The 56,023-nt window shown below is 31.1% G+C and overlaps 5 protein-coding genes and 1 pseudogene across 10 annotated transcripts; 3 read left to right on the plus strand and 3 right to left on the minus strand.

The window, feature by feature from the left end:
* Positions 1-5,345: 5,345 nt before the first annotated feature.
* Positions 5,346-13,748, minus strand: LOC107627950 (uncharacterized). 6 transcript variants are annotated; one of them, XM_088504116.1, is made up of 11 exons: positions 13,060-13,748; positions 11,238-11,289; positions 9,662-9,829; positions 9,507-9,551; positions 9,145-9,223; positions 8,620-8,702; positions 8,431-8,538; positions 7,671-7,797; positions 7,294-7,560; positions 7,096-7,197; positions 5,346-5,929 (listed from the first exon to the last, which is right to left on the minus strand). In XM_088504116.1, exons 6-11 carry the CDS (start codon positions 8,649-8,651, stop codon positions 5,540-5,542), a joined length of 1,026 nt encoding a protein of 341 aa, XP_088360242.1. In that variant the 5' UTR covers positions 8,652-8,702; positions 9,145-9,223; positions 9,507-9,551; positions 9,662-9,829; positions 11,238-11,289; positions 13,060-13,748; the 3' UTR covers positions 5,346-5,539. The 6 variants fall into 6 exon arrangements, with proteins under 6 accessions (XP_088360242.1, XP_088360241.1, XP_088360243.1 ...); XM_088504115.1 differs by having other exon boundaries at positions 8,620-8,817; positions 13,060-13,744; XM_088504117.1 differs by having other exon boundaries at positions 8,620-8,817; positions 13,140-13,742.
* Positions 13,749-16,269: 2,521 nt separating this feature from the next.
* LOC107626152 (hydroxyisourate hydrolase) lies at positions 16,270-23,215 on the minus strand. The gene is made up of 13 exons (XM_016328949.3): positions 22,633-23,215; positions 22,492-22,555; positions 20,014-20,072; positions 19,803-19,878; positions 19,609-19,680; positions 19,413-19,500; positions 18,813-19,071; positions 18,408-18,523; positions 17,802-18,019; positions 17,502-17,530; positions 17,311-17,398; positions 17,049-17,139; positions 16,270-16,720 (listed from the first exon to the last, which is right to left on the minus strand). The coding sequence occupies exons 1-13, from the start codon at positions 22,792-22,794 to the stop codon at positions 16,477-16,479; spliced, it is 1,566 nt and encodes a 521-aa protein (XP_016184435.1). The 5' UTR covers positions 22,795-23,215; the 3' UTR covers positions 16,270-16,476.
* A 10,801-nt stretch (positions 23,216-34,016) lies between these two features.
* On the plus strand, positions 34,017-35,907 carry LOC148575430 (uncharacterized; annotated as a pseudogene).
* Positions 35,908-36,453: 546 nt separating this feature from the next.
* LOC148575431 (uncharacterized) lies at positions 36,454-37,509 on the plus strand. The gene is made up of 2 exons (XM_088506231.1): positions 36,454-37,059; positions 37,150-37,509. Exons 1-2 carry the CDS (start codon positions 36,454-36,456, stop codon positions 37,507-37,509), a joined length of 966 nt encoding a protein of 321 aa, XP_088362357.1.
* Positions 37,510-40,254: 2,745 nt separating this feature from the next.
* On the plus strand, positions 40,255-42,514 carry LOC148575432 (uncharacterized). Its single transcript, XM_088506232.1, has 4 exons — positions 40,255-40,524; positions 41,039-41,500; positions 41,578-42,071; positions 42,457-42,514. The coding sequence occupies exons 1-4, from the start codon at positions 40,255-40,257 to the stop codon at positions 42,512-42,514; spliced, it is 1,284 nt and encodes a 427-aa protein (XP_088362358.1).
* Positions 42,515-50,318: 7,804 nt separating this feature from the next.
* LOC107628583 (phytochrome A-associated F-box protein) lies at positions 50,319-51,438 on the minus strand. The gene has a single exon (XM_016331211.3). It carries the CDS (start codon positions 51,210-51,212, stop codon positions 50,493-50,495), a length of 720 nt encoding a protein of 239 aa, XP_016186697.1. The 5' UTR covers positions 51,213-51,438; the 3' UTR covers positions 50,319-50,492.
* Between the last annotated feature and the right edge of the window lie 4,585 nt (positions 51,439-56,023).

Raw genomic sequence — 56,023 nt, forward strand, 5'->3', positions numbered from 1 at the left:
GGCAATTCTATACCTTGCCGCATTGCATGGATAGCGGATGATGAAGCTTATCTAACAAGAGGATGGTCTGATTTTGCACGAATTCTAAATATTGAAACTTACGATGTTATTTCAGTTGGTTGTCGTTACAAGAATGATTCTATACTATACGTGACTAAGGACCAGAATAGGTTCAATATTGTTTAGGTAATTTGGTTTTACTATTAGTATTTGATTAAATTATAATTATAGAATTTTAAATTATTGCCTCAATTTATATATTACGATTATTTTTTGTGGATGTGCTATTTTTAAATAATTTAATAAGATGAAGTAGTGTCAGATATTATTAAGTTTATTTTTATCCTTTATTTCTTTATTTGTATTTTTATTATATTAGACAAAAAATGAACCTACACATATATTAAATCGTTGACCTAAAGACAATTTATTTGCCAATAAAAACAGATTTTATTTATAATTGGAATAAAATTTATTTGCCAATAATTGGTGGATAAAATTGAAATTACACCCGTGTCATATAATTATAATTGATTAATTGGTATAAAATGAAATTATACCCGTACCATGAGTAATAATCTAAATAATTATATCTTAACAAAATATAATTTGAAATAATTTATAAACAATTATCTTAACAAAAATAATTATTTAATAATTGATTTAAAAATCAATGCAAAAAATAATTATTAATAATAGTATTATTAACTGGGTAAATAATATAATTTCAAATTATTACTTGATATATAAATAATATATGAAAATCTATTGAGTAAATCAATAATTTTGCACCTTAATAATTTGACAATTATTATTCAATTAACCAGTTAATTGAATTAGTAATAAAAATTTCTAATTTCAAATTTTGTATATTAAGTAGTTATTAAAAATTGGGTAATAACAATTTACACAAAAAAATCATTGATAAATTCAATTAATCATATAGAAGATAATATACTAACAGTTTTAGTATATTATTTATGGCAAGCGAAATTATTTCCTCAGATTTTCTATTAAAATTGAAATTAGTAATAGTTTAAAAAAAGTTTATTAATAAAATTACTAATAGTCACATTTTTATACACATGATATATGTTTTCTATATATTATTTAAAAAATATAATGAAACATGAATAATGAATGAGTATGTTATTTTTTCGACTAGCTAATTAATGCAAAATCGAGTACTCTTTTTTATTCGATTGAAGTCATATTCTGTTTGGTGAAAGTTTCAATCACCTTAATTAAATCCTGTCTTTGTGCCTTAACTTATACAGGTAGTAATATGTTACATATTATTTGGTATATCTAAGTAGTTATTTCCCATAGCGAATATGTAAAAAATCATATTAAGGTTTATTGCCAAATAATTAGTGGATGAATAATAATAGATTATATCATTTTGGGAAAGTATTTTCATTATAATTATATCAAATCAATATTTAATTATGATAAAATATCTTAATTATAATTATATCATAGAATTATAATAATTACGATATTTATGTTATATATTTTAATCATTTATGTACATAAATAAAATAGAAATAAATCAAATCAAATTATCACGACGGTAACTAATATGTTGTATATTATTACGGAAAATAATCCGTAGATAAAATTGAAATTACACCCGTGTCATATAATTATAATTGATTAATTGGTATAAAATAAAATTATACCGGTGTCATGAGTAATAATCTAAATAATTATATCTTAACAAAATATAATTTAAAATAATTTATAAACAATTACCTTAACAAAAATAATTACTTAATAATTGATTTAAAAATTAATGCAAAAAATAATTTTTAATAATAGTATTATTACCTGGGTAAATAATATAATTTCAAATTATTACTTAAAATATAAATAATATATGAAAATCTATTGAGTAAATCAATGATTTTGCACTTTAATAATTTGACAATTATTACTCAATTAACCAGTTAATTGAATTAGTAATAACAATTTTTAATTTCAAATTTTGTATATTAAGTCATTATTAAAAACTGGGTAATAACGATTTACACGGAAAAATCATTGATAAATTCAATTAACCATAAAGAAGATAATATACTAACAGTTTTAGTATATTATTTATGGCAATAAAAATTATTTCCTCAAATTAAATTTTATATAATTATAGTAAGTTTCTATAATTAAAGTAATATAAAATTGCTTCATATATAGCAATAATATTATACATATTTATATATCTCTTCTTTTATCTCTTTTTTCAAAATATTGGTATATAATTAATGTAGAAAATATATAATATTAAACTGTTTTGTTATGCATATATATGAATTTATATAATAACCCGTATAATTTATACTTATGGCATAATACATATGTCAAAAAAAGATTCTATAATTTTTGAAAACCACTGTTTTGTTATATGAAACTGAAATTGAAATTAAATAATTTTTATTTATATAATTTTTTTCTGTTAGTATCCAGTATCTCCATTAAAATTTTATATCGTTTGTAATTAGTATATATATATATATATATATATATATATATATAAGTCGTATCATTTTATTCTCTTGACAAATAATTTTATAATTACGGTAATCATATAATTTTATATACAAACATTGATACAGTGTTGTTTCATGTATATATTTTGAGGTATCAAAGGATAGCATTGAATTGTTATTCAGTAGATTTAAATTATTTATTATATATTACAAAACTTTCTGCATTAGGATTCTCTATTAATTTGTTCTTCATTTTGAGCTGATTTTGATATTTTTTTTTACTTCACAGTAAACCAACATATAAAACTTTGTTAGTAGATTTAAGTATTACTAGATTATTTATGGTCATATTGAGTATATATGCCTGATTTATTGAAAAAAGTAGATTAAATAACTATTTTATAGTTAATACAATTAACACTATATTAAGAAAAGAAAAATAACGCATACAAGTTATTTTTTTATTAACATAATTTAAAATAAAATTTAACATAACAACTTAAAATTATAATTTCAATCTAATCACGTGCATGGCACGGGTGATTAAACTTGTTACATTTAACAAATCAATGATAGTGAACACCAAATTCATCGGCTATTAATAAAAAGAGTTTTGATAATTTGTATTCTAAAATATAAGTTAAGCATATTATAAAAAAATTGTTTTATAAAAATTATCTTTTTTTTACGTTTTAATGTATTAAATACATCAAAATTATTATAAAAATTTCTATTATTATAACACAAAATAATTAAATTCTAATAAAAATATGTATTAAAAATAAATTAAATAATATATATTTATATATAAATATTTATTTTTGGTAAGTAAATATTTAATTTTAATAGTTAATTTCAATAAATAAATATATAACATAAATACAAAAAAATAAAAAAATATTATAAAAAAATTTAATATGATTATTCAATCTAATTCATACATTAAGATGACATAATAAATTTAAAAATTAATTTTTTTATTGGTATAACAATATATGATTGATTATTTATGCAAAATTATTTTATACTAATAATGTATAAAAATTAAATTATATAAGTTTTAAATATTAAATTAATAATATATTTTTTCTTATTTTTAAAATTAGTTATTTACTTAACATTTTTCAAAACTACAGAAAAAAGATTATTATAGGTGTGTTTGATACTACATACAAATACAAAATATAAGACAAAGACGCTTTAGTACAAAAAATTGTTTGAACAAAAAAAAATATATAAATAAAATTTAAATTACTACATCAGAATTTTTTTTTTTGGTACATACTTTGATGATTATTTATTTTATTATATTATAAATGGCATGCACTAACAATATTATATGCAAGTTCTCCCATTTAAACTTTTTTGGTTATCGTCCAAAAAAGAACCTTTTTGGTTTACGTCGTGAATTCACGATGTAACGAATTCTTCAAACTTTACAATTTTTTATTCCAAAATGTAACTTTTAGAATGAGAATCGGAGTAAGTGCCTATTGGCATCATGAAAGTGTTATATTACTCTACTAATTAGAAATTCATATAAAATATTTGTTGTTTAATTAAAACAATTTTTAAATTATATTAGAATCGTTTATGCATTCTCTTAGCTTTCAATGTATACATATAGATGTCGTTTTTCAATGAATGATATTTGATCAAGGTATATCTTTTTAAATTAAACGTATAAGATTAGAATGATAAATCACATTTTCTACTAGCTATACGTAAGAAATATTGACTCTAGTATATATTATTTTTGAAATCGAGTGACTCAATGTAATTTTAAATCTCTACTTATAAAAAGTAGAGTAATTTAAAATTGCATAAATATTTTAAATTAGAATTAGTTATAGGCCGTATCCTAAGTATTTTTATATAAATCGAATTAAATTGATTTAATTTACCATGTATATATTGCATCAGTAATAAATCGAATCAACTTAATTCGATTTATTATGTTTATCCTAACCCTAACTATATAAGTAGTAAATCTTACTTTTAAGTTAATCGGTTATGTATTATTCATTAATTTTAAAACACAAATACCAATAAAAAAATTTTTTTATTTAAATTTAAATAAAATTTTAAAAAGATCAAAATAATAAGAATAAAAATCTAATTTTGGTATTTTAGTTCAAATTTTAAGAAATTTACATTTTTTTATATTTATGAATTTAAAATAAAACAATAAATTATTTCTAAAAAGTTATTAAAAATTATTATTCGACTCATTAGCATCTAAAAAATTATTATCAAGATTTTTTAACATTAAGAAGTTATAAAGTATAATACACAGGAATTAAATTTTGAATTTTTTTAGAGTTAAAAATAATAAATAATTATATAATATAAAAAGACCAACTACATTTAAACAATATATAATTTAAAAAATAATTAAAATATTATATTAATTAAATTATAATTTAATTTATGAAACTAAATATAGAACAAACGCTTTGATAACACAACACTACAAGAAATTACCGGATTAGCGACAGATTTAGCCACCAATTTGGGTGGTTTCTAATAAGAAAATAGCGACCGATTTGTGTACAGGGTCACCAAACCCTCACCAAAGAATATCGGTCGCTAAATAGCGACCAACTTTTCAATCGCTAAATCGGTCACTAATTTGTGACCAGTGTTTCGGTATCCAATTCGCAACCGTAGTTTCGGTCGCTAATTTGGGACCAACATTTCAGTCTCTAATTCAGTCGCTAAGTGTGGACCTGTCAATCAAGCATTTTAGTCTTTTTTTTTAAATTATCATTTTTACTAAATTTTTACATTTATACCATCAAATATTGAAAACCCATCAACTAAAAACCTACACTTTTAACACATAAAAGTAAATAACACTTAAACAATAACCAAAATATTATAACACACTTGAACAATAACCAAAATAACTCATCAATTCAATATCATAGACAACAATAATAAGTACGCAACACTCTCATATTACTAATTACATCATTTAAACTCTATTAACTAACTAGCATCACAAACTACTAATCACTCTTCAGACGTACGTTCACCATCTTCATCATCTCCTATATTTGTCCACCTTCTAGTTGAGAAATCGGAATTTTAACATCAAGCTTTTTTATCGTTTTTAGAAGCTTATAGTTAAGGAGTTCAACTCTTCTTTCTATCTTTTCCAACCTAGTTTTTAAGTCAGCATTCTCTTCTTGCATTTTCTTCATTATTTCTTCATGTTCTAACATTCGCAACCACTCTTGCATTCTCTTCATTACTTCTTCATGTTCTAACTTTCGCAACCAATCAGATGACTGAGCACTGGAGCCAATTGCAGTGAATTTTATTACAAGTCCATGAATTCTTCCCTTTTTAAATGTGGCTATTTCATACCACACATCCATCTCATTTGGTGCATTACTTCCTTTTTCAGATGCTTTTTGTATAGCCTCTTCTATAGCATTCTTAAATTCATCCCGTCATGCATGCAGAAAATTAAAGTATATGTTAAGTGCTCAACTACAAAGCTCAAAGACTCAATGAAAATTAAATTCATCCTGCCATCTTTGAAAACTAAAAATAAAGCATGTTAAGTAACAATTACAAAGCTCAAAGACTCATTAAGTTCTTGGAGGATTCGGTCAAATAAACAGTTCAAAGTTCACGGTTGCTAATGATAAATGTCAACAGTCATGGGAATTAGTTAGATACTCCACCTATAAAGATAAAGAAAATCAAGTTGCATAGAATCATAACACTGGATTAGCTATGAGCATCACTATACTCATGTTATTGCATAGAATCATAAATGTTCTTTGATGGTTGATGTTTAACTCCTAAACAAGATATTTTTGCCAAACTAATTTTACTTTAACTAATTTCAGGATGGAAGAGTCATATGCAATTCACTACCAAAATATGGAAATGGAAGTGAAGCAGGAAATGAGAAAGGGTACCTGGTGGGAATGACAACTTGCTACCCTCAACCTGGCTCTATCAAGATCTCTAATGGTGAAGTTTTGACTTTGAAGGTTGACTACAGCAACACTAAGCTGCATAGTGGTGTTATGGGACTTTTCTACCTCCTTGTTGCTGATGACCTCCCACATCACAACAACTAAAACTCATCTCATTTAATTGTTTATATCTTCTATGATATTATTTTAGCATGCCATATGATTTTATAATAAGTTATGGGGTGGGACTTGTAAATAAATGCATATATTCTTTGCGAAGAAGAATATATAATTGTGTTTGTGTGATTTTAGATTACTATCTATGTAATATGTTCTCTTCCTACAACTAATAACAAATAACAGTAATTATGAATATGGCTGATTTTATGTTACTAACATGATATTTTCATTCCCTCTTATATTTATAGTTTAATTACAACTTGCAAGGCCTCTTTCTATTGGAATTTCCAAAAAGATGTTACAACTAATGCACATCAGCACCAATACAATATGATGATATTTGCATTCCCTATAAATATTACAACTACAGAGGGGGCATATATGTTGATAAAAAATAAAAGAACAGCCCTATGAGCTGAAACACTAGCCCTAATGCAATATTAAAATAATATATACGGAGGGAGAGATATATATTTTGATTAAAATAGACTCACATGAATATGTTTTGATTTCTTATCCACCCGTGTCTCATCCTTGTGTTTGTGGGTCTTCGCAAACAAGTCTAACTGTGTTGGAGTCCTCTTCAATGATTTTTTCTACCAAACATATAAATTAAAAAATCTAAGTATCAACTACCAATTAAAATGTATAAAATTATAACATAAAAGATCTAAGTTTTTCTATAACATTACCATATTAGTTTTGTGTTGGGTAATGGTAATTGGGCCAGCAGTATGAAGAGACGCTCGATTTGACTTGCCTTGCGCGCTCTTTTGTAGAAACCCAGTGTCAGCATTCCAATAAACACAAAGAACATCCCACACATCATCTTCTATCCACTGAGGTTTGACGCGACTTGTACGAGCTTTTCCCAACAAACTTTTTAGTAATGCCACACCTCGCCTCTCAAAATTTTTTCGAGCCCAATAAAGATCTGGAGGAAAAAACTGATGTTTGCTCTGGATAATCAACACAAACAAGAATAGTTATAAGTTAATATATATTATATTTTTCAAACTTTGAACTAATTCTTAATCTACCAAAGATTACATGTTTCTCTAAAACCTACTTTGAACTTTTCCCACCAAAATTTTCTAGTAGCATCTGGAATCTTTTTCCACGAAGGCCACGGCTGAGAGTAATGCCCTCTAATGATGTCCGAAATTGTATGAGCCGCGGTAAGTGAAGGTAAAAATCTGTAGATATTACTTAATATCAATCGGAATACAATATAAGAGGTTAACTTCAAAAAATAAAATTATTGTAGTCTTGTATGGTGTTAAGGAAGTAAACTTAGAATAATAAGGCCCTGTTCTAATAGTAAAAACAGAATAAATTTATCCTAAATCCAAAAAAATTGTTAAGGAAGTAACTATATCCCCACAAAACACAAAACAAAATCTGTTGATGACAACAGATCAAGCACCAGAGTGAAATCTTCTTATAGTGGACATCAATAAATTAATGAACAATGGTATATTACAAAGCAGTTTGTCATGGTTAAATGTTAAATATATTAAAAAATACAAAACTAGGGGGAACTCAAGAGTCATTTGTAATTACCAAAAAATGCTATAATACCCTTAAAAACTACTAATAACTAATCAGAAATATATATCATTGATATTGAGATATAATAATAACTAATAAGACCCATTCAAAACAAATTAATAAAGATTTTCAGGATCTATTTATTTTTTAAGAAATAATAATTAATTTCTTATTCAATCATTATATTCTTTATTATTTATATCTGAATAAGTATCTATTTTCTTATTCTATTAATAAGTAGTTTAATTGTTATGTACATATATTCCATATAAACATACCCTTCTCCTGCCAAGTCCAATTTTATCTTCCCGTGACTTGTCTCAACATTGAACTCATCTTCCACCACCCCAGTAGCTTTGGAGCAATAAGCTCTCAGCACTCGATTCCTATAGAAAGAACGATTAAACAATCAGCCCCTAAGAGGCTGAGACAAATAGAAAGAAAGGAAGAGGAAGAAGACAACTTACCTGAGAGGAAGACAACGAATGGCCCACCACATCTTTGAAGAAGACGACGGAAGTCTTAATACCCTCTGCAAAATTATTAGAATCTGCAGAGTTTGTGCAATTAAAGGAACATGTTCTTATATTATATAGGAAAGAACTGATACAGTATCATCTTCTAGTTAGAGAGTTCCACGGTAGCATTGTATGCCGAAAAAGGTTCTGGTGATTGGTGAAGGAAAAGAATAATGAGTTGAACACTCAGTCCAAAACAAATATTTCAACAATAAAAAAATCACATTATTGAAGGTTGATGTCTAACAAGACCTAATTACAATATAATTACAATATATTACTTTGTATGTTCTAATTACAATAGAGTTTTGTATCATTTTTCTACTCATATTTATCTATATAACTAGGAACATTATCTTTATCTATAAAATTGATATATATGCATAATAAAGAAATAATTAATAGTCTACTCTCATAGTTTCCAAAATATCAGAATATCCATGAAAGTGCAATTTTAATGTACACAATATTAACCTGCTGATAAGAAAGCGGGAGTGTATCACTGCTCCACTCAAAAGAAATAGTCAGGAATAATAAGGTGTAAATCTTGCACCTGAGATGAACATTGAACAAGAAAAACAAATTACCATACAATGAAAAATATTGGGCTGTGCCAAACTCCCAATTCAAATGACCTTTATTGCCAAAGAACGATAATATTATTATTAACCATCTTGAGATGTTTTACTAGAGATTCTCAAAACATCATGACAACCGTCTTTACAACTATAGATGCTACTGCTAGAAAGGAACTTCAGGAAGTCAGTAAAAACTAAAAATACATAACTAATAAACTAACATGTTGTCTGCTACGAAATTCCATGACTAATATTTACCTCAATGAGAAGGAGTCATTGCAAAATCAAGACAAGATCTCTAGCCTGCAGGAACATTTAAAAAAAAGGCCTTGATAATCTAATGCCAACAATTACCAGGAAGCAAACATTGGATACCAGAAAAGTTGTATATAGTAAGTAAAAGAGAACGATACCTGTTCATTATAGAGCTAAAAAACGGTAATGCTAAATTGGTACTGAGAAGTGGCAGTTGAATCTGAATTAGCTAAATCAAACAGCTCCTCAAATCAACAAGAGAGAGTTTGCTATATGAGTTTTCACCGGTGATCAAATTGTTATGAAATATGTGTATTGTGACATTCCTGAAAATGAGGGCATATTAGAGAAAGGCACTTGTCTAAATTAGTGAACAGTACCAAGGAAAAAAACCACTAACACAGGACAGATGAACATAAAATCGCACAATAATCTTTCACTTACTTTTTACCCCAGAAAATTAACATGGTAATAAATTTCAAGAAACCTAAGGTAAACTAATGGATCTTGTTGCTTAATTAGGCCATTATTTTATTATGATTCATGCATTACATACTTCCTTCTTCTATTGTTACTTAACCGAGTCAACCAAGTGCAAAACTATTTTTGTGAAATAAGAAAATTTGTACATATTATAAGTGCACTGATATCACCAACTACCTTGTGACAGGAAGTCATCCCTGTAAAGAATATATGTAAGCATAAAAATATAACAGAAAGAAAGGTGAGCCTGGCGGGAGGAAGTGAAAAATAAGATCGTCCCACTGGTTCAACTGAAAATTAATTATAAACTAAATTCAGGGTAGTTCTTTGAAGATGTAGATGTCATGCAGCATTCAGAACATCGGATATTTAACAATATGGACACTTTGAGGTTTATAGCTTATTCATTAAAATCACCAATTCAACCTTGAAAAGCTAGTTCCGTTAACTATGCAATTATCATTGGATCTAATTAGAATCATAGTGCATGTTTGTCTTGGCATTGAAAAAGTAGCCCAGTTAATGAATTGAAGCATGCAAACCAAGTCTCAATTCATTTCAAATATGCTCAATAAAATTGAGCTGAGCTATGTCCCAACTCCCAAAGCCCAAACATGATTTTAGCCTCAACTTGTGTTAGTAACGTAATATAGTTTGTGTTTAAAGTAATGAGCTAATGATACATCCTCTAAGTCATACTAATCCAAATTGCAACTGGTATAATAACAAGTTTGAAAAAAGCACTGAGGAAACTATCCCTTTTCTCAAAAAGCACTAAAACCAGATATTAGAAGTTTTATTATATATGCAAATAAAAGTATAGAAATAATTATATTTTTGTAAAATTTTAAGAAAAATACTTCCTAAACAATTTAAATGAGCTCACCATGCATAATAAACATGCCTAGATGGAGGCAACAGGAATATATTTTTTGTAAAATTTGTTCAACAAAAGACTTCCCAAATAATCAAAATCTGCATTTCAATTAGCTACATCTTCCGTATACTATGACAAATGCTACTGGCATGCTTGTTATGAGCTGTAAGTGAGTGAAAGACCAGTTGATACAGTGAAAGTGTGAATCGAAGCAAATTTCTAGTTTGTAACAAAATCAAGTATTATCCAACCTAAAAGTCAAATCACTGACAATTGTTGAACTAATCACAATCTAGGAAGACCTAAATATAACTGGACAATTCAAAGAAGGAATGAACAACTGATCTATTATAAAAAATTATCAATTAAGTTACCTAGCTTGTTCTGGGCAATGAACTGGCGTCTCTCTCCCCACTTTACCCAAACCTAGAAGCATTCAATTTATTTTACATGAACAAAGTGTTGGATTAACAACAAAATAAACAATGATATTGATGGAATCATCAAAGAAACCACACCTTTAAGAAAATAGATAATGAGATATATGGAAAGATACATATATGAATGGTTCATGCAACAGATGAATTTGAGCAACATAAGACATAGCATACTAAGATATCTAGGACCTAAGAGGTAAACTATAAATTTAACCATGAAAACCAATCCTTTAATTTCATTGTTATAAATTATCTTTGCAATTAAAAAGGCAAATTCAGCCTGTGCATCTGCTTTCCACCAACTTTAAAAAGGAAGATATCCATACAAGTTCTCAGTGAGCATGAAACAATAATGACATGTATCCTAAGAATTACATCAAATAAATAAGTAAGTTTTGACTTTAAAACATAATTATAGTCTAATATAAACCTTAAAATATAATCCAAATTAAAAATACTACATAAACCAGGATGTTATGATCTCATTCAATTACAATAATGGTTCTTGGTTGATACTCTCATCCATACCTAAACATTACCAGCAATCCAATAATGGTTTTTCCGTTTTTGCCAATTACAATATCACAACAACCCACTCCAACCCAATAATCTCAAGATCATAACAAACAACATCCAAAATTATTTAAAATTATTCACAATTAATCAACAAACAACAAAATTCAGTAGTTCACACTTCACAGCTTAACTAACAATAATTATTCACAATTATTCAACAAAGTTCACAGTTCAGTTCAGTAACTTCAGTTGAATCAGTTCACACTTCACAGTTCACAATTCACAGAGCAATAAAAAATCAATAAATCACATGGTTAATAAAAAAATTTACCTAGAGCTAAAAGCTAGAAGCATCAAACAATTATTCAATAAATCAGTAAAAATAAATCAGTAAATCAGAGACTTCACAGAGCTAGAAGCTTCAGTAAATCAGTAAATCAGTTCACAGTTCAATGACTTCAGAAGTTCACACTTCACAACTTAACTAACAATAATTATTCACAATTATTCAACAAAGTTCACACTTCAGTTCAGTAACTTCAGTTGAATCAGTTCACACTTCACAGAGCAATAAAAAATCAGTAAATCACATAGTTAATAAAAAAATTACCTAGAACTAGAAGCTAGAAGAATCAAACAATTATTCAATAAATCAGTAAAACAGTTCACACTTCAGTAGTTCATACTTCACAGCTTAACTAACAATAATTATTCACAATTATTCAACAAAGTTCACAGTTAAGTTCAGTAACTTCAATTGAATCAGTTCACACTTCATAGAGCAATAAAAAATCAGTAAATCACATAGTTAACAAAAAAATTACCCAGAACTAGAAGCTAGAAGAATCAAACAATTATTCAATAAATCCATAAACCAGTTCACACTTCAGTGACTTCAGTAGTTCACACTTCACAGCTTAACTAACAATAATTATTCACAATTATTCAACAAAGTTCACAGTTCAGTTCAGTAACTTCAGTTGAATCAATTCACACTTCACAGTTCACACTTCATAGAGCAATAAACAATCAGTAAATCACATAGTTAATAAAAAAAATTACCTAGAACTAGAAGCTAAAAGAATCAAACAATTATTCAATAAATCAGTAAATCAAAGACTTCACAGAGCTAGAAGCTTCAGTAAATCAGTAATTCAGTTCACACTTCAGTGACTTCACAGTTCACAGAGCTTCGCAGAATCAAACATTAACAATGGTTCAATCATAGTTAATAAAAATTTACCTAGAAGCTAGAAGAAGCCTTCAACAGAGCATGCAAAAGGGAGATAGAGACACCGAGTGACCAAGACAGTGGTGGAGTACCTTCGAACGGGCTTCGAACTGGAACAGTGATTGCGGAGAACAGAGATAGTGCCGGCGGCGGCGTGGCTGCGCGACGGAGGAAGGTTGCGATGGCTGCGCGATGGGAGATAGAGACACCGAGTGACCAAGACAGTGGTGGAGTACCTTCGAACGGGCTTCGAACTGGAACAGTGATTGCGGAGAACAGAGATAGTGCCGGCGGCGGCGTGGCTGCGCGACGACGGAGGAAGGTTGCGATGGCTGCGCGATGGGAGATAGAGACACCGAGTGACCAAGACAGTGGTGGAGTACCTTCGAACGGGCTTCGAACTGGGACAGTGGTTGCGGAGAACAGAGATAGTGCCGCCGGTGGCGTGGCTGCGCGACGGAGGAAGGTTGCGATTTCTGCGCGATGGAATGGAAGGTTGATATCGATGGCTGCTGCGTGATGGAGGGAAGGTGAGCGAGCAGACGGTGGCTGTTGGAAGGAACGACGGCGGCGGCACGAGGCGGTGGCTGGACGGAGGTAAGGGAACGGCCAGGAGCTAGGGCTAAGTGCAGAGGATGGAGATTGAGTGTGAGAGAAGCAGAGGCGTTCTGGAGTGGAATTTGGATCTGGGCATCGAGGATGTAGCAGCTGAAACGGCGACGTTTCATTACCCATTCAAAAAACCGGCCGGATCACGGTTCGGTTCGACCGACCGGTTCTTGTCTGGTTCATCGGTTCAATTCCGGTTTTTAAAATTTACGGTTTTAACATTTGTTTGAGTCGTTTTCTTCAGCGGTTCATGGTTTAACCGGTTCGACCGTTCAGCCTGAACCGGTTTTCAGAACCTTGTTAAAAAAGGAATAATGAATAGTATATTGAAAGAAGTATAATTTTAGCAATATTAAAATCAATTATATATAAAGTATTAGAAAATAATATAAAAAATATAAAAAACAAAAATAATTAAAATATTTTTTTCATAAATTTAATTTAAAAATATAATAAATATGTTTGTTTTATACCTTTTCATCTAATATAATTATTTCTAAGCAAGGGGACTCCTCTTTATTTGTGGGTGTTAATGTTTTCTATAGACGAACCACACGAATTTTGATAAACCAATTGTCTATTTATTTGGTAATATTGTCCAAAGAATAATACTCTATTGAGTAAGTTTGAAATGTTGTGTAGTTGGAAAATAAATTTCTTGGGCTAAATTTGATGTTATTTGAAGGAATAATGATAAGAGACTTATATAAGTAGTTAAAATAGTATGAAATTTGAATATTTATAATATAAAATTTATTATGATTAATAATATCATTATGACATTTGTAATATGGATGTTTATTATATTTAATGAGTTATTTATAGAAATTAATAAATTAATTATTGGGGTTATAAATTTATTATATTATTTATAACGGTAACATATAATAAATATAGGGATACGGATTCAATGTTTTTGACTTTTTGTAGATTACAAATTTAGTTAGATACTATTAACTTCTAATTATTATCATTGGTAAATTTGTAACCTAATTTGCATATATTTCTATTACTTGTATATATATATTTTGCTTATTTTAAAAATAATATTTAATTTGGTAAAAATTGAGTGGTTGATTCTAAAATTTTGTCAAACAATGTTGTTAACATGGTATTAATAAGAGAAAAAAGATATTTTAAAAAGTAATATGAGTAAACTTAGCTATTTATTTTTATATATTAAGAATAGATAGATTGTTAAACCAGTTAAATAATATTTACCATAATAAAAAATAAATAAAAAATAAAACTAGTTAATTCATAGTTGGCGAAGTAAAAAAGAGTAGACTTGTTAACGTACCAAAAAGAAAGATATTTAATTCGATTGATAGTCGTTAATATCATACCAAAAGTCCAAAACTAACATGTTTGCAAAGAAAAACAAAATGATAATAGAAAAATTTATAATATTTTTTAGTACAGTTTATAAATCAAATAAAATTTAAAGTGAATAAATCTACTATTAATTTTATGAGTAAAGTAACAATTATATCTGGAGTATTTCGATTTTAAATTAATTAGTCTTTGAAAAAAAAATATGTCAATTAAATCCTCTATGATAGTAAACGGTAGACATGTGATGCCTTTCCGTCAATAAATAATGTGAAACAAAATAAAGCTGTCCATATGTTTCATTGTTTTGTTATCTGCAATAACGTCATCGGTTACTATCTCATGAGCATGAAAACAATGCCATTTTGGATAATGAAGCATTTAGTATCTTCTAAGTTTTCATATAACCCTTATCAACTGCTCTAGATTTATCATAAATCTTAACGAAGAAAGTGGCGTCGACTTTAAAAGTTGTTATTTTTATGACGATAACAGACATGTCATTATAGTTAAGAGTATATATAAACACCATTGTTTGTTATTTTAGAGGACCTAATTAATACTTTTTTTTTAGAGACTAATTAATCCAAAGTCAAAATTTTCAAGACCTACTTGTCACTTTAGTGGAATTTTATTTTGAATTATTTATCATATTTATTTTAATGTGCCTTTTTTCCTCTCTCAAACCATATCATAAGTCATAACTTTGCCAATGAGTTATAGCTCAAATGGCATAGTCTTCCCATACTCATCTAAAAAATTGCAGGCTCGAGTCTCCTTATCATAGGTAAAAAAAAACTATATCATAGCTTTGTTTCTCTCACCATTCACTACCAACGTTCATTCATTTTATGGACTCCTCTAAAGCTAAGATGGTCTAGGTCAAGAGTTTACTTTTGTTATACGAAGAATATAAAAAGTTTTACACAGTTAAGTAGTTAATTAATTAAATTCATGCGTTTAGCTGACCTTTAAGTAATGAATTTGAAAATTAGTTATTTTTGTTGCTATGACAATATGTGATTAGTTATCTATATAAAATTCTTTTACAATGCATGAAAATTAAATTCCTAAATCAAACCAGAAAAATAGTCACTTATGGAGGAAGCCTGTTCAGATATGCATGGTTAATTGGTAATATCTTAATAATACAATATTTTTAAGAGGCCCACCAACTATGTTTAGCTATGTTACATATTGATACTTAACATTTAACAAATCTTAGTCCTTAGCTAACACTACAAGGAAAATTATGCAGCACTCTCAATAGTCAAAGAAGACTTTGCAATAGAGACTAGGTGTGAATTATTTTTAATTTTTCCTAATGAGAATTAAACAAGAGATTGGAACTTTGATACACTTTTTCTTATACATGTGACATTCTGCTGGTTAACTTCCATCTACTGCTATATACAACTACTTCCTCTGAATATTTTATTTGAAGCATAGCTAGATACAACCTTATGCAATGAAGATCTAGTGTAAAATCTAATCAAAGAAGTGGTCAATAGAAATGTGTGATGGATCCTTCTCAAGTTCAATAGCTTCAACTGCAAAGCTTCTACCTTTCAAGAACCAACTATACCATTTTGCAGAGAGTTTTGGGTATCTCTTCAACTCTGGATCGTTTCGATCAACATAGTATAGACCAAAGCTTGATTCATATCCATCCAGTAACTCAAATAAATCAATGAAAGACCATGCAATATACCCCTTTAAATTTGACCCATTTCTGCAAAAAATTTAAGGTACAACAGAAAATTAGAGACCATATGACCAATGTACACTTTCTGGATGACAAGTAGAATGGAAGTGATCAAAATGTTGCTTTTCAAAAATTAGATTAACCATAATCAATTGATAGAAAAGGATTCAAAAGTAATAAGTTTTTTATGTAACTTAAAAACAGAACAACAATTTTGCTTTTGGAGAAATAATTATCATAATGCATCCAAGCTCAAAATAGTTTTTGCTTTTGATGAAACCAATTCCAAAGAATTTAATTTAAGCATAGTATTAGAGGCATGCTTTGTAAAGCTTATCTAAATGCACCTCCATACCTCAAGGAATGAAGTGTGGCACCAATATATCCCTGCAAGTATTTCACTCTTGACACATCTTGTAATGATGCATTGCTTGCTGTCCTTTGACCTAACCACACAAAATGCAAGCAAAGTCTTTATCAACAACAAGCCACTGTTATGAGCAAGAAACACGATCGAAATGCACAATGTCTTGTAATATCAAGTTGCTTTATCTTATCACAAGAAGATATGTTTTCCCTTAAAAACATTGATTGCAGATAAAGAGAGAGAGATATACCATTTTCATAAATGAACATTGGGGGGTTGCCATAATTGAGCTTGAAATGATTCAGTTCTTCAATCAGACCCCATGGTTCAATAGGGTACTGAGTCAAGCAAAGAAAGTTAGTCATAGAGTGAAGTAACCAAAAGAACTGAATCAAATAAATGAATAATTATGTGAAACCTTGTTTTCTTTTAGATCATTACCTCAGCATTTGCAAACAAATCAGATCCATCTGCAAAACCAGTAAAATCCTAGTTATTTACCTTCATCCACCAATCATTCAAAAAAGAATCAAATGAATGGCTGTGTGAAACAATGATAATTGTTGGAGAAAAATGCTAAATAATACCAAAGTTCAGCCAGTTGTAAATTGCACATAAGGATGAGAAAAACATAAGCGATGCAGTCAGTATTTCAAGCTTATAGAACAACTCCAGTCTCTCAACTCCAGTCTCTTACTAGATTCACTAGAATTAAACATAGCTACACAAAGAATTACTTACGCATAAGCACAGCCATATCTGCACTGAAATCTCTCAGATTACTCTCCAGAACCAAGGAATTGTCTGTGATATTAAGATTTGTGTAGTGAATTAAACCTATGAAGTCATATGAACCCTTAACTAGTTTTGATTCACGATCTGTGAAGGTTGGAATTCTTGTGCCTGCAATTTTCTTCATGGAAGTGGGATAGTCTCCATGCAGCAAGGGCTCCATCACCCTGAAATAGCACATAAATTTTGCAATATGTTTCACATTATATCATAGCCATAGCTCAAATTTCATGGGAGAAGCCTTGAAGAACTTCGTCGCAAAAGGAGACTCTGAAGTGCAAAATTGCTAGAAAGACAAAAATTTTGCTCAGAATTTAGAATACTTATGGCATATAATATGTTAGACTCTGGTATGAGCACCCGAATCATACCACCATTTTTTTCTTGCCATGTTGAATTCTACTAACTAAAAATTCATGTTCAGAATCAGAGTTAATATCAAACAAAAGTACAAATATGTCTAGTGAAGGAAATCAAATTTTGGGCCTACTTGGAGCTGAGAATAAGGGTAACCTTGAGCGTAAAACGAACTAGTTTGTAGGGTGTATAACTTACCAACCAACAAAAAAATCACGGGCTCTTTGTGCTGCTAGTATGTCTTTTTCAGTAGTTGTATTGGGGAAGAACCCAAATGAGTACACAGAGATACCAACAAATCCATTTTGTTTCTCCTGCAAGGTATAAGTGAAGTGCCTATCAAATAATGTAAACATTTTTTGCCAACAAAATTTCCTTTGAGCAAGAAGATTAAAATTCGATATAAACATTAGCAGATCAAGAGCAAATATAAGGATCAGATGTCTCAATAAGTTGAAGCTCTTGATACTTAAAAAACAAAGAAATAGAAATGACCATATGAAATTGTGTGTGTGTGTGTGTGTATATATATATATAAAAAAACAAAAAAAACAAAATGCAGAACTGAAAATGCAAAGTATGAAAAAAGGTTAGGCATGATACCTTATACTTTGTCCTATACAATCTTACAGCTGAAGAATGTGCTAACAAAATATGGTGAAGTGCCAAGTAGGGTTCAGTTGTTGAGTTGCCACGTTTGCTTTTGTTATTACAAAATGGAGGAGAACAATGATGTGGCGGACCGTTTCCCTGATCATAACCACCCAGGGAAAACACATTTGGCTCATTGATAGTAATCCAGTAAGAGACCCTATCACCAAACTCTCTAAAACACACATCTGCATAGTTTGTGAAGTCTCTTCTGCATTCAAATACACCAAATAGTTTTTCCATTAATATTTTGTAAAAGTATGCATATGGTTGCTATAAAGCACAATTGTTAGACCAGCCATAGTTTTTACCAGCATACAAATGTGAAAGGCCTAGGATCATATGAAGAATCTAAGCAATATGAAAATAGCAATAAGAAATTAAGAGGACTAGAGCATTGAAAGGATAGTACCAATACCAAGGTACATAACTAGAATTTAGTTCTTAGTAGCTCTCCAGAATGAATATTCTGAGTGAAAATAGTTGTTAATGCAAAATAAGTTTCATAAACTAATGTCAACAACATTATGGTGCAGGAGATCAAGAGAGTACATGATTTTACGGCTAATCCATCCTCCATATTCATCTTCGAGAGCCTGTGGAAAATCAAAGTTGTGTAGAGTCACATGTGGTTGGATTCCTGATCATGGCACAACAATGGACTAAATCAGTTGAAGAAACAAAACAGATTGGAAGTAAATTTTCCGAAACAAAACCTTGTTTCTCAAATTTTAAATTCATATCAAACCATTGTTGATGAGCTCATTGATGAGATTGTTGTAGAACTCTAGTGCCTTGGGATTGACAGGCCCTCTACCATCTGAGGAGAAAGATCATTATTCACAAAGGCATTAAGAAAAGTGTTATTGGAGAAAGAGAGTTAATTAAATACTCAATATTTCAGTGTATCTCATTACATATACAAGTTTCAGAATTATATACTTGGAATCAATCTTGACCAAGAAATGGAGAATCTATAGGCTTCAAGGCCTGATTCCACCATGAGCTTCACATCTTCCTGCATTACATATTTCCAAAGAAACAATTGAATTGTTAAAACTCCATTCAGAACTTTCAACAAACAGGTGAACTACAAGAAATGCATTGTAGGAAAAAAGAATGAAAATTGAAGCCAGGGGCCATTTCTATTGACCTCATATTTGTGGTATCCATCACAAGCTACATCTCCATTTTGTCCACCATGCACATACCCTGAAAATTTAAAAATAACACCATGAGTGCATAATTAAAAACAGAAATTGTAATTCCCAATTTTTTCATCACTATTTTCTCAGTTTCACTTCAAAAATATTTTCTTTATTAAAAAAAAGGTTAAGGATTCCATTAGGTAAATTATGAACTGTTAATTAATACACAACTTTGGAAAATGATTTTTTTTTTCTATTTTCAAAATTCAAATCCAAGACTATTTGTTGAAGGACCAAAGCTACCATGATCATTATGTTAATTTAATTATTTCTTTTATGTATTTTTCTTTTGTATTTTTTTAAAGAGTTTGATTTTTCTGGGTACAATCACAACGGTTTTCTTGAATGACCATTTACGCGATTAATGTAAAAGATAGTTATTTTTACTAATGTAATGTTTATGTGATTGGATGCAAATATAAAATGGTTTTACACTGACAAAATTAAATTCGTTTTTGAAAAGAAAAACAATAATGAAATTTTAATTATTTCATAAAAAATGGAACCACAATATGAAGTATGAACCTTAAACAGAAACAGTATCTATTAATTTCATGATGATGGTGTTGATGGGCCCATTGTACTATATTATTTAGGGAAAGAAGTTATTTATCCATAGTTTTGGTACCAACTGAACCTAGTACTAGTACATTACTTGTTTTCATTCACATGCAGACACAGTACAAATCTGGCACTGCTCTTAGCTTTCCTATTATTATTAAATTTATAATTTTATTTTATTACTATATATCTTAATTTTAAGGGTAATTATATTTTTATGTTTTTACTTTATCAAGTTTTTTATTTTAGAATAATTTGATATTGAAAAGTATCAATTATTACAAAAATTGGAAAAGGTAATTTATTGATAATATTATTAAATTAAATTTAAGTAATAAAAAGGGAGAATAATAGAATAATTTTTAATATATTTGTAGATTAAGAATATAATTGATAATTAAATAATAATTTTTATATAAAAAAAGAACGACAAATATTATTAAAAACAAAAGCCAAAATAACATAAAAATAAATGTAGAAAGTAACTCAAATACTTTTACCTCCTTTAACTTATTCAAGTGAAGTATTGAGAGAGAGAGAGAGAGAGAGAGAGAGAGAGAGAGAGAGAGAGAGAGAGAGAGAGAGAGAGTTTTACTCATACTTGAGTGAGCATATGCAAGTTGAATTAAAATAGTTATTATTTGTTAAATTCCAACTACTATGACATTGATATGTCAACTCTATATATATGGCATCTATTGTATATAATATATTCTATAAATTTTAATAAGAAAATAAGATTTAGGACACCATCATCTTGAGAGAGTGCACCATTCTAAAAGAGTTGAGACTAGTTCAAAGTTATCCATGTTCTAATATAAACACATGATTTAAGTGACTTTTTCTATTCCCCATATATAGTTTGGAACTAAGGACATTTTTATTAATATAAGAGTGTTCATATTATATACAGAGAAATAAGAGCGTTCATATTAACAAGAGTGTTCATATTATATACAAGAGAAGAAAGTTTAAGGACAGCACTTTTATTAAAATTTGGTCAGCACTTAATCAGCAAAAGAAAATTGAATAATTTCATATTAGATAAAATCTCACACCATTTAAAATACTAACAATAATTAATTGATAGCTACAAATTACAAAATTTGTTGGTCTCTAACACTCCTCGTATAAAAGTGTTCATAACATAAACTGTAATTTTAACCACGATTTAAGTTTTGACTATTTTCAAAAATGTATTACTCCCCGTTCTTAATAATATTATTACATAGAGAAATATCCTTATCCTTAGCTTGTACTTCTAATTGAATTTGAATTTGAATTTGAAAACAAATATTACAACTTATAAAATTACTTATTCCAAAAACAAATATTACCTATTTTTTGTCCTTATTTTTTAATGTAGAACCAGATGTATTTGAGAAAGTTTTGATGACTAATTAAGAAGAAGCTAAAAATCCTATATAAATAGGTAAGTGTAGATCAACTCACAATACTACCATTATAATTACCAATTTTCGTTAACTCTTGAAAGAAAGATTTATAGAAGGAGTAATTTATTTATGAAAAAGTTTAGGGGCCAGCAACTTTGTTAAATTCTGGCCAGCATGTAATCAGTAAAGAAAAGTGAGTCATTGAATGAAATCTCATACCAATCTCACACCATTAAAACCATCATTGATAGCTATTTGATGGCTACAAATCACAAAAGTTATTGACTTCTAGCATTCTTCTTTATCTATTTTGCATTTAGAGATTGATTTGTCATTTTTTATCGTTAGGGGACAGTTTGTAAAAACACAATAAACAGAAAAAAAAAAGTTTTATTCAAATTTAAATGGTTAAATTAAAATACATGAATAATTATATATCTAACACTGCAGAAGAAATTGAAAACAAACCATCATGAGCATAAGTATCCCAAACACTAGGAGTTCTTCCATCTTCATCAGCAGCTCCTTCCCACTATATATATTCATATAACGAGATTTGAGAATAAAAGAAATTATTAGAAGAGAAGAAAGGGGATAGATCACACAAACCTGGTAAGCAGATGTTCCAGAACCAAACACAAAATCATTTGGGAAGTCATGTCTTGTGATTGTGAACTTTTCAGCACTATGAACTTCCAAAACCAAGTTTAGAAGAACCATAAAACCAATAATAATAATAATAAGGCTCAAAGGCTCTTTATTGTTCTCCATCAGCTTCACCAACTAAATTATCAAATCTTTGATTCCTAGTTTTTTCTTTGATCATGTAGTTGGTGTCCGAGCCTCATAGATTGGCATTCATTCCCTGCATTCATATACATATATAAGTACCAAAGTGGGCATGAAAAAGTCAACATTTATCTCTTGATGTTATCATAAGATAGATCATTTTTTTTTTTATTGGTGTCTAGATCAAAAGGGTATATAATATATGAAGTTCATGGTGACTCTAGTGTTTTGTCTTTTTTTTTGGGGGGGGGGGGGGGAGTTTATTATTACAATATACAGCTATGCATACCAAATTTGGTATAACAAGTAACAACTACTTTTATGATAAATGTGATATGAAATCTTGCGATTTTTTTTTTTTTAGCATTGGAAAAAAAGGTGTGTTACATTGGATTATGGAGACAAGTGGTGTATCACAAAATTGTAGAAGACAGTAAAAAACATTGGAGAGTGAAACTTAAAAAATTATAAATCAGAGAGTCAAATTTAAAAAATTATAAATTTAACCCTCAAATTTGTATTTATAATTTTTTATTTTTTTAAAATTACAAATCTGATGTTTATGAATTTTTTTTTAATCACAAATCTAAGTTTCATTATAAAATCTGATCCTCTAATTTTTCATCTCCACATTAAAAAAAAAAATACTCAACTTATTCACACCAATGAAAACACATCATATTTATTCATTTAAAAAAAATAGTCAAAATCTTGATCTTCATAAAAATATTATTATTATTATTGTTGTTGGTTTTTTTTTACGTTTTTGTGTGGTGTATATATAATAGAAAAAATTTAGATAAATAATTTTTTGAGAAAAGGACAAATTAATCATTGACATTTTAGTCTGCGGACATTTAAGTCTCTGGGGATTTAAAAATACATTTAAGTTTATGACTTCTTCAAAATCAGAATATATGGATCATTGAGTCTAATTTGTTCAATTTTAAAATCTCTCTCAAGCGTACATCTGTATTATCAACCAGGTCAGTACAACGAGAATTATGTTTGATTTTTCCGTTGAGTTTGACAAACTCAATTGAACATGAAGGATCAATATATCTAGATTTTGAAAAAATCAAGACTTAAATGTATTTTCAAATTCTCGAACTTAAATGTTTGCAGATGAAAATGTCAAGGATCTATTTATCATTTTTTTTTAATTCTTAACAATCAACTTTAAATAACTGTAGTTAATAATTATTAATTATATTTTTTTTAAAATAAAATTTAAATAATCATTCATTAATGACAATTTAAAAAATCAAAATTATCAATTAATGATAAATTGATTGGTAATTAGCTGGTTGAATATTAGTTATCTAGCAGGGATTTGTATCCTCTAAAATTTGAATTTTAATTTAAAAAGTAAAGTGTGATCTTTCACCATTTATTTTATAGGTGGAACAAAAAATAAATATGAAAGAGAAACTATTCAAGGATAAAAGATCACATTTTACTCTCTAAAATAAAATTCAAATTTTAGAGGATCCAAATCCATCTAACATAGTTATATATAATATACACAAAAAGAATTGTTGGTTTTAGTTTTATGATTATTTTTCAACAGAGTAGGTTTTGTTTGCTTACTTTTCAAAATCGTGGATAATGTGTTTGACGCAATTGTTAGAATTTTTAATTTCTCCAACATCCTCACGCCTCTTCTGCTAAAATAATATTTTTAAAAGAGAAAGTAGAGTTACGTTGTTATTAATTAATAAATCCTTATTGGTCGATTTGGTTCACATTGTCATGACAATGATGTGTCATTTGTTCAACATAAATTTAAAAAGGAAAATATACATGTTCACTGATTAAGAAATAATATAGTAAATGGATCTTAGAGGAATAGTGATATATAAAGTTTTATAATAAGTAAACAGTTATATTATTGTTAATATTATTTTAATTAGGAAATTAAATAAGATTTTTATACTTTTCAAAAATTAAATATATTACCAAAATATTAAAAATTAATAGATATTTTTCTTAGAAATTGAGTAAATGTATTAATGCAGAGAGAGTATTTCTGAATCTGAATATTTTATTTACTTTTAAATTATTAAAGGGCATGTTAATTCAGTGGATATTATTGGTAATGCATACATAAAATGAAATTAGTCTAGAAAAAATTTTTCTAAGAACACTTTTTTTTTTAAATAAAGCTTAGTAAATGAAAGAGGATAAGAGTTAAACATGAAATTTCAAGTTCAAATAAAATGTGCAAGATATTTAATTGCTAGAGAGGAGTGTTTATGAGTTAGGTTGGTCTGAGTTTGGAGAAAAATAAGAATATTTTTAATTGGTTTGGATTTATAATTTTTAGTGAGTAAATATGAACCGATTAAATTTGGGTTGGACGATAGGTTCAGATAAGTGGTATCCAATTGAAAAAATAAAAAATAAAAAATAACTTTAAAAAATTAGGAGAAACTTAAAAAAACATCTAAATACTATAAATATGTAATAATAATAACAAAAATAATACATTATCGGATCAGATTTAAATAATTATCATAATTTAAAGGTTAAAAAATAAATTTTATTTTATTTTATTTATTTTTTAATTAATATTAAACTAATCGAGTAATCGAATTGTTCGGATATCACGATCCTAGAACAAATACTCGAACTAGTTAAGGTCGAGTTTGATCGATCTGACCCGATTATACCCGATTACCCATCAAATTCAAAATCAATATAATCGAATCGAGTCAGTTTTGGACGGATAATCAAAATACATGTATCTGTAAATAATTAAATACCTTTATGCTAAGCCATGAATTAATTCGACTATTTTTTCAACACTTTATAAATATCTAAGAAAATATCATATATATTTTACCTAAAAATAAAAATGTTGTTTTAATAAAATTACTTATTTTATAAAATGATATTTCATTATACCGTTTTATAAAATATAATTCAACCACACATATACACACATTACTGAATATAATTTATGGTCCAAAGCAAGAAGAGTTTCAAGAAAATCAACCAAGATGAAATAAATATGGACCACCTTCATCAATATTCGAAGTTCCATTATTCAACATCCTTACAAAAATTTTGTAAACACAAGTTGTTGTTTATGACATTGTTGTTTTGTTTCCTACCAATAAATACAACCATACAAACTTCAAAGTACCTCTCAAAAACAAAACAAGGAGAAGAAAGGGGAAAAAATTGCAATTGCTTCTATATCTTTTGAAAATTAGAAGATATAAATTACTCTCCCTCATATTTATTTATTATATAATTGATCTATTTCGTATATTTTTAATGTAAGAATGAACTATCATACATTTAACTAATTTGATACATAACTAAATTTTGTATAAAAATAAATTTTCGGAACACACATCAAATATTCTCAAGAATTATACAAGTATTTAATTACTAAGTTATGTAATTCCATGAGAATAAAAAATATATGATAAGTTATTAATTATCTAAAATTTAATTTAAACATAATTTTCTATATTTGAACAAAATATGTAGAGAGATTTATTTTATATGTTACATATATATAGGTACAATTAGATTTATAATATCAATATTTTATCCATTTTATCACATGTATTATTCAATATAAATATAAATTTAATTTTTAATGCAGAGTTAGAGTAAACAAAATATGGATTTGATTTTACTATATTTAAATGAGTATTGGTGGAAAAAAAAATTGTATGTTTTTTTTCTTAATAACATGTGCATGACCATGCAAACAAATAATAATAATAAATCCTAAAAAAAAATAAAGGAAAGTATATAAAAGCTCCAAAACGGAAACGTGTTGACAACAACGTAAATTATATTTTATTAAGATTGCTATCTTTAAGGTCCAACATTATATTCGTTTTCAAAGGGAAAAAAACAATCATATATATAACAATAAAAAAATATAGGGTACTAATATATTATCTGTTAATTTATTGTCAATAATAATTAATTATTATATTTTAAAAATATATATAAAGAGACACATCTAAAAAATATATCTATAAAGATATTTCTATTAGACACAATCATAAAAAAAATATTTTTATTAGACACATCCACAAAAATACTTCCATTAAATACAGTCATAAACAAGAATTGGCAGAAGTTAACAAAAATAGCGTTGGTAACATAGCGAAATTCATAATAATATAACTATGGTTGAAATAAATTAAATGATGAGTTTTCCAATTTACGGTGCACATTTTTCTCTACAAAAAAAATTGTACTTATGCGTATGTTTAACAAATAAAAAATGTGATACACGTTTAACAATTAATTATTATATATTTATATATATTAGAAAATAAACAGATGTATTGTTTATAATTTTATACTAACATAGTTACCTAGTCACCAAAAAAAAAATACTAACATAGTTACCTTTTATTATTATTTATTTGCACACTAATATCCTCAATAAAATATACATGTTGTTTAATTTATTTTAATATATATTTTATATAAAAAATTTATTTTTTATGTATACGAAAATAGTTGAAAGAAAATGACATTGTACTGAATACAATCTTTTTATTGGTCTATAGTATCAAATTAGAGTTTTATAAGGTTGAGAGTTGAGACAATTCTCATCTTTCAAGTTAGTTTCGTTTCTAAAATAAGTTAGACCGATACTCATCAATCAATTTCTAAAAGATAGCAATGTTAACACTAAAAAGTTATTATTAGGAGGACGAATTATTAAACACATGATATCCATGATACAAATCTTATAATAAATAAATTAAAAAAATTAATGCAATTATATTAAGTTTTGGGAGAAAAAAACAAGATAAAATACATGCAAAATTAAAGTAAACCTAATAGTCCTTGATTATGAGAATCAAGTGTTTGCCAATAATCATATGGAAAAAGAAAAAAAAAGTGTTATATTATTGTTTTTGTTTAACAAGTAATTTAACTTTAGGGCAATTTACACGTATAAAATAAATGAACAAAATTTTTATGTAGATATAACATTAGCAATTTCCATACGCAAATGCAACAAATGCAATTGTATATAATCTGCTACATTCTGTAGCGGAACTCAATTGCACGTAATCTGCTATAAGCTATCGCGGATTACGTTGAGATTGCACGTAATCCGCTATAGGTTATCGCGGATTACGTTGAGGACTGCGTTACTCATAAACCGCTACACCCTGTAGCAGTTTATGCTCATATGGTGCAAGACTCATAATCCGCTACACCCTCTAGCGGATTATGAAGAGTGTGCCGGGTTGGCTTATGTTTAAAAAAATTACATTTTCTAAAACCGGGTTTGTTTTGCATAGAATAAAGGGCATTTTAAGCTATTTTAAGCCAAGCCATTTTTTTAATTATTTTGTATAGAATAAAATATTTTTTTATAGTATAATTTAAATAATTTTTTTTTTCAAAAGATAAATTTTATTGGTGCAATAAAATAATAGGCCCATTTTAGAGTTACAGCAAAAGAAAAATGGGAATTCCCCAACTAAGCAAACGTGCTAGATATTAACTCCTGATAAAGACATGGAACGTTAAAAGGCGTGAAAAGGGTAAAGTGAAAAAGAAAGAATTTTTGGAGGAGGAGCGTCGTTCATCAATGGAGGTGAGTCACTGCTTCCATAGTTCCGGACCTTGTATTAAAAAAATATTCATGAGCTATTAAAAATGGGCAAAAGAGTATGTATGAAATTCAAATTGATAGCTCATTAATATTTTAAAGAAGTCTCATAATTAAATATTTTGTTAGCTTTTTTTAATGCATGAAATAAAATATATATTTTTTTAATTTTTAAATTATTAATTTTTTAATCAATTATTAATTTTTTAATAAAATATATAGTTATAACCAATATTTACCTAAATTACTAAGATATTACAAACTTTTATAATACTCCTAACATTTTTTAAGTCATTTTTTTAAAATTGTTTTGCATAGAAAATGGCTTAAAATGGCTTAAAATGGCCTTTATTCTATGCAAAACAAACCCAGTTTTAGAAAGTGTAATTTTTTAAACATAAGCCAACCCGGTTTTTTACACTCTTCATAATCCGTTAGAGGATGTAGCGGATTATGAGTCTCGCACCATATGAGCATAAACCGCTATAGTGATTTATGAGTAACGCAGTCCTCAATGTAATCTGCGATAGCCTGTAGCGGATTATGTGCAATTGAGTTTCGCTACAGGATGTAGCGAATTATATACAATTATGTTTGTTGCATTTGCGTCTGAAAATTGCAATGTTATATTTGTGTAAAGGTTTTGTTCATTTATTTTATTTACGTAAATTGCCCTTAACTTTACTTTTATTACATTACTTTTCATTCAATTGAATTTTTCAGGTTATACTTTTGTTCAAAGTAATCGTTATATTACTTTTTTTGGAAAGTATAAAAAATAACTTTTAGTTAGTTAATATTAACCAATAACTTATGGTCTAAAATTAAAGATTTACAATTTATAATTTAAGATAAGTAAAATAATTTTTTTAAAAATTAACTGATATTGACTAAAATAAGTTAGTTCTCTAATAATTTGTTTTATATTTGCTATTAACATGTATAATAATTATTAACTATTAACAATAAATTTAGAATATAGAAGTGAAAATGTCGTACTTTTTTATAATTATTAATGACATTCCAAAGAATATGACATGTGAAAGCAATCAATGAAGAGTAGTAACAATGCAGTTGATAATTTTGTACTCCCTTAATTAATTCAATTCCAACTTTTGGTATATTTATGACTTTTTAATTTAATTAGATCCGATTAGATTGCACTTGGTGGACTTAATTACCCCTATTAATAAAAAGATAATTTAAGAGATAGGTATTGTCTACTAAATATTTTTAATTTAATAAGCACATATATGTATGTAGTAGATTACTATCAACCCTATGAAAATGAAGCTCTAAGGCAAACAAATATAAAATCAAAGATCATATCCTACTAAAAAAGATGCCATTAGAAACATGTGATTGACCTTTCTTTAATAGTAGCTCCAATAATACAAGTATTTATACCCTTCAAGAATATAGGATAGTAACGTTTAAAATGATCTAATTCGAATTATTAAAAAGAGTAAGAGAGAACAGTAGAGAAAAAATTTGTATCTATTTAAGTTGTTGTGAATGATATAATATATATAAAAGAGTATTTATAAATATTAAAAAAAATCGAAATAATAAAAATATAATATTCTATAATAAATATTCATTAAATATATTAAATAATATTAATTAATCTAATTGATTATAATTATACTCTCACACAAATAAAACTAATCAACCAAATCTAAAAAAGATAACCGAGTAAATTAAAAACCAAAAAAATCGAAAAATAAATTTTAACAGTTTTTTGTTCGGTTTGATTTTATTTTTAATCCTGACACCAAATATCTAAATCAAACAAAAAATATTACTAAAAATTTAAAATTATTAAAATACCCTTAAACTAACTAACCCTAATTAACACTTCCTACTTTAGGGTATCTCTTCAATTCAGGATTTCAGGATCATTTTGATCAACATAGCAAAAACTTGAGTTTGTGAAGCACAGTTTACAAAATTCAGTGAGCATTCAAGGACATTTTTTTTTTTTAATTTGCCTCTTCATGATGAGATGCATGCATGGTAGGTCAACATCTTGATGCAAAAGTTCAAATGGGAAGGATGACTTAGATGGTTTGTCCATTTTTAACAGAGAAAGAGAAACCTAATTGTTGAGCTTTTCGCTTCGCCAAAAACCATACGCCTCTTTATGACTATGATGTATTATTAAGTTAATTAGTTCGGAAAAAGTATATGGAACAACTCCAAATCAGTCAAAAATGAAACAACTTAATTAATTATAAATATAATAATTAATTTTATTTATTTATAATTTAAAATATTGGTTATTAAATGTTTCATCACATTTAAATTAGGAGGAGATACATTCAGTATCATTGTAACATGAATCACGGAAACGGATTCAATTAGCTTACATCCCTTCACCTTCTTTCTCTCTCCAAATGTCTAAAACATGATAAATTAGAAAACAGATTCAGAATTATTTAATTTACAAAGAAAAAAAATATTCTAATGCCTAGCATAAACACCATTCACATAAAAATTTTAAATTTACTCAAAGATATTTGGCTGATTTTTTGTTGGAACCATCTTGATTCTCTATCATTATTGATTAGTTCGCGTATGATTTCTTTTTACCAATTTCATCATTTAATTTTGTTTGGCCATTATTTTTCATTGTCTCCTTTTGTTTAGATGTTTGTTTCTCTTACGTATGCAATTTTTGGTATAAATTATCTACAAAAGGTAATCCTAAAATAAAGTTAGGAATATCTACAAAAATCAGTAATTTTTCAAATATGCGTATTATTTTTAAGTCTTTTGCTTTCAGTCTTAAAAATAAAATTGTATTATTAATACATTGATGACGTAAGAAAAATTTATATGTGTATTTAATGATGTATTGTCATATTAACAGTTAAAGCGTAAATGATAAAAAAATAGACATAATTAAATGATTGTATAAATCAACTTATTTTATTTGCATATTAAAACTAAATTCTATAAATGATTGATAAAATGAAAAAAATTACTTTAAAAATAAGAAAATAGCATACACAAAAAATAATATAAACTTCATTTCACAAAATTCTAATGTTTTTTTTTGTCTAACACTCAGTTCCCAAAATAAACTTCGTTTGACAAATAGTAAGCAAGTTCTGTTAAAAGTAATTTTTATGATTATTTAGAGCATCTTTACTAAAATGTTTTTAAGGTATCACTTTTAATATATTTAATAAGTGAATTAATTTAGAAATAAAGTCTGCATTAGAGTTGATATATATATATATAATAAAATTGATATCATTTTGATAGAAAACCAAAAAAATTTTATCATTTGTATAATTATATTAATAAAATAATTAAAAATAATATAAAATTTTAAATAAATTAAGACTAAACATTAGAAAAATAAATTTTATTTTAAATTTTAAATTACTATTTATAATATATGGTCCTATAAATATTTTTGTAAAATTTAAAATAAAATTAAAATTAAAACTAACATCGAAAATGTTCTTATGTCATAAAAAAAATTATGAAATAACAAAAATATAAATATACAATTTAGTATAAAAATATATATTGTAAAAAAATATTTTTTATTATTTATAATATTTTTTAATTTAATAAGTCAAAATTAATTTATTATGAATCGAATCTAAACTTTATTTAAAAATCTTCGAAGTACAAAACGAAATTCATCCTCCTCGGTCGCTCATTTAATTGGATGGTTTCAGGCTTCTTAGTAATAACGCCGTCATTCAATACGTATGCTGGGAAGTAGGAATGCGACACTTTCTTGTTTCTTCAGTCATGACATACGACTTTGTTGTTTGTTGTTTCTAGTTTCTAGTTTCTACGAGGAAAAAAATTGCACCTGAATGAGAATATTTATGTGTTCCACTAATAATATACAACAATTTCTTTCATTCTCACCTTTTTTCTTTCTTTCTTTTTAATTGTATTTCATTGTATTGGCTCAAATTAGTGAATTACTTACTATATTGTATATAGTATGAGGAGTGTTAGGGAGTTAGTAATTTTTGTGTTTTGTAATAATCAATTGGTCATCAATAGTATTTTTAATAGTGTGAGATTACATTCAATGATTGGAGATCACTTACTTTTTTTTTTAATGGTTAAGTGCTGGCCACAAAACACAAAAATTATTAGTCTCTTAGACTTTCTTTATATAGTGCTTCAAGAACTTTTTTCATGTATTTAACGCATTATTTTATGCAAATACCTTATCAGTTTGAGAAAGTATAAGAAAACAATAAATTTTGTGAATAATGTATATAATAGACTTAAAAAGAAAGATATTTTAAAATTTAAAAAATTAAGATTAATAGTTAAATTCATTCCCATTACGTATGCGCCGAATATTCTCTTCTTCTTGTGCCACTGCACCCTCACCTTTGCCATTCCATCCGGTTCCCTCCACACCAACCGTGCCGTCGCTGTCGGAGGAGACTGCCAACACCACCGAAACCAGCCTTCGTGCACTTATTCATCCGTAGCGGGGACGGATCCATCCGCAGCTACCCCCGTGCCTCCCCTTGCCGCTGCAACATTCATTGGACGTGCCGTTGCTGCCACAACCATGCACCAACTCTCGCCAGAGTGATGGTATCGGGATTCGTGACGTGGGTCGAAGACTGACGTGGCAAAGATACGTGGCGGGAAGGCTGGTGCATCAGATTCAAGATATCAAAAAGGTAAATACTTTGTTTTATGGTGTTACGGAGGTTTCTGGGATTTCTTGGATTTCGCTCCACTTACATCTTCAAGGTATATATATCAACGGACGAATTTAGATGTGGATATTCAATTAAATAGGTATGTAGATGGTTATTTTAATTTTTAATTGGATGATTATTTTGTTTGATTCAGTTTAAGTATATACAATTAACAAATGCTGGATGGTCATTTCATTAGGTAGTTGGATGATTATTTTAATAAGAGTAAAGTATCATTTATGTCCCCAACGTTTGGGGTAAGTCTCAAACCTATCCCTAACGTTTTAAACGTCCTATTTGTGTCCCAAACGTTTCTAAATCGCATCAATGTTGTCCTACCGTCTAAATTACTAACATTTGGTTAACGGCGTTACACACGTGGACATTAGGTGAGTAAGCCCAAAGGTTGAGAAACACACGTCTGCCTCTTCGCGCCCAATATATCGTTCACTATAGCAAATACGAAACGTCGAAGAATCACAGCACCTCTACCCAACATTTTTTATTCCAGTTCTCGTTACCACACACGTTTTTTCTCTTCGTCGAGGGTGACCGTGGGGAGGGGCTGCAAGGTAGTTGGCGGTTCGTTCTGGGGAGTTTTGCATGAAAGCTTACACCTTTGTTGTGGTGACAGAGTTTGATCGTGCGACGAGGTATGAACTTGAAAAAAAATTTGTTTTTTGGGGTTTTATTGAGTAGTTCCACGAAGAAAAGATGGCCGACAATGTATGAGATTGCGTGCATTTTTAGGGTTTAGGTGGTTTTTTGTATTCTCAACAAAATGTTCGTTGCTTATGTTAGTTAGGGCATGAATTTACGTTTTCTGGTGATTGAATGTGTGCCTGCGATTGATGTTGTTTCGTTATGTTTGCTTGTTGTAACAGGGTCTGTTTGTAAGGATGAGTTATTTTAGTGTCAAAGTTTACCACCATGGTAGCTTTGTACTTCAATGAGGGCAATTGAAGTATTTGGGTGGGGAGACAACTGTCATAGACTACTGCAATGAAGATGAATGGAGCCTGATTGAGGTTTATGACATAGTGAGCAGACAAGGGTATTTGAAGAAAGATATTGCTGCAATGTGGTACAAATCACAGGATCAGAATACAGAAGAAGGCTTAAGGATGCTCCGAACTGACAAAGATGCAATGAACATGGCTAACATTGGGGTTAGGGAGGACATGGTGGAGCTGTTTGTAGTTCACAAAACAAGTGATATCCATGAGGTGGTTGAAGATGTACACTTGTTAGGGAGTACTAAAAGTAGCATGCAAGTGAAGGGTGGTGGATCTGATGGGCAGGGCCCAATGGTTACAAGTGAGGCCCAAACAGTTGGACTGGTGGAGAAAAATTCTGGCCCAAATGTGGAGGAAGAAATTGTGGGTAACAAAGATGAATCAGATGAGGAAGGAGAGGGTAGTAATGGCAGTGAAGACGAGGACTATGAACCCAAGGGTGGTGTAGATGATAGTTGTGATTCATGGAGTTCTGATTCCAGAAATGGTGATGGTTCAGAAGATAGTGCTGCCGAAGTTGTGTTTGGTGACAGTGATGATGATAAAGAAGGGGCAGAGGGCTTAGTAGATGTCAACATCAAGGTAGGGGATAGATTCGAGGCTGCATCAACTGAAACCCAAACAGATGCAGCAAAAGCTAGTGGGAGTGCCAAAGGGAAGGAGAAGGTTGTTGCAGGTTTAGGTGATGAGGAAGAAGGATATGATTCTGAAGAGTTCCTAGATATGCCTATTACTGATGATGATGAGAATGGAAATAGTGTTGCCAAGAAGTATCCATTGCACAAGCAGCTAAAGGACATGAGTGAGTACAAGTGGGAGGTTGGAACTCTTTATGTCTCAAGAGAAGAGTTCAAGGATTGTGCCACTGCCTATGCTGTACACACTGGGAGGGGTTTGAGGTTTGATAAGGTAGATCATCGGAGAGTGAAGGTCACTTGTGTGGATGGTTGTAACTGGTTTGCATACTGTGGGAAGATTAAGAATGAGCAAACATGGCAATTAACCAGCTGCCATAACAAGCATAGCTGTTCTAGAGAGTTAAAAAATTGGAATTATGCATGCAAAATGGTTAAGCAAGGTGTTTCTAAAAAAGATTGCTGAGAATCCAAAAATAAAGCTCTCCACACTAATGAAGAAAACATACAGCAAGTGGAATGTAGAGCTAACTAAGTCTAAAGCTGCCCGGGTTAAGCAGTTTGCACTTGATGAGTTACAAGGAACGTACATAGAGCAGTATCGGAGACTCTATGACTATTGTCATGAATTGCTGAGGTCTAACCCAGGTTCTACAGTTAAGTTGCAAGTGGAGAGACCACCTGAGTTTGCTTCTGAGAGACCAAAACCGGGTGTGGATTTAAGGCCAAAGTTCCAAAGACTTTATGTGTGCCTTGATGCATGCAAGAAGAGTTTTATGGTTTGCAGACCAATAATTTGCCTTGATGGGTGCTTCATCAAAACACCATATGGAGGTCAAGTTCTCACGGCTATTGGCTGGGACCCGAACGACCAGATACTGCCGATAGCCTACGCAGTGGTTGAAGCAGAGACTAAGGATACATGGACTTGGTTTCTCACCAATCTGTGTGATGACTTTGGTAGTGACAAGCTAAGGAGCTGCACCTTCATGTCTGACCAACAAAAGGTACTAATTTCTCTACTCACTTCATTCAGTTTTAGTGTTAGACTTGCTGATAGCTACGTTATAGATCCTAGTTTAGTGTTAGAGTTGTTGCCTATAGTGAACCTAGTGCTTGAAATGTATGAGTTCAAGTAAAAGCTGATTAATTGTCATTATCACATAGCATGCTGATAATAGATTCTGTGATTAATTGAAATGTATGTACTTCGTTAATTATCACATATCATGCTGGTAATAGATTCTGTGATTAATTGAACTATATGTACTTGGTTAATTGTCGTTATCACATATCATGCTGATTTAATTACTACTTCAAGTAAAACTGATTTACTATGGATTTAGGGGTTAGTTCCAACCTTCGATGAGCTCATTCCGGGAGTGGATCATAGATTCTGTGTTAGACATCTTTATAGCAATTTCAGGAAGAGATTCCCAAGGCTGCAATTAAAACTGATGATGTGGAATGCTGCAAAAGCCACTTATTTACAAGAGTGGGAGAGAAACATGGCTGAAATCCAAAAGGTTGATAATGGAGCCTACAACCACCTTATGGAGATACCAACCAAATATTGGTGCCGGCATAAGTTTGGGACTTGGTCTAAGTGTGATACCTTGGTTAACAACATGTGTGAAGTATTTAACTCTGTGATTGTGGACGCCCGGGAGAAGCCTATAGTCAGTATGCTTGAAGACATCAGAGTATACATAATGAGGCGTTGGGCTGATAATAGGGATCGGATAGTTGAATACCAAAGAGAGGTGTTACCCCGTATCAGGACTAAGGTTGAAAAACAAGCTGATGCAAGTGGTAAGTGGATGAGCACCTATGCTGGTCGTGACAAATATGAGGTCACTAGCATCCATGGAGGCAAAGAGAAGTTTGTGGTTGACTTGAAGAATCACGAGTGTTCGTGCAGGAAGTTTCAGTTGTCCGGAATCCCTTGTGCCCATGCCATGACCTGCATTAGGAAGATGTGCTTCAATGTGGACAACTTTGTTGCAAACTGTTACAAGAAGGAAACTTACTCTAACTGCTACCAACATGTGGTGTATCCAGTAAATGGCCCCAACCTGTGGGTGAAGACACAATTTGATGATGTTTTGCCACCAGTCTACAGAAAACCTATTGGAAGGCCTAAACTGAAACGGAATAAAGCTGCAGATGAGAATTCAAGTAGGGGAGGAGTGTCTCGCGATGGGCAGACTCAGAAGTGCTCCTATTGTTTTGCTAGAGGCCACAACAAACGGACCTGTCCAAAGAAGCGGAAAGTAGCTGCCACTAGTTTGGTAAGTACAATAGTTGTTTTTTCTGGTTTTGGCTTCATTTTGCCTGGTTGCATTCAAAGATTATAATGTCGTATTGTGGCTGTTAACTAGGCAAACAAAGTTGCTGGGTCTACAAGAAGAGCTTCAAGAGTCATTTCTAGCACTATCTCAAGCACTGTGTCTAGTACTATCTCCAGCCAGGCTTCTAGGCAATCACAAGCTGCAGCTAAGAAGACCAACACATCAAGGCCGAAGAGAAAATCATCTTCCAATAATATCAGTTCCCAGCAATCTCAGGCTATGTCAAAGAAGGCTAAGATGACCCCGTCAAACAATAATTCTGGACAACAACTCAAGGATGCTGCCAAGGACAACAATCTCAGAGTACTGCCAACCCCATCCAAGCACGTCAGCATTTCCCAACTGAAGTTTATGGCTAGAACACCTCCAAAAGCATGGAAGAAGATGTGATGATGATGATGTGTGCAGTTTCATGTTTTCTCTTTAGTATCATTATAATTTGCCAAAACCAGTTTAAAGACTGCATTTTGTTATCTCATACAGTTGTTGTGGAGCAAACAGTGTAGCTTGTATTTAGTTAGTTTGCTGTGAACCTATTGTGCTTGTTGCTAATTATCTGATACAGTTGTTGTGGAGCAAATAGTGTAGCTCCTGTTTTGTTATTTTGCTATGAACCTATTGTGCTTGATTTGCTCCTGTTTTGTTATTTTACTGTGAACCTATTGTGCTTGTTGCTAATGACAATCTTAATGGTTAGTGATTAAGTAATATATTACAGTTCATATTGTTGTCATGCTCATGACTTGCTTCATTTAAGCAGAATGCAAAATGTAACACTTTATTTCAGCTTCAAAATATAACAATGCAAAATATAACACTTTAAACAAAATGCATAATATAACATTGCAGCTGCACAATATATCATTGCACTTTTTTACACAAGCACAATATAGCATTTGGCCAAACTTAAATCATCAAAACATCATTTCATTACAATCTCATTCAGTTCAACAAAACACCAACCATGTCAACATCAGTGCTATTTCTAGGCAAAAATACAGAGCACAAGTTGGGATCTAATGATATTCTCCTAAATCTCACTATCTCAACATCATTGTAGTAAAAGTCTCCCAAATTTGGTGCTGCTTGTTTTCTCACAAACCAATATTAGGGCAAATGTCCATCCAACTAAAGCAACTCCCACTGCAACCATGAACCTGAACTCAACCTTCTCCATTTTGCTCTTCAAATTTCTGACCTTCGTCCTTAGCCTTGAAACTTGTGAGGGCTCTTCCTCTGGTTCTGCCCATACAAAATAGCCGCATTCCTCTCCAATCTATACTAAATATGACACAACCGAGTCACACCCACAGATTGTGAAAACATATAACTCAACAACAAGAAACGCATGGCTAAAACTCACCCCAAAGTTAACGCAACCCCAGAACCTCCGCCCGGGATTTTCGACCGTCGATGAGGTTGCGAGCACAGGCCATTCCCCACAGTAGCACGTTGTCCTCCTTCGACGTGCCTGGTTTCTATTTCTTGTCGCCTGCTTGCTGCCGTGTGTTGCTTCAGATTGGCATGCATCAGCCTCCATCCTATTTCAACCAGAGAAGTCGAGCTTCGCAGAAGGTGCAACATAAAAGAGGAGAGAAGATTTGCAGAATAGGGTTTCCAAGAGGACCATTCTTTGATGGTTATCTGTTTCTTTTTTCTTTTATTTTTAATTCAATAACGGTCACATAAAAATGCCCTGCCACTGTGTACAGTAACCTCCACGTGTGTAACGCCGTTAACCAAATGTTAGTAATTTGGACGGTAGGACAACATTGATGCGATTTAGAAACGTTTGGGACACAAATAGGACGTTTAAAACGTTAGGGATAGGTTTGAGACTTACCCCAAACGTTGGGGACATAAATGATACTTTACTCTTTTAATAACTATGTGAATGGTTGTTTGATGGCTGGTGATGGAGTTTCTAAGGATGGGGTAGCAAACTGCGGGGAGGAAAAAGAGGGTGTTTGAATAAATTTCATTGGTAAATTAGAAATTTAGAATTGAGATGGTTAATTTTTTGAAATTACTATTTAGGTTTCTTTTTTTTTGTATTAGACTAAATTTAAAATTTATTGTATACATTATCAATATTGGTCATTGTTTCCCTAACAGAGTTCCGTCAATTTTTATATCCATGTTTCCAATAAAATTGGCGCTCATGCAAAAAATTATTAGTTAGAAGAAGTTAGGAAAAATAAAAAATTTTCACCAATATTCAATTAAATGTGTTACTTTCTCTCTTTCTTTCTTTTTTTTTTCTCTCTTTCTTGTATTCCGTTCTAGTCGAGCCGAGGTATATGGCTCCTTCGGTGGCCGCTTAATTCCTGGGCAGAGCTATACGTCGTCTAGGGAGCAGCGTCATAAGTGAACCTCGGCACTGTGAAACACGCCGACGGGAGCACCTGCAAAAAGCACTCCAACGCTCAAGTCAATAAGAGATATATAAACGGTATAATGAAGAGGATATGAGAGTTATTTTGTGACCTAACTTCATATGAGTTACTTGATTTTTTATAGACGAGTGGAGGGCTCACCTCCTTCTATTTGTTCCGATATTCCTGGCGAGTGCCGTTGTTAGTAATGAACTGAAGATAATACTTGACTTGTGTGTAACTGTGATCAAGTTACGTTTGGGGTCTGCCATTAGTTTCGAAATATTTGGTCGGTTATGGTGAAGGGATAGTTGCCGAGTTTTTAGGGGTACACGTCATAGCCCCCAAGCTTGTTTGTCTCCATGTTTCAGGTGACAGGAAAGCTTTATATGTTTTGTTGTAGATATTTTTCCCTCGTGTTTGCTGTTTTTTGGTTGTTCTCAGTTTGGGTGTTTGTAACTTGGGCTTTTTTGTTTAAAAATAAAAAGAGGTGTGGAAAAGATATAGGCAATATTGGTGGGAAGTTTGAAAGTGTTTTTACTTTGTGAATCGTGCTTTCATTAATTACCCTTTTTTTCCGTTTGGGTTTTCAAGGTCTGTGGCAGTTATCTCTCTTGTTTCCACCAAGTTAGTGGGCTATAATAATTTCTACTGCATTTTCAACATTCTATTCTTTCGAATTCTTCCTTTTTGTTTGACTTATCATGACTGCTAAAGGTTAGTTTTTTTTTCTTGATCATCTTTGTTTCTTTTTCCTGTAATGGCGAGAGAGAAAGAGAAAGAAAAACTGAAAGCGGTTGAGGTTAAGAAAGATGACCCCTATCATTGGGTGCATGATGATGTTAGGACCCATTCTTCGTCTTATACTAGTGTTGAGTCAATGCGAGAATTGGAGAGTTTGAAGTTTGTGAAAGGTGGTTCTGGTGTGTCTGTTGAGCTTCTCCCCTGTTCTGGTGAGGATAGGGTTTGTGAGAGGAGGGGTGACTGGCAGTACTTTTATATGTATACTCCCTGCCTCACTGAGTTGCGTGTACATTTTCCCTTTTCTGATTTTGAGTGTGATGTGTTGATCCAGCTTAACTGCGCGCCCTCGCAGCTACATCCAAATTCCTGGGCGTTTCTTCGTGCCTTTCAATGTCTGATGGACTTCCTCTCTATTCCATGTTCCCTATCGCTGTTCTTTTCTTTGTTTCAGTCGAAAAGGGTTCGAAAGGGTTTGTGGATTTGTCTTAGCAGTTTTCCTGGTCGCTCCCTTTTTCTGCTTTACAAGTCTTCTTTTAAAAACTTCAAATCCCTTTTTGTTAAGATTTGATCGGTTGAATCTGAGTATCCGTTTTATTTAGACGATGAGCTTATCGAAAGATTTCACTTTTACTGGTGTTCTGAACCGAGCCAAATCCTTGAGGCTTCTGAGCGGAGTGAAGAAGAAGACTCTTTTTTAAATTTTCTGATTGAGAGTTTTGCAGCCAGGGAGTGTTTGTCTATTCCTGAGCTTTTGTATTTGTATGATTCTGGTGATAATGAGGCCTTGAAAACTTATATAGGTAATATTTTGTTTGCTATTGATTGTGTTAATGTTGTTGTATTTTCTAATATTTATTTTGTCTGTAGGTGGACGAGTCCCCCATCTTGATCCTTCTCGGTTCCATTCCTTTTTGAAAAAGAAAAAAGAGAGATATGTTGGTGGTTCAGGGACTCCGAAGGAGGATAGTGGGCAGGCTGCTCAATCTACTGCTCAGCCGGCATCTTCGTACAAGAGGAAGAGAGATGAAACTGAGAAGTCTTTGGAGGTTATATCTGAGGGTGATCAGGAGGCTGTTGGTGGTAATAAGCCTGTATTTGATCGGAAGAAGAGGCTTCATGGTTTCATCCCTGGTACTAGTTCTCACTCTTTGTGGAGCGACCAGTTTCCCTTTGCCGAGCTTTCTGACAAGGTGTCTCAGTATCCTGGTGATATGCTCATGACTCGTCGGGTTGGTATGGAGGGACTTGGGAAGTTTATTCAGGTTGCTTTATTTTCCTCTTGACTCTTCTGTTGTTTTTCCTTTTGCTGCTTTATTCTTACTTGGTGTATATTTTGTAGATTATCGCTTCTCGTCTGATGTGTGTTGGCCATACTACCGACCTTATTGGTGCTGAGCAGCAGGCGGATGTGGACAAGATTTCTGACCTGGAGAAGTCATACAAGGTGAAAATTGCGGAACTGGAGAAGTCGTCAAAAGAAAAAGATGATGTTATTGTCAATGCTATAGCTAAAATGAAGGAATCTGTAGAGGAGGTGGTTTGTTTGAGGGATCAGATTCGGTTGCTGCAGGCTGTGATCAAAGAGGGTGATATTTCTAAGGGGAAACTAACTTCAAGGATTCATGAGCTGGAGGAGGATGGGATGGAGATGTTCTCCTCTGGCTTCGATCGTGCCGTTAGTCAAATTGCGTTGTTAGCCCCTGATTTTGACTGTGACCGACTTGACGTGACTAAGACCGTGATCGACGAAAAACTAGTGGTGGATGGTACCGTGGAGGAGCATGATGAGAATGTTCCTCCTTCTTTATTTGTTTGCTTGTTTGTTTTGGACATGTTTGTCCTTTTGATGTGTAGTGATAACTCTTTTTTCTTTTGCTGATCGAGTTGTGGTCAGTTTTACGGTAGTTATGAATGCTTAGTGTTGTTTTGAACTCGAGTGACTTTTGTTTACGTTGGTCGAGGTTAGGTCAAATTGACAATGTTGTTTTTGCATTAGAGTAATGCATGCTTAAATGTTTTTTCATTTGAAGAGCAGAATATGATGGGAATAGTAAGTAAAGAATCAATCATGTTTGTTTGATTTTGATAGATATATTGGGCGTCCGGCCTCGTTAAAACCCTCTTTAGGTAAAACCCTTGTTTGGGAAAAAAACCTTTAAGGGGGAAAAAGAGTACCTTCATCCGCGAAATGTACAATTTATGACATATACAACTTTAGGGATGAGATGATCCAATTTCCAGATACTGAGTCGCCTTGTAATGTTTACAGTTGGTAAGCCCCCATTCCGAGGACTTTTGTGATCCGGAATGGTCCTTCCCAATTTGCGGCGAGCTTACCGTGTGTTGGAGGTTACCTAGCTTCTTCTGTTCATCTGAGGACTAGGTCGCCAACATCGAATGTCCTCGGTACCACCTTTTTGTTGTGCCTTCTTTCAACTATCTGCTTCATGGCTCTTTGCTTGATAGCGGCGATATCTCGATCTTCCTCGGCAAGATCAAGCTCGGCGTTTCTTATGTTGTCATTGCGTTGTTGATTGTATAGCTCGGTTCTTAGGGTAGGAACGCCGACTTCAATCAGAATCAGTGCTTCTGATCCGTAGACTAGTTTGAATGGTGTCTCACCTGTGATAGACTGTATCATTGTGTTATAACTTCATAGTATTTTCGGGATCAGTTCTGCCCATTCTCCTTTCGCATCATTGAGCTTTTTTCTCATTGCTTGCAGTATTACTCGGTTAGCAGCCTCGGCCTGCCCATTGGTTTGTGGGTGTTCGACCGAGCTAAAATGATGCTGTATCTTAAAATTTTTCAGGAATGATGCCAATTTGTTATCTGTAAATTATCTACCGTTATCTGATATTATCTCCTTTGGTATTCCAAACTGACATATAATATTTTTCCATATGAAGATCGTACCTTCTCAGCCGTTATTCTTGCTAGTGGCTGTGCTTCTATCCATTCTGAGAAATAATCTATTGAAACCAAAAGAAATTTTACCTGTCCTGGTGCTATTGGAAATGGGCCGAGGATATCGAGCCCCCATCTGTGGAAAGGCAAGTTTACCGCCATGCTGTGCATTACCTCGGCGGGCCTCATTGAGACAGCGGCATGCTTCTGACAGTTGTCGCAGGTTTTTACTTTCGTGATGCAGTCCTTCTTAATGGTCGGCCAGTAATATCCTGTTCGAAAAATCTTTGCCGCCAGAGCTCGTCCTCCTATATGGTTTCCACATACACCTTCGTAGATCTCGTTCATGACTTCATTTGCTTCGTTTCTGCCGAGGCATTTCAGCAATGGATGTGAGAACCCTCGCTTGTATAGTTCTCCTGCGACAGTTGTAAAAAGACTTGCCTTTCGTTTGAAATTTTGAGGGTGAGTCGCATATCTGGGAATAATACCAGTATTAATATATTCAAGATAGGGTATTCTCCAATCATCTGTGTGAGTGATGCTCATTATGCATAGTGACTCAATGCTGGGTTTTTCTAGTGTAAGTTGTGATAGTGCCGATGTTTGTGTACTAGCCCTAATGGCGGCAAGTTTAGATAATATATCTGCTCTAATATTCTTTTCTCTATGCACATTAATATGATGAATCTATCAAATTTTGAAATAAGATCCTTTGTTATGAGCCAGTACCGCTTTAACAAAGGATCTTTTACCTGGAATTCTCCTTTGATTTGTTGAACCACCAATAGGGAATCGCAATGTACTGTTAGGTTCTGTACTTGGAGGCTGTGAGCAAGCTTGAGTCCTGCTATGAGTGCCTCGTATTCGGCCTGATTGTTGCTTGCCGAGAAGTGAAATTGTAGGGATTGTTTGGGTACAACTGTGTCTCATTCTTTTAGTACTATCCCGGCTCCACTTCCTTCTCGGTTTGATGCTCCATCCACATGTAACTCCCAATTCTGGTTGTATTGGTGCTCGTCAGGTGTGAGCTCGGAAACAAAATCTGCTAGGATTTGGGACTTCAAGGCCAGCCTTGACTGAAACTGGATATCGAACTCAGAAAGTTTGATAGACCACTTGGTCAACCGTCCTGCCAGCTCTGGTTTTGTTAATATTTGCCTCAATGCATGGTTGGTCCGTCCTTACAATTATTGTATGGCTCTGAAAGTAGTGTCTAAGCCTTCTTGCTGTTGTTACCAGTGTTAAGGCCAGCTGCTCTATTCTTGGATATCTCCGTTCTGTTGGTTGCATGACTCTGTTGACGAAGTATACTAGCTTTTGTGTCTTTCGTGTCTCAGTGATGAGGACTGAGCTTATAGAATAATTGGAAACAGACAAATATAAGTATACAGGTTTACCGACTTCTGGGCTCTGCAACACTGGTGGTGATGATAAGATGGTCTTGAGTTTGGCGAATGCCGTTTCGCATTCCTTTGTCCATTCAAATATTTTATTCTTTGATATTGTCTGGAAAAAGTGGTATGATCGGCTCAACACTGCTGGCAAGAACTGTGACAGGGCTGCTACTCTTCCAGCTAGTTGTTGTACCTCTTTTATCGTTTCCAGACTTGCCTTGTTAAGTATTGCGTCAAATTTTTCAGGGTTTGCCTCGATTCCTCGTGAAGTCAACATAAATCCGAGGAATTTGCCTCCTTGTACCCCAAAGGCACATTTCTCTGCGTTGAGTCTCATGTTGTATGCTCGGATCTGACTAAATATTTCTGTTAGGTCTTCGCAGTGGGATCTCTCTGGTGTGATTTTGGCGACCATATCGTCAACATAGATTTCAATGTTCCGCCCTATCTGTTGTTGGAATACCTTGTCCATTAGTCACTGGTATGTTGCACCTACATTCTTTAGACCAAATGGCATTACTCTATAACAAAAATTTCCATGTTCAGTTATGAAGGTTGTCTTGCTTTGATCTTCTGGATGCATAAGGATCTGGTTGTAACCAGAATATGCATCCATGAAACTTAAGCTTTTGAAACCTGATGCATTATCTACGAGCTTGTCAATACATGGTAGAGGGTAGGCGTCTTTCAGACATGCCTTGTTGAGGTTTGTAAAGTCGACGCACATGAGCCATTTACCTGAATTTTTTCTTACCATTACCACGTTAGATAGCCATGTGGTGAAGCGGATTTCTTTGATGAAGTTGGCGTGAAGTAACTTCTTAGTTTCCTCTAGAGTCGCCTTTGCTTTCTCTGCTTCGAGATTCTTATTCTTTTGTGCTACAGGTCGGATCGTCCTGTCTATGGCGAGCTTGTGGCAAATGATGTCTGGGTCTATGCCTGGCATATCTGCAGGAGTCCAGGCAAATAAGTCGGCATTGGCTTGTAGTGTTTGTATAAGCTCCAATCGCTCTTGTCCTTGGAATGCTCGGCCGATGTAAGTGAATTGTTCTGGGTTTGATGTCAAGGTAACCTTCTAGAGCTTCTCCACTGGCTGAGGTCTTCTCGGATATCCTCCCTAGGGTCGAGTTCTACTAAGGTCAGTACCTCATTCGTGCTGTGAATTGCTTTGACCTCTTGTTGACATTTTGGTTCTGTATCTGATCATTTTAAACTTGCATTATAGCATTGTCGAGCTTGTTGGCGATCTGAGTGGAGTGTTGCTATCTTGCCGTCCTGTGCCTGAAACTTAACACATAAATGAAAGGTGGACACAACTGCTCTGACATGTTCAAAGCAGGTCTTCCGAGAATAATATTGTAGGGGCTGGGGCAGTCAACTATAAGATATTGTATATCTATGGTTCGTGTTAGTGGGGTTTCCCCCAGTGTCGTTTTTAGCCATATGTAACCTTTAATCGGAACCCTTTCTCCTGAGAAGCCTACCAGCTCTCCGGATGAGGGTTGCACTGCTTTTTCGGATAATTTTTTTTTTTGAAAAGTAGAATAGAAGAGAACGTCTGCACTACTACCTGGGTCCAAAATGACCTTTCTTACCAATAGTTTGCCTGTTTGGATTGAGATCACCACAGGATCGTCTAAGTTCGGGGTGGCCGAAGATATGTCCGCCTGGCTAAAGGTGATTCTGAGGTCGCTTGCCCCTTTGTTGTTTTGTGGCATTGTTCCCTCGATGGCCAGCATTGCTCGGTAGCTTTGTTTGCGCGCCGAGCTTGTCTCGCCACCCCCGGCAAATCCCCCAGATATGCAATTGATAATTCCTTTTGGTGGATTAGGGTTGGACCACCTATTGTCATTTTTTCCCTCCGAGGTTTGTTGACGCTCTTCTCGGTCTCGGGCACTTTCCTTGTTTCTTCTTCCTTCAACATACTTGTCCAGGAGGCCTTGCCGGGCTAATCTCTCCAATAAGTCTTTGGCAATCACGCATTCATCCGTCATGTGTCCATATTTCTGATGGAAAGCGCAGTGTTTGCTCTTATCTACAAATCGTTCCAGCTCGAGCTAGAGGCTTTATAATTTTAGCATTGAGGATTTCTTTGATTATTTTCTCTTTTTTTGTGTTGAATCTGGTGTAATTGTCGAATTTTGGAGTGAGCTTGAATGGCTTCTTCGGCTCTTTATTGTTTATCGATCTTAGAGATTTGTCTTCCTCCTTTCTAGGTTTTCTTTTTGTCCTCTCAGCCTCACGTAGCTCTTCGATCTCCATCTGTCCAGCCGCCCTTTCCCGGAACTCTTCGAATGTCTACGGCTTAGTCACCGCAATTGTTTCTCGAAACTTCTCGGGTCGGAGGTTGGCCTTAAGGGCGTGTAAGTGGACTGCTGGGTCTAGATCTAGTATTTCTATTGTCGTTTCAGCAAACCTGGTCATGTATTCCTTCAAGCTTTCGTGCTGTCCTTGTCGGATGGTGCCAAGGTAGTCGGATCCGTGTACGTATATCCTCGAAGCTGCGAAATAGTCAATGAAAGACCTCGCTAACTCTTCAAACGAGGAGATTAATCCTGCAGATAGTTTAGAAAACCAAAGTAATGCAGCACCATCAAGATAAGTAGGAAAAGCTCGGCAGAGTATAGGTTCATTGTTAGCGCCGTTAAAAAACATCATAGATTGAAATTTTTTAACATGAGCCCGGGGGTCACCAATCCCCTTATATGGCTCCAGTGAAGTGGGTAGTACGAAATTCTTCGGCATCTGAAAGTTGGTGATCTCCTCCGAGAATGGGTTGTCCAAAGTCAGCTTTTCTTTCGGTGGATTGAGACACAGTGGATCATTGTTGCCTTGAGCCGAGCCTTTGCAGCTTCCTCCCTCCTGTTTCTCAACATTTTTGCGGACAGATAGTTCGGCTATCCTCCGAACTTTCTCCTGGAGTTCAGTGATTTGAGTTAAAAGCTCCGCTTGTGTGGGTTGATGAGCTCCGTTGTCAGTCATGCTTGGGGATCAAGGATCCTGTTAAAGCAAAGAAGAAAAGCTAGATAAAGAAAATTATGGGGTCAGATAAATTTCAGGCCCTTGGTGGGCGCCAAATGTTCTGTTCTGGTGGAGTCGAGGTATATGGCTCCTTCGGTGGCTGCTTAATTTTTGGGCGGAGCTATACGTCGTCCAGGGAGCAGCGTCATAAGTGAACCTCGGCACTGTGAAACACGCCAGCGGGAACACCTGCAAAAAGCACTCCGACACTCAAGTCAGTAAGAGATATATAAACGGTATAATGAAGAGAGTATGAGAGTTATTTTGTGACCTGACTCTATATGAGTTACTTGATTTTTTATAGACGAGTGGAGGGCTCACCTCCTTCTGTTTGTTCCGATATTCCTGGCGAGTGCCGTTGTAAGTAACAGACTAAAGATAATACTTGACTTGTGTGTAACTGTGATCAAGTTACGTTTGGAGTCTGCCATTAGTTCCAAAATATTTGATCGGTTATAGTGAAGGGATAGTTGTCGAGTTTTTAGGAGTACACGTCAGTTTCCCTAACAGAGTTCCGTCAATTTTATATCCATGTTTCCAAAAAAATTGGCGCTCATGCAAAAATTTATTAGTTAGAAGAAGTTCGGAAAAATAAAAAATTTTCACCAATATTCAATTAAATTTGTCACTTTCTCCCTTTCTTTCTTTTTTTTTTTTTTCTCTCTCCCTTGTAGGTTGTTGGTTGAAAAAATATGCGTGAGTTTTTATTTTAATGGAACATTGGTTTGGGGGGACCTTAGTTTCTTAGTTGAATAGATATTTTTTTCCTAGAGCCCAACTTACAAAAGTGGGAAAGCCCACAATAAAAGTGTGCACGGTAATGAGTTTATTTTATGTCGCCACCAAAGGGGAAAAGAAATGCTTGCTCAATTTCAGTAAGCAAATTCTTTAGGCTGTAAGAGGAGATTGAGACCAAAAAACTGAGGGTGTGAAGATAGAGATTGAAAGACAGTGATTAAAACAAATTTTTATATTGTGTTTAGTGTAAAATATATTGAATTAAGTTATGTCTTAATATTATGTTTAGTTTAAAATAAATATAAAAATTAAGGAATATGGCTCCACTTTATTGTGTTGAGCTTTTTATTTTTTAAAAAAATTAAGGAATAAATTTAAATTTTGAAAAGTTATATGAGGATATTGTTGAAAAAAAATGTTATTAAAATTTTAGTCTGTGTTTTAAAAATTTTAGTTTTCTGTGTTTCCACTTTTTAAAAGTACTGAAGAGACTCTGATCACCAAACATAATACTGAGTCTCAATCTCAGTATCTAAAAACAAACTCTATTTTTGCCTTTGAATTTAGTGTCGAATTTGTGAAATTTATTTACTTTTATATTTTTTAAATTAAATATAATTTTTTTTATCTCTTTTTGATAAACTAAATAACTAAATAGAGGCATCCTAACAATTACCATTTCGGTATCAACGATTCAAAATGAACATATAGTCCTGAATTTGGCCCCATCAATCATTCAATTCAATAATGTTTCTTTCTTGATCTTGAAGTAAAAGTTAAAACAGTGGAATCTCTCGGCAGCATTTGTTACAACATTGTAAAAGCAACCATAATTTCAATCTTAAAAGAGATCTAATCTAATTACAACTAATAAGTTGCCATTATATTCCAATCTCATTTGATCAATCAATAATACATGCAGAGAGTAGATACAGCATGATTCTGCATTATGTTCCACGAATTTTCTAGATAGAAAGCATTCCCTTTTCATACATCTTTCCTTCATCCTACACTCCAGAAACAACTTTGCATTTTATATTTTTATCTTTATTTTTTATTTGGAACTTCTTTTCATCTTATGTCCATGAAACTACAAACTTCCAATGTAGTATTAATCAGAACTGAGACAAAGTATAACCTTCCTTTCTCCAAAAAGGTAATGAACAAAACTTCAAATTCATCTTTCATATTTCAAGTATGATTTAATTTTACAATCTCGTGCGCAATCAATCAACACTATTATTGTACCTTACCAATTACCATGTACTATGATTTAATTTTCCAAGCATTTGCTGTTTAATATTAACTAATTTCACATTAATTAATATTAGAACAATAATGAAATCAAATTAAATTACAATACCACAACAACAACTTTATTTTGTTACTTACAGTACTCTTCAGTACTCTCCAATCTTACAAAATAAAGACTAATTTATTATAAATCTAAACTTCATTCAAAAAATTATTCGATTAATAAATTACTATATATCCAAAACAAGATCGAAACTTCCAACACTTAAACATACTACATGGATAAACTAACTCCAATATAAATATTTGGCAATAGAATTCACACACGACGGTAGTTATCTTAAATAATCTAATTAAACTAATATTTTAGTCGAAAATAATGAAAACCTAGCTTAAATTATGTTAAGTCTATAGATAAAAGTTATTAGACAATAATTTAGTCAAATATATTAGTTTATATCATAATTTTTAATTATTAATTTTACATAAAAATAACTGCATATAAATTTTTACCATCAATAAAATTTACTCTAATAAACTTAATGTGCGTAATTATAGATGATTAATTAAAGATGAAAAAAGATAGAGGACATGAAATGAAAGTAATCTCAAGAGTACATTGGAACATCAAAATATTTGGCAATAGAATTCACACTACGGTAGTTATGTTAAATAGTCTAATTAAACTAATATCTTAGTCGAAAATAATAAAAACCTACCTTAAATTATGTTAAGTCTATAGATAAAAGTTATTACACAACAATTTAGTCAAATATATTAGTTTATATGATAATTTTTAATTATTAATTTTACATAAAAATAACTGCATATAAATCTTCATCATCAATCAAAATTTACTCTAATAAACTTAATGTGCGTAATTATAGATGATTAATTAAAGATGAAAAAAAAAAGAGGACATGAAATGAAAGTAATCTCAAGAGTACATTGGGACATCAGTCCAAGCACCAGAAACATGACCATTCTGACAAACAAAAGCCCTGACAACGGGTTCACCATCATCATGGAACCCAAACACTCTCCTCAGACAGAAAGCAGAGTGAAGGTCCCAACTCTCCTCACTCTTACAGAAAGCACAACCACCAACATCAACCTTCCTCTTAACCTTGTTCTTCCCATCATTTAAGGCCTTCCAAACCCTAGTTTCCTTGAAATCCACGAACACCCCCCGAAACAGCCTGTACTTCCTCTTCTCCTCCAGATGCAAGCACCCAGGCCAGTCACATATGTAGAGGCAATCATCACGGAATTGCCGAGCCAGAAGCTTCGAACCTTGCTCTCTGCTCAAACTCCAAACCCCAGATGCCAAGTGTTCCTTTTGATTGCAAAGCTTTCGCCTTTTTCCAATCGGGTCTTCGAATCCGAACCCGGATTCGGATACGACGCCGGCGTGGAGGAGGCCGGGGCAGCAGAAATGGAGCTTCAGGAGGATCTCAGGGGTGTTGGTGGAGTCGTTGGGGAAGTGGTGGGAGGGAGGGAGAGGAAGGAGGAGGAAGTGGTGTTGGCGGAGGAGCAAGCAAAATCGGGTGCAGACGGAGGAGAGGATGGCGCGGTGGCGAGGGTCGCTGCCGTCGAGTTTTGAGAAGATTGATACGAGGATGTCATCGGAGAGGTAGGAGAACAATGCTTCCGCCATGGGTTGTGTTGGATGAGAAAGAGAGAAAAATGGTTTGGGGTTTTTTTGGTAATTTTGCTTTTACCTTTTTTTTTTTTTTTCTTCTAGGATTGAAGGAATGCAGTTGAAGCTGTCAACAGTGGAGGGACAGAGAATTTATATTAAGATGGGAACTAGAATTGGGAGTGGGGGAATATATGAACAGCAATGATGATTTGTTTGAAAGTTTTTTTTTTGTTTAGAAGCCAACTCATCATCATAATTTGAATGTGAACTAAAATAAGTTTTTTTAATTAGTTTTTAACAATATAACCCTCTAAATTAATTATTTTTATATATATTTTTTGTTCACTCAACAGTCGACACTCGGTTTTGTTTCAACCAATTTAGATCTGATTTGGGTCGCAGTGTCGCACATTGGTTTTGATGGATGACTTTTTCTATTTTTTGTCTTAAGAAAGGCAAATTGTATTCACAATATCACAACTTTTAAGGACATTATTTAAGTGATATCTAACTTAACATTTGAGCAAACTCTTTGTTATGGTTAGATTCGTTTAAAATTAACGAATTTAAGTTAGTGAAATAATCCGCTTATTTGTTATGTATGTAATAATTTATCAATTAATAACATATTTTTAAATAAAATTTTAATATACGACATATTAATTTTTGACTTAATAAAAAAATTGTTTAAAATTAACTTCATAATTTGTACTCCATCTATTTTAAATTAGTTGTATTTTATTTAGTTGAAAACCATACTAAAAATCATACAATCATAAAAAAGTATTTAAGAAGGATATATGATTTTTTATAAGTCGATAAACACAAAATTGCATATGGATTCTTTGGCAAAATTATAGTAAATGAGTTACATTTATTACAATTTTCTTTCCACTAAATTCATAATCTATTGTTGGAAGCTAGATTATGCTATTACATGTGAAAAAGTTAAAATAAAATAAACATTATAGACTATATTATTAACATAAATTATAAAACATGGTTCATGTATCGTTAGAATAACATTAGAAAAATAATAATTTAAAATATTTTATTTAATTTAATATCTATAACTTTATGTATTATTTAATATCTAAAAATACATATTTATTATATTTGATATTATACATTTATTTCAAAAAAAATCAATAAATATAAAATAAAATAATTTTAGACTGATTTAGACTAATTTTTAATTTTTTATAGTCTCTTAAATATTTTGAAAAGTTATTCATACCAATTAATTAAGAAGCAGATGAAGTGCATTTAATTTAGTACTTAGTTGGCTCGATTTAATTCAAAGTCAAACCTTTCTTTATTAAACTCCTTTGCGTTGCCACCCAAGCAACATCTCCAAGCAACATCTTGGCACTCAAGAACGCCCTTTTCATATTAGGAATGCATAAATTATATTATTTCTCAAGTAGTGTATTCATTTGTGCAATCATTTATGCGACATATAAAAAATATTTATTTAATTTATATTTTAATTATTTTTTAATTTAATTTTATTGTTTAATTTATATACAAATTATTAGAAATTTTAACTCATTTTTATAATTGTTTTTCTAATTTTTAAATAATTTTTTTTATATTTTTAATATTTAAAAATTATATATTTAAATTTATACTCATTTAAATATTAAAAAGATAAATTAAGTCTTTTAATTATTACTCATGTTTTATTATTTTAAAATTATATTATTTGTAAGTTTTATTCTTTAATGAATATTTGACTAATTAATTTAAATAATTAGATGTATATATTTTATTTATAAATTATATTAATTAAAGCTAATATACAATAAAAAAAGATATCAATTAGATTTATTAGAATAATTGACAACAATTTTAGTTATTAGATGTTAATTTTTGGGGTAAAAAATCATTATAAGCCAATGCCATCTAGAATTGACGTATATAAGCCAAACTGAAAATCGTTTCAGTAATGTGCCAGATGCTATATTTATATAATTCGAACCAGTATGGTTCGAACTGCATATGATAGTAATTCGAACCTGGGCAGTTCGAATTACCAGTTGATTGTTCTTCATAAATCGAACCAGGTTGGTTCGAACTAAGAATGCACCTAATTCGAACAAGGTTAGTTCGAATTACACACAGCACGCATTTTCAAGTAATTCAAATTTGACTATTAAAAAATTAATAATTTATTAAAAAAATTTTATTAAAAAATTTATTATAAAATTAATAATTAAAAATAAAAAAATATATTTTATTTCATACATTAAAAAAAAGTTAACAAAATATTTAATTACGAGACTTCTTTAAAATATTTGTGATCTATCAATTCGAATTCCAGACAATACTCTTTTCTCCATTTTTAATAGTTCATGAATATTTTTTAATAAATTCTTTTAATAAATTTATTTAAATTATACTAGAAAAAATATTTTATCCTATGCAAAATAATTTAAAAAGAATGGCTTAAAAAATGTTAAGAGTACTATAAAAATTTGTAATGTTCTAATAACTTAGGCAAATACACGCATGTACTCAAATTTTAAATAAAATACTCTACATAGTCAATAATAATTTAGAAATGAAAGAAACTATTTTATTCTATACAAAACAATTAAAAAATATATTTTATGAGAATAAAATATATTTCATAACATCTTTTAAGCCATTTTTTTTTAAAATGGCTTAAAATGACTTAAAAGATGTTATGAAATATTTTGTATTAGAATAAAATATATCTTTTAAGCCATTTTCATAATATCTTTTAAGCCATTTTTTAAAAAAAATGGCTTAAAAATGGCTTAAAAAATGGCATAAAATTATTTTGTATTAGAATAAAATATATTTTTTAAAAAAATAGTTTAAAAGATGTTATGAAATATATTTTATTCTCCTAACATCTTTTAAGCCATTTTTTTTAAAAAATGACTTAAAAATGGCTTAAAAGATGTTATGAAATATTTTGTATTAGAATAAAATATATCTTTTAAGCCATTTTCATAACATCTTTTAAAAAAATGGCTTAAAATATGTTATGAAATATATTTTATTCTCACAAAATATATTTTTTAATTGTTTTGTATGGAATAAAATATTTTCTTTCATTTCTAAATTATTATTGATTATGTAGAGTATTTTATTTAAAATTTGAGTACATGCATGTATTTACCTAAGTTATTAGAACATTACAAATTTTTATAGTACTCCTAACATTTTTAAGTAATTCTTTTTAAATTATTTTGCATAGGATAAAATATTTTTTGCAGTATAATTTAAATAAATTTATTAAAAAATATTCATAAGCTATTAAAAATGGACAAAAGAGTATTGATAGATCACAAATATTTTAAAGAAGTCTCGTAATTAAATATTTTGTTAGCTTTTTTTAATGTATGAAATAAAATATATTTTTTAATTTTTTAATTATTAAATTTTTTAATAGTCAAATTTGAATTACTTGAAAACGCGTGCTGTGTGTAATTCGAACTAACCTTGTTCGAATTAGGTGCATTCTTAGTTCGAACCAACCTGGTTCGATTTATGAAGAACAATCAACTGGTAATTCGAACTGCCCAGGTTCGAATTACTATCATATGCAGTTCGAACCATACTGGTTCAAATTATATAAATATAGCATCTGGCGTATTACTGAAACAATTTTCAGTTTGGCTTATATACGTCAATTCTAGATGGCATTGGCTTATAATAATTTTTTACCCTAATTTTTGTATAATTTTAAAAAAGACACTTTCTTAAGATATTTTGAAGAAAGAGAAATATATATACTACACTAAACACACATACACGTCAATATTTTGGTGCTAGAATGCTATCTACTGTAAGATAATATAGTATATAATGATATTATTTATAGGTTTTATTTCTTAACGAATATTTGACTAATTAATTCAAACAATGAGATGTATATATTTTATTTATAAATTATATTAATTAATGTTGATACACAATAAAATATATATATATATATATATATATATTAAATTTATTAAAATAATTGATAATGAGTAGAATTTTAATTATTAAATATTAATTTTTATATAATTTTAAAAAAATATTTTTTTAAAATATTTTAAAAAGAAAGATATATATACACTGGTATTAGAACGTGATAGGTTAATATTTTTAACATGTTGTAATAAGATAATAAAAAGCAGATTTTATTTACTTGACAATCTTAAAATTTTACTTGTACATAAGGGCGTTTAGTGCTTGCACACTATGATATTCTATTTTTTTTCACATAATAATGTAATTTAGGTATAGCATGTAAAACTAATGAGTAATAATTCAAATCGCATAGTCTTTTCATACTCAATTAAGAGGTTGCGTGTTCGAATCTCCTATCTTTAATAAAAGCATGCAAAAAATATATCATTCAGCACAAACGGTTAAAGAAGATAGAAGAGACGTGAAAGAATGAAATTTATGGGGAATACGATATATATAGTAGAATGAAGAGTGTGTGTGCAACTAGTGATACAAGTCATACAACAGAAGAAGGAACAAGTAGAAGAACATACGTGGACCAATGAATTGGAGAAAAATTGAGATTAATTGCATGAAACAAAAGAGTCCCTTTCAAAATTATCATCAATAATGTAATATTCACAATAGTCACAATAAATTAAACCTGCCTGCTACCTTATCAAAAATTGGCAGCCACTATTTTATCAATAAGTTTAAGATTTAGGTCCCGTATGAGTAAATTTATTAAATAAATTTAAAAAAAATTTAAAATATAATAATTTTTATTAATAATAGTTTATAAATAAATTATTTTATATTTAAATTTTTAATTACAGAAGTACTTATTTTAAAATTGT

Source organism: Arachis ipaensis, chromosome B2, assembly GCF_059453495.1.
Source record: "Arachis ipaensis isolate K30076 ecotype BB chromosome B2, ASM5945349v1, whole genome shotgun sequence".
Lineage (NCBI taxonomy): Eukaryota > Viridiplantae > Streptophyta > Magnoliopsida > Fabales > Fabaceae > Arachis > Arachis ipaensis.

Coding starts and splice junctions, on each gene's coding strand:
- LOC107628583 (XM_016331211.3), bottom strand. CDS start 51,212: ATGGCGGAAGCATTGTTCTCCTACCTCTCCGATGACATCCTCGTATCA.
- LOC148575431 (XM_088506231.1), top strand. CDS start 36,454: ATGCTTGAAGACATCAGAGTATACATAATGAGGCGTTGGGCTGATAAT. Junction 37,060..37,149: donor AAGTAGCTGCCACTAGTTTG/GTAAGTACAATA, acceptor GCTGTTAACTAG/GCAAACAAAGTTGCTGGGTC.
- LOC107627950 (XM_088504116.1), bottom strand. CDS start 8,651: ATGTGGTGGGCCATTCGTTGTCTTCCTCTCAG. Junction 7,798..8,430: donor TTGGACTTGGCAGGAGAAGG/GTATGTTTATAT, acceptor TAATATCTACAG/ATTTTTACCTTCACTTACCG. Junction 7,561..7,670: donor TTTGGTGGGAAAAGTTCAAA/GTAGGTTTTAGA, acceptor TTGATTATCCAG/AGCAAACATCAGTTTTTTCC.
- LOC107626152 (XM_016328949.3), bottom strand. CDS start 22,794: ATGGAGAACAATAAAGAGCCTTTGAGCCTTATTATTATTATTATTGGT. Junction 18,524..18,812: donor TGTATAGGACAAAGTATAAG/GTATCATGCCTA, acceptor TATACCTTGCAG/GAGAAACAAAATGGATTTGT. Junction 17,531..17,801: donor AGATATGGCTGTGCTTATGC/GTAAGTAATTCT, acceptor CTGGTTTTGCAG/ATGGATCTGATTTGTTTGCA.
- LOC148575432 (XM_088506232.1), top strand. CDS start 40,255: ATGGCGAGAGAGAAAGAGAAAGAAAAACTGAAAGCGGTTGAGGTTAAG. Junction 40,525..41,038: donor CCTGCCTCACTGAGTTGCGT/GTACATTTTCCC, acceptor AAACTTATATAG/GTAATATTTTGTTTGCTATT. Junction 41,501..41,577: donor GACTTGGGAAGTTTATTCAG/GTTGCTTTATTT, acceptor TATATTTTGTAG/ATTATCGCTTCTCGTCTGAT.